The sequence below is a fragment of the Diadema antillarum genome, unplaced genomic scaffold, assembly GCF_040938485.1.
Source record: "Diadema antillarum isolate AM-2024a unplaced genomic scaffold, OU_Dant_1.0 scf00000024, whole genome shotgun sequence".
NCBI lineage: Eukaryota > Metazoa > Echinodermata > Echinoidea > Diadematoida > Diadematidae > Diadema > Diadema antillarum.
The window spans coordinates 2,210,193-2,271,658 of NW_027270913.1; the positions used below are offsets into that span (position 1 = coordinate 2,210,193).

General features: G+C 38.6%; 4 protein-coding genes and 1 long non-coding RNA gene across 5 annotated transcripts; 1 reads left to right on the forward strand and 4 right to left on the reverse strand.

The window, feature by feature from the left end:
- Nucleotides 1-7,869: 7,869 nt before the first annotated feature.
- On the reverse strand, nt 7,870-8,814 carry LOC139732594 (solute carrier family 35 member G1-like). Its single transcript, XM_071643454.1, has one exon. The coding sequence runs from the start codon at nt 8,812-8,814 to the stop codon at nt 7,870-7,872; it is 945 nt and encodes a 314-aa protein (XP_071499555.1).
- An 11,052-nt stretch (nt 8,815-19,866) lies between these two features.
- LOC139732604 (solute carrier family 35 member G1-like) lies at nt 19,867-21,090 on the forward strand. The gene has a single exon (XM_071643465.1). The coding sequence runs from the start codon at nt 19,867-19,869 to the stop codon at nt 21,088-21,090; it is 1,224 nt and encodes a 407-aa protein (XP_071499566.1).
- Nucleotides 21,091-34,454: 13,364 nt separating this feature from the next.
- LOC139732616 (solute carrier family 35 member G1-like) lies at nt 34,455-35,642 on the reverse strand. Its single transcript, XM_071643476.1, has one exon. It carries the CDS (start codon nt 35,640-35,642, stop codon nt 34,455-34,457), a length of 1,188 nt encoding a protein of 395 aa, XP_071499577.1.
- Nucleotides 35,643-47,391: 11,749 nt separating this feature from the next.
- LOC139733037 (solute carrier family 35 member G1-like) lies at nt 47,392-49,306 on the reverse strand. Its single transcript, XM_071643884.1, has one exon. It carries the CDS (start codon nt 49,258-49,260, stop codon nt 48,037-48,039), a length of 1,224 nt encoding a protein of 407 aa, XP_071499985.1. The 5' UTR covers nt 49,261-49,306; the 3' UTR covers nt 47,392-48,036.
- Nucleotides 49,307-49,309: 3 nt separating this feature from the next.
- LOC139733047 (uncharacterized) lies at nt 49,310-59,655 on the reverse strand. The gene is made up of 3 exons (XR_011711060.1): nt 59,519-59,655; nt 51,703-51,779; nt 49,310-49,946 (listed from the first exon to the last, which is right to left on the reverse strand). It is a non-coding gene; the product is annotated as an uncharacterized lncRNA (long non-coding RNA).
- Nucleotides 59,656-61,466: the final 1,811 nt, after the last annotated feature.

The following is a 61,466-nucleotide window of genomic DNA, read 5'->3' on the forward strand; positions in this document are numbered from 1 at the left end:
CGAATACTCAATTAAGGAACACTTCCATTACGCCTAATAGAAGTACACACTGTACATCTATCATAAATACTCAACACTTACATCACGCCTCACTCCTATTTTCTTGCTTGAGCCAAACGTATACGTACAATGAATCAGATCTGCAATAAGAGGAATGGCGTGTATTAAAAACAGCAAAAATTAATAATACTGGTGTTACAACAATTAGTGAGTATAAGATACTGGGGAAAGGGCCACAAACACACACTGTATGCGCATACATGGGAAAAGTGTGAAGAAAAAAAAACCCCAAACTTATAGTCCAAGACTACAATGAACAATAAATATAACCACATTTAATACAAAAGTCCACAAAACAAAACATTATCCGATACACACTAAGGCCGACTTTGAGAGTGTGAAATCTATTAAAAAAAAAAAAAAAAAAATTGTCCTGAAGTATGGATGTACAAGCAAACTACATTGTACTGTGATATACCTAAAAATGACATGTATTAACATTCATGAAACAGTGTGTTATGGATATCCGTATAGGAAGGATACTACGAAAGGTGGACAGAGGGTCAAGCCTGGAGAATGGGTACATGTATACCTGCCCCACAGAAAAGCTGCGTTTGTAAGCAAAGTATGAATATATCAGGTACGCATATTATGAAAATGATTGGCAGGTATAAGAAGCAATGATCCGGTATACAATATGAAAACTGTGCCTAAAGATGACACCACTTACAAATTACACTTTACATAAAAAAATGCAACGAGATATAATGAAAATTCAAGGCATACAGACACCACCATGGGAGAAGCTAATATACAACGTTAAGTCATTTTACTCCAGAAATAAAATACAGCCTACATCACAATGCGAATCAACCAGCAGTGAACACCAACAGGTAACCTAGTACATATTAAAAACCAGCAAATCCAATAGAAAGAGGAGAAAGTGCGGTCCCTTCCAGAAAACAAAATATGCGTACAGCTGTATGTCACATCAGAAGGAAAAAATACTCCCTGTCGACTTGACACTTAGGTAAGTATGGAAATAATGGGAAGTATTGGAATCTTCAATACATGTATAAAACATGCAGACAAAAGATATGCTGCAAGGAGCTGGCAAATGCAAAAAAAAATGTAACAAAGTTTTATGTGCATAATTAACTATTGACACCGAGCTGCAATAAGACAATAATAAAGCACTTGAAACATATAACTTGACATATTCCCTTCATCTGTTAAAAAAGGGAAGAATCTTAAATTTTGAGAAGAAATGGCACACTTGTGACAACAGTGAACACAATATAATTAACATAACCTTAATGCCATTTTGAGAAACAAAATATCCTGCAATGCAGAGGTTATGAAGTAACAGTCTAACAACATGTAATACATATCAGAATTACGAATACTAACCATGGTTTAAGGGAAAGTAAGAAACAAAACTACTTACAGAGTAATATACTGCTTAAAGCAGTAGAACAAGTACCACAGGGAGTACCACAGGACTTTTTTGTTAAGGTGGGATAAGCTGTTGCTAGCATAAACGTTATATCGATTTTATCAGCCGCTTTGAGTTTGATGAGTTTGTTTGACGGATTTGTATACATGAATTCGGAGTGGTGCTTGCGTGCGGGCAGAAGTTGCTTTTATGCATACGGTCCATTTATATGTCTTATGTATCAACATTGGGAAGTCGTTTTATCAGGAAGGAAGGTGGTATCGGTTCGAGTGTGTGTGTGTGTGTGTGTGGGTTACATTTCGTTATTCCGAAGGTTCGTTATTCCGAATTTCATTTTCGAATCAACGAATCTTTGGAATAACGAACCTTCGGAATAACGCCACAGATGTTCGGATTAACGAAACATTTTTCATTTTCGGATTAACGAAACATTTTTCATTTTCGGATTAACGAACCTCTAAGTATAGAGAATTTGTCTGTTCCGGAAAAAACGAACCTTCGGAATAACGAACAGCACCTGTGTGTGTGTGTATGTGTGTGTGTATGTGTGTGGGTGTCTGTATGTGTATGAGTTGGTGAATGTGGGTGTGGGATGATATAGGTGTCACGAGTGGAGTGACAGACGCTCTTCTCCACTGAGGTCAATTTGCATGGAATTTGTAAATAAGCACTTAAGCATGTAAATTGATGCAAACTGTTTAGCATTTCAATAGAAGACATTCCAGACCGCTCTCGGTAGAGCCACGATAGTGCTATGTGTGGCAAGGAGCGGCAGTATGACATCAGGCCGTGAAGGGGACATCACGCTGTGGTGCTGTCTCCGTGACACATGGTATGAGAATGGCCACTCGGTAACGGTGACAGGGGCCGCCACCCCAGTCAGTATTAACTAGAGATACCCACAGATAGTGGTAAGTGCATTAATTCTGAAATGTTTATGTATTCAATTGGCATAATTCGTTTGTGTAATGGATATCCGAATTGAGAGTGAATTGTGATAAAGGTTTCAGTTAATATGTGATGTAGATATAATGGTTATTGTTAAACGCTCAAGTTAATATGTGATATAGAATATAGAATGGTTGTTATTTATGGTTGCATGAGCTGAGATACATTTGTATATTTATAATGAGGTAATTTGAACGTTGATTAGGATAATATGAATGTGCTCAAGTGCTCTGGCTGTAAGTGATCTGAATATTTTAATATTTGAAGGGTTTCCGGGTTTCCCGAAGGGTCAAGGGCCCACTGACACTGCAAGAGGCAGGTTCATAAAGGCGTTGACTGTCGACCAGCTCCGAGGCAGTAAGGGAGCATAGACTGTCGACCGGACTTCATTCCTGGATGCTGAGGAGACACCGCTAAGACGTCCGTCGGGAGAGCGACCACGCGAACGGCAATCGCGAAGAGTTGCTACGACAGACCACGCGACAGTCCATCCCAGCACCAGCGTAACGGGGCCCCGTCGTCAACCGACATCGTCATCGACCTGCATTGTCATCGTCATACATCGTCGTCATAAGCCGTCGTCACGCAACGTACACCCGTGACAGCCATTCGAGGTGAAACGAATCCAATCTGAGTTAAACATAATAAATGTCCTAAGAGCCAGAAAGCCACTGAGCAGGAATAGTTTATGTTCGTTTTTTCTCTTTTTATCATTTGCTGTAACACCAAGATTCACAGTTATAGACAATAAAAATATTTGAGTTAACTGAATGCACATTGGTTCCTCCGTTTCGTCTTGTATGAGTTACAGCCTGCCAACAGTTCTCAGAGGTTATGAAAATTTCTTTGTTCCGTTTATTTCCACATATAAGGATGGAAATCGGGCAAATTCTGTGACAATAGGTTTGGTTTAATTTGGGGTTGGTGGAATGGGGATTTGATTTGAGGAAGGATAGTTATAAATGGTATGACAGATTTTGGTAGGATTTAATATTCAGGATAGATGTAGATTTGTTTCGGTTGGCATAGTTGGGAGGAGGGTTGGTTGGTTTTTTTTTATGAATGATTTTATTCTATATTTGTATAATGTATTTGCTTTTTTTTATATGTATATGCCCTAGTAAGTAAGAAGGAGTTACATGATCCAAACCAATATATTCAAGGGATATAGGTTTGGTACATGTCAAAACTTTCTCGTGAAGAAATTGTTAGTAGGGTTGATTTATAATCGAATTATCTATGTTGAAGTGAGATTATTTGTAGTATAAATTGACAAACGCACAAACATTAAAACACAAACACAAACAGACACACGTAAGCATACAGTCACACGTACAATGTTATATATACACTGACAAACAAATCACTACCACTATACATGTACAACCACCACACATGCAGTTTCCACATAGGCCTATTGTATTGTAATGAAATGAGGTTAGAGCACTGAAGTTGGTGTCTCTGGTACGTCTGGTTAGGACGTAGGGGGCGTGCGGTGACCCCATGACCGTATGAGTTTCGATGGGGGTCACGGGTCGCACGTGGTTATACTCTCGCTCGGGTAGAAGGAGCGAGGAGTGGTGAGCTGACGCTCGTCGGGGGCGGACGTGTCCGCGGAGTGCCCCCGTGGTTTTGTAGTGTATTGTACACTAAAGTCTTGTAACGCTGTGTGTATCGGCCATTCGTGCGGCGATACAGTGGTGCATCGTGTCAGGCGACTGGTCCTGACGGGTAGCCGGATTGGCGAGTACGGTAATAAAGTTCTTCTTCGCACGCACTTCGATTGTCTTCTCGGTGAATTATTGATGCTTTCTCTACGTGATGATGCGATATGATGTGATCGTTGTGAGTCCGAGTGAGGTGTCCGCGAACATACCCAATAAAGATCCCACAGTAACTGGAGAAATCCGGTTATATTACATTGGTGGCAGCGGTGGGATGGGTTGCGTGGACCAGGAGACTGCTATAACGATCATTTTCATGTTATTGTGACATATTTTGCATTAGAGGAGAGATGATTAATCCTGCAGTGCTATAGTAGTGCCCTCGATCGTTACGAATGCCTACTATATTTTTCGTTGCCTGCAGGGTGAGTCTGGATCAGTAAATTCATCTTGCGTATATTTCGTCCTGCAGGTGAAAGACGCTTGCAGGTGAAAGGCGCCTGCAGTTGAAGTTGAAAGGCTCCTGCAGGTGAAAGGCTCCTGCAGGGGAAGGCGCCTGCAGTGAAGGACGCCTGCAGGCGGAGGCGCCTGCAGGGGAAAGGCGCCTGCGAGCGAAGGCGCCTGCAGGGGAAAGGCGCTTGCCGGCGAAGGCGCCTGTATTGTTTTAGACTTTACGCAGCCTGGAGAAGATAAGGAGAGAATAGCGCCTGTCAAGAGGACCCTATAGCGCATGCAGTGTCAGCGGTGCCTTTAAATTGAATGCCCGGTATGCCTGCAAGTTCATCTGTCAATACCGACATCATGAAGTTGAAGTTGTTTGAGAGGCAGAAGTCTACGCCGGAAGAAAATACAGTAGGACCCTACTCGTCAAGAAGAAATAGTAGCGCCTGTAGTGCCAGCGGTGCCTTCACCTTGAATGCCTGCTATGCCTGCAGTGTTGTTAGTAGTGCCTTCAAATCGAATGCCTGCTATGCGTGCACATGCATGTTTTCACGATCAGACCGAAACTCTGTTCCTGGTGCATTTTAACGCAATTCTGCGTTGCTACACATCATGACAACGACCGTTCCTGGTTGTAGGAAGGTTGTCGGACGTGACCTGCTGAACACAAGAGAAAACATCGGAAAGAAAAGCGTTATGCACGTGGATCGAATGAAACAGTGCTTTGGCGAGCCGTTGTTGCAGTCGTGGATCGAGGTTGGTGGAGGTATTGATGCTCCTTTACAGGAGCCGGATCGTCATGTCCTCGTGGCACCATTCACCTCGGAAGTTCCTCAACGAAGCTGCAGACGTTCGACCAGAGTCTGACCCTATCGATTTGCACACCGGCAAAGATGAATCCATTTCTCCGACGTTTTCCATACTGATCTCCGGCGTAATCAACCAAGGAAGCGAAACTCTCCTCAGCGATGCGATGACTAACAGTCTTGTATCAGGGATGCTGGGTAGAGCGCCAGGTGATTGTAGTGACTCGTGTACAGCCGCAACTTAATGTATATAATGTAGGAAACTGCGGGATCCCTGCAATAGGTGCACCATACCTGCAACGCCATGTGCTACTTCGACAGGTTGAACCAGCAGTGACGTATTGTCATATCTGTCATGTAGTCTGCGAGAAGACTTACGATAAGGGTATCTGCTACACCAAGTGGGACGGCGCAAGGAATTCTCCGGAGACGCTATGGTTGGAGTGCAGGACGGGAACCCCTAGCGGAAGGCGCAACGACTTATGACGCTATCCAGTGTTCTATTTGTCTTTAAAATGTGGACTGCTATTAAGAGAGCTTTGTTTATTTTGTGTGTGTGTGTGTGTAAATACGTGTAAATACAATGTAAACTATCGGAAAAGCTATACTTTTGGAAGGTAACTTCTGCGTCCGTTTAAGCTAGGCGGGAGACAATGATGCATAGGCCTAGTGATAAATACCTCGCTTGTTCAGTAATGATGCGGTTTTCACATCTTTTTTGTGTTTATTAAGTTATGTAAATAAATGTAAATGCAAAGTTGCGAACCAGTGTTTCGCGTATGTATGTCATACACTTGGTTGTTTTAGCGTGTAAGAATAGGTAAATGTGCTTACGCTAATCTGTGAAGTTTATGTAAAAATGTTGTTCTCGCGTTATTGTTTATGTTTCTGTTTGTGTGGGATACGGGATTGTAGTATCCGGTTTTGGTCATTTCATTGTTTATGTAAAGCCCGAGTTGCCCTAGTCAAGGGACTGACTAGTCTTAGGGAGGGGCTGTGTAATGAAATGAGGTTAGAGCACTGAAGTTGGTGTCTCTGGTACGTCTGGTTAGGACGTAGGGGGCGTGCGGTGACCCCATGACCGTATGAGTTTCGATGGGGGTCACGGGTCGCACGTGGTTATACTCTCGCTCGGGTAGAAGGAGCGAGGAGTGGTGAGCTGACGCTCGTCGGGGGCGGACGTGTCCGCGGAGTGCCCCCGTGGTTTTGTAGTGTATTGTACACTAAAGTCTTGTAACGCTGTGTGTATCGGCCATTCGTGCGGCGATACAGTGGTGCATCGTGTCAGGCGACTGGTCCTGACGGGTAGCCGGATTGGCGAGTACGGTAATAAAGTTCTTCTTCGCACGCACTTCGATTGTCTTCTCGGTGAATTATTGATGCTTTCTCTACGTGATGATGCGATATGATGTGATCGTTGTGAGTCCGAGTGAGGTGTCCGCGAACATACCCAATAAAGATCCCACAGTAACTGGAGAAATCCGGTTATATTACAGTATTATTATACTCCAAACACACAATTTCATGATGTAAATAAGACACAATTACTTTCTTCAACCACAAAATTACATTTATCAAAGCGTTTTTAAATCACTCAATATCAGAACATGCTCACCTACAACTGCATGTCGTGAAATTTCGTTCGTGCACATATGTGGCATTAAGACTGACGAGAACATTATAATTGTAATCCACATTCTTCCTCCTAAACACACAAAGGCTACAGACATCAGTGTACATGTAGAATTTATAGAAGAAAATAACTGATGTCACGATACAGGGGCAGCAATTTATTGACTTAAGTTTCACAAAGTTGAAAGGAAAGTCTGTGATTATAATAACATGAAAAATAATCTTTGTAAACCATCAGAGTGCATATACCATAATAATATATCAAGATTACACTACAATGTATTTTGTGAATTTGGACATGCTCGCCAATTTTGATAGTGGTTGAATGTGTGATCGAGAACCACATTGATGAAATAGGAAAGGAAAAACGCACCATCCCTTTTCAAAAGGATAAATTTGCATTCTGCTGCGCTTGAAATGGTATACAACACATCTGTTTTACGCTAGTCAAGACTTTTTAGAAATATTGATTTCGCGAATAGCGGCTGAATATCAAAATCTATAAAGATGAAAACACTGTGAAACATATTGTTGCTACGCAATGAAGGTAACAATAACAATAATGATAATAGCCATGGTAGTTATGATAAGAATTATCGGCCTGTTGTAAAGCGCTGGAGTCCGTCAAAAAAAGATGCTCATTGCGCTGTTACAGAACCAGCATGAACAGTACATAATCAAACCACACGATTGATATACTTATCAGAACGGATGAAGTACACAAACAAACAAAATACTACTTTAACCAAATGTAAACATGTTTACAGCATTCAACAGGCACGACGTGAATGAAACAAATGATGTAATTTCATGAAATAGGTACATCGAGGTGAATAATCAAATTAGTGTCGATGTGATTCTTAGGCATTCTAATCATCAGAATTATAGATCATCTGCTCTTTACATTCTCTCTCCTCTTCACTTAATTTTCCCCTTCTTGAGGGAGATTCCTCGAAGCAATCCATTTCTTGATGGTAACTCCCAAAGAACTAAATAAAACCAACAATGTCCCGATGACAGATAGCCAGTGAGGAACTGTGCCAAAGACAGCGAACTCCAACAGAAAGGCCACTATGACATTGTTACTCTTGACCATCGCCACATAGGATGCTCTCTCCAGCTTAAATGCAAGAGTCATGCAGATCTGATCGAAGGAACCAATGATGCCTATGAATATAAGAATGAGCCTGTCTTTTCCACATTGAGGGATTCTCCACTCTCCTAGAGCTGTTGTCACAATGGCAGATTGGACACTCCCTGCACTGCCAAAGGCCATGATCTGGATAAATGGATGGACCATTATTCCTCCAAGCTTCCTAGTTAGGACAAAGACGAAAGAATCACATAGTGCACAGAGTAACGCAGCTAGGACTCCTAGAAGAGTGTTCCCTTCCTCGGGAGCTGCCACAAGATCGCCAAAGAGAAACGACGGCCGGGCAATCAGCGCCACGCCAAGTATTGCAATCACCGCCAACAAGGCATCAACAATGGTATACCTTTCGCCCATGGTGATCCAAGCGAAGATACCAGTGAAGATGGTGTTGCACAAAAAAATGGCAATAGCGTCGCCAACTGGAATGTTTTGGTAAGAATAGAAACTCAGAGTCATGGCACTGGTCCCCGCCACAATTCTCAGAAGAAGCCACTTCAACTGAGTAAGAGTCACCTTGGGAGGCACACGGACGAGGACTAAGAGAGGTAAAATGAGGACAAAGAAACCGTAGAGACGCAGAGTGACCACTTCAGTGGGAGAAATCCTCCCTGATAGTATCTTGACACTAATGGAACCACATGACATAAAGATGCATGAGGCAAAGGCAAAAATTAACCCTTTGTGGAGGCGCAGGTTCCTCCAGAAACAACCCATCTCCCCGGGTTTGATAATTTCTTGAACTGCACGGCAGATTTGAAGAATCCCTCTTTTCTCTTTCTCTTCCTAATGACCCTTCAGTGCCCGAATAATCTCCAGCAGCTTGCTAGCCTCAACTATCATTAATTCTTTCTCTTGCAGACACCCATTTCCCTGCTATTTTAAATTTTGCGATTCACCCTTGACAAACCTACAAGAAGTGTATGATGTCACAAAAATGTATAACCCAAATTTAACAAGTAATCAAGTGAAGTGCAGTTTTCGTTGCCAGCATGCTACACACGTATTATATGCACCTCTGCCTAATGAACGGTATAGCTGGTATTTCAACCTCCACGTGTGTTCTGTCCCCAGCAAATCATAAGAGAATAAAAGACATCAGTAAAACCTACACAGCTTCGGATTACCAGAGCAATTTCAGATTAGAGTACTTTAATTGAATTATAAGTTCTTTTACATCGTTGTCATAATTGTATAAACACATGCTTGATTTTAATGTGGAACACTTGAAAACGTTTCATTCATGTCCTCTAACATTTGAAGGTCTCCAAGAAGAAACTCCACTCATCAAGTCGCCTTTAGGAGTTCACTGCGATAAGATGAAACTGAACTTGAAGAGAAGAATGTTCTGTTGTCTGGGAAAACAAAGGAATGCAACGATGACGATACTTGGCTTGGAGTCCTCTGTTTATACAGTGTATGTCCTCCTCCAATGACCGATGAGCCCTCTCTTTATCTGCGTGCAAAGTATTAAAAGAAAATGATGAATGGAGAACTGGCGATAAAATCCGACACAGTACATGTACTTGTTTGGACCTGACATAATGATTATTGTACATGAAGGAGCGCTTGACTAACCGCTTTCAGAAAGCAGGGGGAATGATTGCTACCCATTATGTCAGTATCAAGTTGATGGAATGGGTATTTAATTTTCACAGGAAACGATTTTTCCTCAAATTTTCCCTAATGTGTTCTACTAATGTTGCGGCTTTCACTCAATCCACATTTCTCTTTGGGTTTGGGTTTCCTTTAAGTAAACACGAGATGCGGGCAGAGCACCATTTCATACTGGAGGTTCGTCTGGAGTGCGGTCGACACACGTTACCGCGACAACGTCGTCGAGCGCTTTGCCTGGCGATGCAGCAAATTCTTCAATGATACTTCTAAAATTGTTTCGTCCTGTGTTACTGCAGTTTATTATACGCTTAATCAAGTCAAAATATAAGTAAAGTTTTAAGATTAAAGGTTCAAATCAACAGATTATTGAAATCGTCAGCACTTATTTTATCGTCATTGCCTGCATACACAATGCATGCATGCACTCTGTACACGTTCCCCGCCCGCTCCCCCCCCCCCCCTCCCCTCCTTTTTCCTCCTGTTTTTTTTTTCTGTTTTTTTTTTTTTCAGCGTACAAATAAATCCCGCTCATGACCGCGTTCCAAGATTTACGGTTCTGGTTGACGTCCAGTGTTCGTGCAGAGACCTTTCATAACGGAACGACACTGTTCATTAATATTGTTCGTCCACTGTTCATCCACTGTTCGTGCGAGACGGGTGAACAGTGGACGACCTCCGGACGTCATCGGCATTGTTTAGCGTCCTGTATGTAAGGGGCATTCGTCCTTTTACATCATAGGGAACACACTGACATTAAAATATTGTTCGTCCACTGTTCATCCACTGTTCGTGCGAGACGGGTGAATAGTGGACGACCTCCGGACGTCATCGGCATTGTTTAGCGTCCTGTATGTAGGGGGCATTCGTCCTTTTACATCATAGGGAACACACTGACATTCTATGATTGATGATAGTATCGCTAAAGGTTCTGTTATGTTTTTTTTAGCAGCAAATTGATACTGGTCTAGAACGTCACCAACATTACAAATTGCATTATGGGTCGACACTTTGTTTAATGATCCACTAGCTCACCCTACAAGATAGCAAAGGCAATACAAAAGAACATACTTTAAATCCACGTCTACGGTTCTCCTATTTCTTATGTACATTTGACATGCATAATCACCAAATGGAGATTCCTCTTTTTTTCTTTTATTTTGATTCAATCTTGTTTATGGGGAAATCCGGACCAGTTCAGTGTTAGTCTGACAACTGAAAGTAGCCCTTGTAAGGCACCATAGCGAGATTTAAAAAAAAGAAGAAATCGGATATGCTTATAAATCAGGGAAGTTATGAAGGGAACTGTGCTAATTATCAATTGTTTGCAAAACAGTTCTCGAAGAGTTGATATGACTATGCAAATCTGTGAGCTGCTATGCTATTGGGCCGAATGCATAAAACAAGCAATTGCTTGTAAGCAATTGCTTCAAGCAAAAGCACAAGCTCGTCTAGCAAAAGGTCTAGCTCAAGCAATTGCTTAAATCTATATGCATAATCTTTGGCTTATGCCAATACCTTTTGCTTGTCCCGCACAAGCAATTGCTTGCGTTTTCAACAAAAGGGACGTCACGCCTGTGCGAACACAAGAACAAAGACGAGTGTGGCAGCATGTGTTTGAAAGGGGATGTGTGTGTGGAAACATTTCCTGACATAGCAGAAGAGCTATGAAATGCACACACAGACACATACACACACATCTATACACACGCACGTATTACTGGCTGATTCCCATCACTGCAGCTTGCAGCAGCCCGGATCTGCCAGATCGCACGTGGAGAGAGGTCTCCTCGCTCTCCACCGAAGTCAGACATCCTACCTGTTTTTCATCACATTTTGCGTGCTAACCACTGCACATTCCCTTTGTTGAAATGAAAAAGTTTCTTACACTACTTATGAGTAATTCCTTGTAGATTTACACCACTCCTTCACAAGTGTGGTTTTTCTTTCATGAATATGAAAATGATACTTAAAAGGGAACGTCCCAGCTAAGCAAAAGCTCAAGCTCATTTTACAGAGCTTGGAAAATCGTAAGCAATTGCTAGCAAGAACTAGCAAAAGGTATGTTTTATGCATACGTTTTTAAGCAAATGCCTGGTCTCTAAGCAATTGCTTGAGGGCAGCAAGCAACTGCTTGTGCTTGCTAGCAAAAGCTTCTGCTCGCAAGCAATTGCTCGTTTTTATGCATACGGATTCGAGTAAAAGGCTAGCACAAGCAATTGCTAGCGTTTATGCATTCGGCCCATTACCTCACAAGTTTCTATTTGTCGTGTACATTAAGAAAAATGTGACGAAAAATCCATTTTCTGCTATGGAATAGTAAACTGTGATGTATAACAATGTACCGGTCTGATAACTTCAAATGATGATCACTCACATATACAATATGATTTGATACTTGTTCAACACACACACACACACACACACACACTGGAAATTTCAATATTTTTTGTACAAATTTAATACATGGCAAGGTGTCAGGTGATGACGTCATAAACATACTCATTCAGATATTATAGGTTTTCCCGGCCAATTTCGCACTTTTGTCAGTCCATTTGATAAAAGGTTCGTTCCAATTTAGCGAAAATCCTCGTCACTGCACATTCTGTCACTCAAAATTCCAAGTTGGTCGTTCAATTTAGCATTTTGATCAATGAAATTTGCACATGTGCCTTTCGAATTCGTAAAACGAGCATTCAAATTGGCACGCGCTCTTCAGTCATTCAAATTCGCCAACACTGGTCGAAAGGGGTATTTCAGTCATTCAATTTCGCGTATGGGCAGTCAAATTCCTAACATGTTCATTCACATTAACGTCATTTTATTTCTTTATAGAAAAGGTGATAACATTTAAACGTGTATTTCTATGTGACCTTTTGTTTCATCCACGCGCTGTTAAACAGTAAAAGTATCATATTTTTGACCATATTATAACTCGAGTTTGTTGTTCTGTAACACCCCTTTTCTTTCATACATGTCATTTTAGGCCTACATGTACCAATACTACAGATTAACTTCATCTTCTTATAGTCATGACAGCACAAGTTAGATACAGACGTATATCTCAAGAAGACAGAAAAAGAATTATAGGAACATTTGATGATCATAACCTTGACTTCCTAGAACTGGCCGACATCACACTCGGAATAAAGCACTCAACGGCCAGGTATATATATATATATATATATATATATATATATATATATATATCAAAGTTGTGGCCACATGATGCACTATATCTTCGGACTGGAAGAATCATTAAGCACATTGAAGAAAAAAAAACTGTTGCCAAAATCTCTAAAATAAGTACGAAAATATGAAATGTAATGACGCTTGCAAAACAATAACTATGTTGCCAAAAAAAAAATGAAGAAAGAACCAAAGCATAATTATGCGTGCTAAATTGGCTGCAAAAGATGTTAAATTGGATGCCCAAAAATGAATTTGAATGAACGAGTGCGGCATGTCCGTGATCACGTGACTATATCATTCTAAATCGAATGAACGAATAGTGAAATGGTGCTTGTTTTACGAATTTCAATTGAAAAATTGTTGATAAGAATGAGGCTAAAGGTAATTTGAATGCTTCAAAATGAATTTGAATGAAGAGATCATAAAATTGAACTACCGAACATGTCATCTACGCTAAATTTTGTTAAATTGAATACAGCAATTAGGAATTGGACTGACAAAAGTGCGAAATTGGCCGGGAAAACCTATTGACTGCTCAAGAACATTGTGTCTGTATACGTAAGTGAAAAATAAGACGCCCTCATAAGTTCATTAATTTTTATCCGAATTTTATAGAATTGCTATGAGTGTTTTTTTGTGAATTTCCACACGTTCTTATTGGAATTACTTTTCAATAGTCTATAATTCCCCTAAAAGGAATCTGTGCAATGAAGTTTCACGTGATACTCGTGCTCAAAATAATTCTCATTTGTTGCATGACGCGTCTGGATTGATGGATTCTACTGATTCTCACCTGTTTTGCGTAACTTTCATATGGACCTTCTGATTCTGGTTTGTAATGACATTATTCATCTCTTTGAACCCTCTTTGTTACCTGCATACACAAATAGAGATAAGAAAATATTTCAGACAAAGAAATAGCAGCAGTCTATTAAAACATATATTATGATACGCGTTGTACATTTTTTTTCAAGTATTCATCGCAGTCACAGCAATATGAAATGCAGACATTTTCTCTGTCAACATATGAAAATATTTTTGTCATACTTGTAAAGATAGCAACAATAATAAGAAAAGTATCGAATAACACAGGGTTGGCAAATGGGAATAAATAGAATCTAATCCAGTGGCGGACCCAGAGGGGGCACACAGGGCGAGCGCGCCTTTAATTTTTTTTGTGTGTGTTAAAACAAAAGAAATAAAAAGAAAAATGGGGGCGTGTGCGCCCCCCCCCCCTTTTTTTTGTAAAGGATTCGCCCCAATCACGTGCCAGTAATCAAAATGATGCGAAACACCTAATCAGTTTGGGGGGTTTTGTAATGTGGGGGATTCAAGTCAAAAATCAAATTTGATTTATGTGCTGCGTCAAATTTAGACATACTAAAACCTCTTAAGAATGTGGGAATTCAATATTGTCTTTATGCGAAGAATTTAATAGAACCTTAAGATTAGAATCTGGTTTACCCTGTTGCTGGTTATCTAATCAAAATTAAAATTCCAATTTTGATGAGATAACCCGCAGTAAGATATACCAGAATCTTGATAATTTCCAAAGATCAATAATACCATACAATAATACAAAGACTATCTTCATTTTCCACATCAGTGTGAAACATGCATATACTACACATCTATCCGGGTCCCATTGCATGAAACTTAATGGGTGCAGAAAAGGAAAAAGAATGGAAAGATTAAAGACATTCGATACAATACTTACATCAAACAATTCCTGGCTTTGTGATCCGTATCAGACGAAGTCATCGTCCACAAAGAATTCACTAGAATTTGGTGTCAGTGGGGACTGTAAGGATCCTTATATCAATTTCCCCCAGCCATGAATCCCCAACCTTCTCTCTAACCTATAAAGGTCCTCCTGTTTTCACTGATAAATCGTTCTTTTTGCACGTTTCCACTCTTATCTTTGTACTTCCGGAAACAATGGTGCGGTTTTGTTTTGTTTTGTTTTGTTTTGTTTTGTTTTGTTTTGTTTTGTTGTTTGTTTGTTTGTTTATGTGTTTGTTTTTGTTGTTGTTTTTAGTGGGGTTTTTTTGTTTATGTTAATGAACATTCTGACACGGTTTGATTGCACGGGCGTGCCCAGATTTCACGGTTTGTTTTTTTGTTTACCCTGTTGAGAAAAGCAATGCAGATTCAACTCTTCTGGGTCGTGGCTTCATGCACGACATGTTTCATGGTGGCTTAAACTCACGTTCCAGTATTACATAAACATATTTTTAGGGGTTTTTTTCAGTTCAGAAAATATGTTCTGATATGAATTGCGTATATATTTTGTTAATGTTGTGTATTGTTTCATTTGTATGCCATATATGATCATTATGGGAAAATAAATCATATCAACTCATGAAATAAAATCAAGCTAACATTGCCAATCGTACATGCATATTCCATACAATTTTGTAAAGTTATTTCTATATAACCCCTCATTGCCAGTACTCAAGACCAAAAGAAAGATTTTTTTTTTTTTTTTTTTTTTTGGGGGGGGGGTTGCGTAGGGGGGATTTTAAGTGAAAAAAAATATAACTAAGCTCGTATAAATGCTACATTAGGATGTTGCAATTTTTTCTACTCGTTTTCAAACAAGCTAGTCTCCTCGCCGGGCTCTCCTTCTATCCAGCTAGGAAACAGTTTGATGTTCCAGTCTGAAATTATTCTTACAAGGCCTGGTTTATGACGCGTTCCTCTGTGAATAACACATTGATAATGTACATAATGTGTTAAGAATTTGAAGTGGTACTTTTGGTGTTAAGATGTATAGGGCCTACAGTGTAAGTAGTCTGCATGGGGGGGGGGGGGAGGGGATGGTCGTGTGCACCAAAGAAATCAATACAACACATCTTGATGATATGGATAAATGTATACAACTTACCTAGGTTAGATTTTTTTCATGATCACAATAAGGTCGTAAAGATGAATATTATCTTCTTCCCCTTTTTTCCGATGATAACTGACACTAAATGTTTTCGGATTTCTCGGAAACCCAAGGAGTGGTGGACTGATACTGTAGGCACTCTGAGAGAGTTAATATTAAGTTATTTTGTTGTGTACCACATCCGCATCCCCCTGATGTCTCTTCTCCCTCATGCATTGAACGACAACGTTAATAGTAATGACTTTGTACAATTAAGCTAACCCTATCGTACATTGGTGACAATAACAACATTACTGTATATGTGTATGTGTGAATAAATGCCCCGCAGTCACCATGGGTGGGGAATGTACACTACAGTAGTGTGGAACATTGTATGCGTTGAAGTACGGTGTGTGTTGCCCACTGTTGTGTATCATTGGTCATGCCTATGTACACAATTGCATTGAGAAGTAAAACACAACTGTTTCAATAATAATGTTAACGCACACCTTACAAACGAGTCACGCTTGAAACTGTCACCCCAGAAGAGTAAAGTCTGTGTATTTCTCTTCTATGATCAACAGGACAACAAAATCAAGTCCTGGGTCATACTTGTCACCAAAATTGAATATCAGCATGTTCATTGGCAGAAACCACAATAGCCTCTGTTAAATGTACTGTACAATCAATTTTCTGAAACATTTCTAGGTCTTGTCCGATTCATAGGGCCCTAACTTTCCCTGTGTGTTTATGAGCCCTTTGGCCTTAATTATTTTTTCATTCTCTCAGATCTTTTCCTTCGTCAGGAAATAAAAGGTGAATGCAATGCATTGTATCGCTACTCATGTCGTGATCACAATCAATGATTCATGTTCAAATAACCTCTCTCTCCAATCGTTTTTACTCTCTTTTTTTCCCTGTTACCATTCTCTCTTATTAGCACTTCACATCTGCGGCGTATTATTCTTGGTACAAATGCATGTGTTGCACCCGTAAGTGACTATCAAACAGTCGTGTTGTTCTTGGAGCAGATTTGCACATAAAAATCATATACACTACATGACTGCACTTCACCCTGGGTATTAACGGATATTTGAAAGACTGACAAGGTGTCATAAATGGACCGGTGCTGCAGAAAACATGCTGGTAATGTATGCAATAGCTTTCCCTCAGACTGTAGGCCTACTGTACTGTGCGATCTCTCCTTCTCTTCCCCCCTCCCCCCCCCCTCTCTCTCTCTCTCTCTCTCTCTCTCTCAATATATATATATATATATATATATATATATATATATATATATACATATATTTCCGTGTTTGACTGTAGCACCTTAAAAGAAATATAATTGCTTCAATAATGCATTCGAAAATCGCAAATTTTCTCCTGAAAATCAAATTTCTTTCTCATTTCCTCAAAGTGCTCTCTGATCGCAAATTCAATCACCTGGAAAATACTCTTCTTGTTCCAATTTGGGACATACAGGAATTGTGCTCCTATCATATTTCTAGGCATTTAACATGCCGTTGAAGTTCCATTGCAAATCTGCAAGCTCTCATCATGTTATTACTCCTTGAAAGAACGCAGTGTCCCACAGTGTGTTCATAATGTGTTCACTATGTCGACTATGCGAAAACGCGAAACGCTCGAATTTAACATTAATATTTTGTGAAAATGACATCTCACTGTGGTCCGGTTTTTCACTAAAAGCTCAATAGTAATTTTTTGTTTCACACTCTGAATTGATAATTGACAATGTGTTCATAATATTAAAACGCTAGAATTTAACAGTGTGAAGAGATTTCACACTGTGTTTACAATGCGTGCACACTGTGATAAATATTGTTTCACACTGTGGGACACTAGTCTCTCTAGCAGGGTTACCTTTTTGCAAAAGTATGGCGAGATAGCATTCTAGCACTTTAGTAAAAGAAATATGACTCAGCCTAACTGTGTGCACCTCAAGCCAGGAATAGGGATCTATGGTTCTTAAATCGGGCATGCTTCCAGCTAGATAAGTCATTCAATTTTCACCAACTTGTTATTACAATACAAATGGTGAACCATAGTCTTTATCAAAATCGTTTCCAGAATAAACCGTCTACAGTTTTTGTTTGAGAAAATTAGTCAAATCCCCTTATATGTGTGGCTTTATTGCATTTTTATAAGGTAGGATGTTTTGTGATACAACTGAACTACAAATAAGCATCACTTGTGATAGCTCTTAATCTTTATTTTAATCACTGCTCCCAACGGTAAACAGTGGCTTTAAGAGTTGGCACGGTTAGAACAAGAACATACCGTTTTAATTATATTTTACTATAAATGTGTGACAGAAAGATATTTCTCACGTATTTATAGAGAAAACACGTACATTTTATACAGTGTTTTGAGTAAACTGATGTTCAGAAATATCGTCTCTATATTCAAATATTCTTGTTATTTCATTGTCCGAAATGTAAAATTTGTTTGTTTTTGTCATTTGCATATATTATGATAGGTAATCAAGAGAGTTCAGAGGGATAAATGATGTTCTTACAAATTGGAATGAGAATGTGATCGTAATGAAAGAAAGGTGAGAAATCCTAGGAAAATCCATATTACCTTACCGTACAACAGGACAATGAGAAAATTGGCTCTGAACGCAAATCTGATGTTTAAAAAGATGACCTGACTCCTTCAGAAATTAGAAAGTAAAATGAAAGAGATGTTTGATCATGAGGGTGATGACAGATTAGAAATGAAGAGGAAGAATGGAGTAAGTGTAGTTTTGAATATGAAGTTGGTTCTTTCTGCGTTGTCCTTTTTACTGTTTTGTATGATACATATACGGTTGACTCGTTGTACTCTGTAAATCTGGAAGATGTGACGTATACGAAACAATTCGGTTCTAAAATAAAAGAAAAGAACGTTAGAAGGATGTAGTTTATTAGAAGTAGTTTATTTATTCATAATCATTCGCTCCATGGTAAATTGTCCTGTGAATGAATAATAATTATGGTTATGTAAGTTAGACGCATTATGGTTCATTATAAGATTTCACATGCAGCAAGATGCTCAAGACCGCGTAACTATTGACGTACCCTACGTCGATTATTGTGGTCCTGGAAATGCTTACTTAATTCACAGCCAATATCCAAATCTATTCTGATCTACATCAGAAACAAGTATGGTAAGTTACTAAACACTAAACAAAATGTGGCTTGGAATAGGCCATTAAGTATACTGTCCAATTTGGCCAACCATGTGGTAAAGTACATTTTCGTTGAGTGGATTCTTCTACGTGCAGGGAACCCCCAACAGAGGGCACAATAAGGAGGTTGTTTACATAGTCCAGACTGTGTAGTGTAAATAGAATCTATTAGTCCAGAGTTTTCTTCCACTAAAGTGGCTTCTGCAGAAGCAGTTCCCTGTTGGTGGTTGAGCACTGTTTGAAGAATATGCCAGAGAGTTCAGTCAATGGCAGTTCTGCAATCATCTGTTTCCCATATTCACTTGCAGGTAAAGGTAGACCGGTCACTGGTGGACGTCATGCAACTTAGACAGAGGACTCAAAGCACCTTCTTCGTCAAACCGCTACTCTGTTATCTGGACAACAGAACATCTTCTCTTCAGGTGGAACCGCACAGCTTCTATTATGAGATTTCAAGTTTCATAGGAAGGAACATGCAAAGGACATGAGAGAAGACTTTTCAAACGTTCTGCTTTCGGAGCGACTTGATTTCGATGTCTATGCCTCTTAGTGGTTTTTAGTGTGCTTAACAATCAGCATTTAACCCGCAAGGAAAATGAAATAAAACAAAATTTTACAGGAAAATACCTCAAGGAAAAATTACCAAAGTTTACATGTATAGTATCCACGTATATGTAGTGCGAGTGTTTCAATCTGAATTTACCCCGGCAATCCGAAGCAATATTGTACTGATTTTCCTTTTTATCCTCTTACGTTTTAGTCAGGGATAAGAGATAGTAGACATACGTACCATACTAGCTACTGTTCATCGTAGGCAGAGTTGCCTGAATTGACTGAAACTGCGGTTTAGTTGATAATTGGTGTGATTTGGGTGTAGAATGTTCTTCTCAGAGGTTTGGCAAAGATGAAAGGCAGGAAGAGAAATATTGAAAAGAGCAGGGAAATGTGTTCCCGCAAGAGGATGATTGATGACAAAGGTAGCACGCTGATTGCCGTTGGAGATGATCCTGGCGGTGATGGACCATCCGGAAACCATGAACAAGAGGGACCAAAGTGGGATACTTCAAAGCTTTCAGTTCAGGAGATTCCCGAGCCGGGGAAGATGGGTTGTCTCTGGAAAAATCTGCGCCTCCACAAAGGGTTAATTTTTGCCTTTGCCTCATGCTTTTTCGTGTCATCTGGCTCCATTGGTGTCAAGATGCTATCAGGGAGGATTTCTCCCTCAGAGGTGGTCACCATACGTCTCTTTGGATTCTTAATCCTGTCTTTACCCCTCCTGCTGCTCTTCCGCCTGTCTCTCAAGGTCACTCTTACACAGTTAAAATGGCTTCTTCTCAGAATTGTGTTTGGGACCAGTACCATGACCTTGGGTTTCTATTCGTTCCAAAACATCCCAGTTGGAGACGCGAACGCCCTTCTCTTGTGCAACACCATCTTCACAGGTATTTTCGCTTGGATCATCATGGGGGAAAGATATACCCTTGTTGATGCCACATTAGCCGTGATTGCTATATTTGGCGTGGCGCTGATTGCCCGGCCGTCATTTCTCTTTGGCGATCTTGTGGCGGCTCCAAAGGAAGGGAACACCCTTTTGGGAGTTCTTGCTGCGCTCCTGAGTGCCTTCTGTGCCGCCACCGTTTTCGTTATCACTAGAAAGCTGGGAGGAATCAAGGTTCATCCTCTAATCCAGATCATGGCCTTTGGCAGTGCAGGGAGTGTCCTGACTGCTATTGTGACAACAGTAATGGCAGAGTGGAAAATCCCTCAATGTGGAAGAGACAGGTATATCTTGATGTTCATCGGCATTAGTGGATTTCTTGGTCAGATCTTGATGGTTCTCGCATTTGAGTTTGAGAGAGCATCTTATGTGGCCATGGTCAGGAGTAATAATGTCATCTTGTCTTTTCTGTTTGAGTTTGCTGTCTTTGGTAATGTCCCGCACTGGCTGTCTCTGATTGGAACGTTATTGATTTTGCTCGGTTCGTTGGGAGTTACCATCAAGAAATGGATTGCTTCAAGGAATCATCCTCAAGGAGAGGAAAATGCAGATGAAGAGGAAAGAGAAGGTGAAGAGCCGATGATTCCTAATTCTGATGACAAGAAAGAAGAACAGGCACGTGGGCATTGATTTGATTCTTCACCTAGATATACCTAGATCATGCAATGAATTTATTTACATAAGCATCATGCCTTGTTGAATGCTGTATACATGCGTACGTCGTGTACATGATCTATTGTTTCACCGCTTTTTCATCTTCATACGATTTGCCAGTCAGCCAATATTCGCGAAATCAACGACTGTAGAAAATCTTGAATAACGTAAAACACATGTGTTGTATATCATCTCAAGAGCGGCAAATTTGCAAATTTCCCTGTTGAAAAGAGGTTTTTTTTCTTTCTATTTCGTCAAAAGAAGAAAATCTAAATTTGGAGGGCTACTTTTTCAAAATTGTCAGCTATGGAGAGTGCAATGTTAGTTGTGCGAACAGGGGAACTCTTCCTCTTTCAATTTATACCTAATTATGTTGACAAATATCATTGAAAAATTGCACTTTTTCTAAGTTTGAGTGCTATCGTAAAGGAACATAGAATGTCTTAAGGAATGGGTGAGATCTGTCAATGAAAGTTGTCAAAATAACAGGCACGAGTGCAGGTTTGTGTTTAGGGTTTCCTCTAACCTTTTGTGGTTCATGACCATCAACATGGCCACGTTGTCAATAACTTGGTCACTCCCACAAAGGTTAACCCATTATCCATTATCCATTATCATCCATTATTTATTTTTCTCTCTTCATATCAAAGGTCTGTCGCTGCGTGCTATGTTTTGAATATGAACAAAGACAATGGACTGTGTGGGCTGGCCTTTGTAGGAGTCACTAAGTTATCGAAGTGGTGTCCATGTTAAAGGTTATGGGCCATGTGATGTTAGTAAAAACTGAAAACGCAGACCCTAAACACAAGCCTGCATTTGTACAGGCTGGCCTATTTATTCGGCCACTTTCATTGACAGATCTCGTCCATTCCGTGAGTGTTCATTGTTCCTTCATGTGACACTCAAACTTGGAAAGAGGGCTACAGTTGCCTTTAACGTTCATGTGGTCAGTCATGCGTGACATTTGTCTGCATAATTAGGTACAAATGGAAAGAAGGAGAGTTCTTCTTTCCTTACACTAATATCATGCCCTCGATTGCTGATGATATGAAATAGTAGCCATCCAATTATGGATTATTATATCCCTCATGTAAAGCTTCTTGCCATAGGATTGTACAGAGCACGAACATGGTGTAGTTTTACTAGCTAGCTACGAGCAGCTGGATGCGGTGCAATTGGTTACTAGCCAGCGTGATATAGTACTTTTGGGAATCCACGATTTGCACCCATCGTGATCGTGTGATCGATATCTACATTTCTCACTTAAGAATGTACGCAGTGCGCGTAGTAGCGATACTTTTGAGTGACAGTCCTGTGGCTTGTAGCTAGCTAGCTAGCTAGCGCTAAGAGAGCGCGCGGTGTGGTGTGCGACAGCATTACAGAAATCTGTGTGGTGCGATGGCGTGGCTGGTCGGTGTGTAACGTGTGGACGTGTGATACGTGATCAATGCATTCAGCTCAATTGACAAAGTGACTGCTTCCAGTAACGGAAGAATGATCGCAGGAGGACACCATGTCAGGTACGAATTAGGAATAAACTAAAACCGATTTTGAAGATGATCTGGGTAACGAAGCCGCTTTAGGCCTACTTCTAACGTAGTCCTGGACCTCGATCTTTCGGAGTTTTGCACGCTGTAGTGTAGCTCGTGTGTAGGAATCAACAACAGCGCAGCGGTGTCGTTCGCTACGCGCTGCACGCACTGCTGCTGCACTGCTACAGCCTAACGTTAGATTTATCGTTCACGAAACCTGCACACTTTTCCAAAAGGGAACCCTCATTACTCTAGTAAAATGCTCGAGAGGGATATAAAACAAATATCGACTGCTTTCTTTCGGGCCATGGTAAAACTATTTGACCTCGGTGATGTCTCAACAGTGCCATGTCCCTCGACTTCGTCTCGGGACATAGCACTGTTGAGACATCACCTCGGTGCAAATAGTTTTACCATCTCCCTCTGCAGCAGTCGATATTTGTATACTATTACCTTTTTTTATACGCACTGTATAATGGTGGCATAATAATCAGTATGATGAATTACAGTGATGCATTGTTATGTCATATCAGCGACATTCCACTGAAGTCGATATATTGTTGCACCTGTATTATGCCATCTGTACATCTATCATATATGAACAGTACATGTACACTAATGTCTGTTGCCTTTGTGTGTTTAGGAGGAATAATGTGTATTACAGGATAATGTTCTTGTCAGTGTTAATACCAGTTAATGCCACATATATGCATGAAGTAACAAAATATCATGACATGCGGTTAAGTGAGCATGTTCTGAATTTCATTAATTTCACAATGTTTAATGAGCGTAATTTTGCAGTGTAATTTTGCAGAAAACTGCTGTGTCTTATTTTCATCATAATGATTATCATAGCATTCTTTTTTGGCATTGTATAGCCTCGATTTTCTAAGACCTTTTTCTTGCGTCAGAACATGGCTCATAACACTGAGAGGTGCTGGCTGTAGACGTTAAGTTGTTACACACTCTGGAAATGAGTTTGCTTGAGTATGAAGAGAGTACTTTTCATAACGCACAAATTGGAACAAATTTGTTTTTGTTTTTGTTTTTTTATGAGAGTGCTGCACTTGCATGCACGTAAACGAATACATTGTATATGCATATACGCAAGCTAAATCTTGAAGATATGTGTGTTTTGAAAATAAGTTTACTCTGCTTTTGTTTGTATGTAATGATAATTTTAATGTGTAGAAAAAGCTGCATAAGAAGTCTATTAGAATTTGCTATGTATGTCAATTCACCAAATGAAGACTTGTTATACAAATTATAGGAAAGTGCTATTTTCATTGCATTTGATTTAATTGCAGCGATCAATTTAGATTTAAGTTTCCTGATACAAAAAAAAAATGTATAGTGTGCAACATTGTCAAAAAGGTTCATGGGACGGTGATCAGTCTTAAAGAAAGTTGAATAGTTAAGTTGAATAGTGGAAATGGGAATGGTAAATGTTAGTATATATACATATTAGAGGACTGTTTACACCGTTCACCCTCTCCCTTGGGTTTAGTAGTGGAGTAGGTTTCCCAAAATGCTGCCAAAATGTGATTGTTGTGAGATTTTTTCGTTTGGAATTACGTAACGTAATTCATTCTCATTATTCATCGAAGAGGGCTTTTGGCACGATGAAATATAAGAGGGATCTTTTTGTTTGTTTGTTTGCTTGCTTGCTTGCACATATCTGTAGGACTAGTTAAAAGAAAACTGTTCACAGGGGAAAACGTGACGATCGCATCTCACTTGACTGATGGTTATCATTATTTTCCTGTGGTCAGGCACGAACCCAAACTCACGATCAACCCATGCATGTTAGCAGTAAGCGTTGTGCAACTAGAACATTCCCTATCCAACATGTCCAAGACTAACTTGGTCCGAAGCGCAATCGCAGGTGCTACATACGGGTATACTGTTATGGCGTCAATATTGCATTACTGTTGCATGTTACCAGGCCCTGTGTTTATTCTAGCTTATATGCCTCATCTGTGTCATTAGAATAATCAACTCTTTTAGCTGTGACTGTCAAAACGTTTCTGAGGCATTGGTGCTTCCCGCTTGCATGATAAAGAGAATCTACATTCATACGTTTTGTTTTAAAAAAAAAATCTTATTGTGTGGGAATGGCTCTACCTATACTGAAGGAGAACGAAGTATTTCAGCAAAATATGCAGGAAAAAAGTAAAAAAAGGAAGAAGTTTTCAGTTCTACATATTCATTTCTTTGTAAATATATGGATTGTGTTAAAATGCGTTTGTGTTTAAAATGGGTATGTAAGTGGCTTTAGGGTTTATTTCCACTGAAAAAACCCTATAAAGTTGGCATAACACATTTTAAAACATATTGCCATCATACTGATGGTATTGTTGAAACATCTTACATTTGTTGTTGTACAATCTGAAACTTTCTCAAATCAGAGAGAAAAGAGACATACTTTCCAGTACTGGTCTGAAGTTTTCTGGATAGTTTACAGTGTAGTATTTCCAGCATAATTCAGTCGTTTGCTACGAAATTCGCATCGATTAGACAGCTTATCTATTTTTGTTATTATCCATGGCCCTTTAGTGCTGACACTCGCAGTGAATTTGAAATGGGAACATTTTACTGGTGATGATGATGATGATACTGATTGTTAACCATGCGCTTTTCATCGCAGGGAGGAGTTGTAAATGATCAAAATGTCTTAGAAATTTATCATCAAAGATTGTGTTTTGCAGTATGTTTGGGTCTTGTTATGTCATCTATGTAACTTGTGTCATGCCAAAGGTTGGTTATGTTTTGACTGGAATTTATGAATGGGACTCCAGCTCCTTGCACTATTCGCCTCTGTGGTCTCAAATAAACCAATATCATTGTTATATTTGCCTCCTCAGGAGAAGTTTGTACCGCCTCGATTTGCAGTGTTAGTTGTAATATAGTACCACTCCGTATTTTGTCAGCGCTAAAGTGAAGGGAAGTTACAAGGCACTGCTTCAAACGCTGAAAAAAATCGAACACCAGTGCTAAATACAGTCGAAAACAAATTAATGAGTCCTTCCCCCATACAAATACAATTTTTTTAAAATCAAGAAATCGGTGGATTCATGCGATGAAATGTGAAGACACATGAACTTTGGTTAAAGAAGACATGCCACATGTTCTCCAGAGTTGCATTCAATTTCGAACTCAATATTTCGCATCTAAAGGATTCAGATGGCGCTGTTGTCCTAACCTCAGTAGTGCCAAAAATAGGGCATTAATTAAAACCTTAAAAGCAAAACATTCCAGTTTGACTTTGTGTATTCTGTGGTCCTGCAATGGAAACCATACGGTTGAAATGTTTGTTTCTATCGGTCGTTGCTCGATGGCTCAGTGACGTGTATGTCATGGTTAAAGGATCTATATACCAAGCAAAAACATGTTGACTTGTGTTGATTTATATGATATCCTGATCATCACTAGTGGCAGAAAGATAGATAAATATATCCCAAATAAATTTTTTTTTTATTCACGTTCCATATTCCACATTTCGTACAAGTTTTATATTCCATTTGATTTGAAGCAGAAATGTTTTTCACACAATGGTCAGTTTGAATCAATAATGCACAAATGTATAAGGACATATAATTAACGTGTAATATGAGGAACCCACTAAAAAGCAAAGCTTGTAGGATGTGGGTTCCAAAAATATAACATAGGGTTTTAGTACAGTATATCAAAGTCAGAAGTGACGTAACGTGCAAAATTCAAAATATCGAGAATATTACAATGTTTACGGGATGTACAAAGTATAGTATATAATGTTTTATGATTAACTTATGGTATAAATGCTTAAAAAAGTAGCAAGTTAATCAAATTGGTGAGGTCATCCGAGCGAGGCATCTTCTAAGTATATGCAAAAAAAAAAAAATTAAGCGATTACGGCAAAATAATTACACATAGGATTTTAGAAAATTGGCTTTGAGATTTTTCTTAAAGGAGCTTAAAGAACTTGAGTGCAACCGAACCGAATCTAACTCATTCCAGAAAGAAGGGCCGGTAGATGTAATTGTCTTCAGGGCTAAAACTGTACGAACAGGGGGAAAATGATAGGATTCACTGTGTCTTGTAGGGTAAGTATGAATATCACTGTTTTTCACAAACATTGAGGAAAATATATATATTATATATATATATATATATATATATATATATATATATATATATATTCTATGATAATATGTTCAGCAATTGTTCTCTGGATTACCGGGATGTGCAAAAAACAACAACAAATAAAATACAATTGTAGTGCGAGCCCAGATTCTATATTTGACAGTATCTGTCAATCACAGCTGCATTAAAAACTATTGACTAACAATAGACATGGAATGTACCTTCCTCTGAACCGAACGTGTTTCCCTATTTCTCCTTAGGATCGTAGAGAGAGTGCAGGTGTAAAGATAATGTAAAAATGCAAGCAATAATAATACTGAATCACACTGTTGGAGTCTCTATCTATTTTCATTATTCATTCTTACTTAAACCAAGGTTTTATCCCTAGAGTAGCAAAGTTAATCTCTGTCTTTTCTCCTTTTTTTCTGAAGATGACGCTCTGGATTGTATTAATTAGCGCCCTTTATTATTTCTCTCTTCTATTTCTAACATTTCTTCTTGTTTTTTAATTGTTTATACATGAGCACTTTCCGTTTTACTCCATTGTAATTATCTTCTTGAACTCCTAATTTGGTTTTCGTGAAAAAAAAAAAAATCCTTCCCTTGCCATTTGACAATGAAGACTTGACATTGCTTCGGCATTTGATAATCATTTGTAGACACTTGCTATATACGTTGACCTTTCTAAGGTCTTTGAAACAATTGATCAGTGTAGTCCCTTAAAAGAAAGGGGAAACAAACACTTTGTCATTATGATGTCAGGGCGAAGGCCTTGGACTGGTTCATTGACTATAATCTCTCGACCGGAAAACATTATGGTTTCGAATGATGGTTCTGAATCTCATACTCTTAGTTTATGTGCTGTTCATAAAGGCTCGTTGTTGTGTCCGCTATATTATTTGTTGATGATTAAAATACTTTTATTATTTTTCACATAGTGACCGACAACTATACTGCTTGAAATGATGACCACGAGTGTGGTCACAGTCCAAAAAATGTCAAATACATACACACACACACACACACACACACACACCAAAGTTATGCCATATAGTAACACCGTTATTCCTCTAATTTCTTAGTGTACCGCTGGAACTTGTTTATCTGACAATCTTTCTTGGTATAATCGATGAATTGTCATAAAAACTTCACATAATTCATAATACGTATGAAGTGTAATTCTTGGTGTTCAGATAGTGAAGAAAGCTTATAGATGTGTCTACGGCGGGGGGGGGGGGAGTACCATGTGCAACAGAGAAATAAAAAAACTGAGTAGGATTCACCAGTAATGTTGGATTCTCTCATGTTCAAAATGTGGTCATGACGATGAATTTATCTATTTATTAATTATCAATATCTACTATTGCGTTGTTTAACACAGTGACATAAATAGTATCATTTGCAAATCATAACTAGTTATGTTCCAAACTTCAATGTGTCAATTTTGTGACATATTAATAAGTGAAAATGAATATAAATGTCTATTGAATTCAAGTTTTTCTCTTTTTTTTGACCATGATAACTAAAGAGCTGATATTAAGCTAATTTCATGTTTCCCAAACTTATAGTACATCCCTCTGCTGCCTCACCTCTACATAGTGTATCGTATGGAAGCAATATCATGACACATTTATGAAATATTGAATGAAAAATGCAAAGACAAAGGAACGATTGATTTCAAATACAATATTTTCTTGAGAATAAGGCAAATGTATTGAAGATATTTTTTACCTAATTGATTAAAATCATCGACATGATATAATAAGAACCTACATAATAGAGTGATTAAGCTTTATTATGAAAGCACAACATGTATAGACACTATTATGTGAAACTAACCACCCATGAAAAAGGGTCGTATGATTGATTCCTTAATTATGCTACTCTTAGATTAAGGCAAGTCATGAAGAAATATTTTAATGAAAATTTCAATCAATTAAGAAATAATACTTTACTGCTGCGCACGATCGACTTTATGCCCTTTTTAAAAGACTAACAATAGATGCATGATATAACATATTGATAGAATATACAAGTTACAAAACCAATGAATGCGCCTTATAAACTAGTCAGTTTATCTTTTAAAAACAATAATATATATATATATTGCATATCCAAAGTTTAATTTCATTCGAATGTGCAATGAATTGTGTACAGACTTAAAAATCGCTTTCCTCATATATTCAGTGATTGACTGTACCAAAAAATCAATCTTCCGACACGTAGGGCCTACATAAAATCGTGTACTGTACATCTTGCAAGCCGTTGTCTATAATAAGCCCCCCTTTTTCTGGAATAATTTAATATACTGTAAGACAATTTAGAAGAGCATTATACACTTTTTTGATGCAATTAAGTAACAACTTGATGAATAATTCCATCTGCACCCTTTCTCTTCCGTCTGTCTTTGTCCTTTGTATGAATTCCTTATGTTTGTATATTTCACTGTATTACATATAATTTTGTGTCTGTTTGAACTCAATTACAAAGTGATTATAATGTATTATTTCATAGTACACTATATTTTGTCGCAAAGCCTTTTTTTTTTTTGGTGCTGTAAGATTCTGTTAGATTCTTTCACTATCATACTTGATATCGTGTATTTTCTTTTCTTTTCTTTTTTTTGCAAACTTCGCAAATTGAATGTTAGAATGGAAATGAATGAAACGGAATAAAGTTGAACCCGATCTCTTTGAGCACATGTGACAGGTTTTTTTTTCACGACTATAAATTATAGAATGTCTTCACAATTCATCAAAATTCTTGGGTTTATCTAAATAGTGGTGTTTTTTTTTTTTTGCTTTCAGAGGGAAGTCTCAACTTTGTTTCCTTTGTTCTGCAGTGGTTTTTCACATTTCTGTTATCTTTAGATGCTTTTCAAAGGTTGCCTTGGTAACGTCCCTTCACTGACAAAATACAGAGTTGCACTAGATTGAGATGCTTCTGTTTGTTCGTTTGGTTGTTTGGTTGATTGGTTGGTTGGTTGGTTGGTTGGTTGGTTGATTGGTTGATTGGTTGATTGGTTGGTTTGAAGAGAGATGTTTGTTGTTAATCCAGGTGATTTTAATCCATGTGAAGACACATCACAACAATCTACGGCAACTGACACTCAGGAGAACTCAGAATCAACTCAGGAGGAATGAAAATCTTTTAAGGAGGCAATTATAAGGATGATATCGGTTTGTGTGTTGTTTGAAGGTTTGCATGGTGAAGTAAATGAGGAAGAAAGATTTGCGGTGACACCATGTGTATGTAGTCCTTAATCGGATCGCTGTTTGGCAGAAGAGCCTAGAAAGAGGAGAAACGAAGAGGGAAGCGACATATGGGGGTTGTGAGGAGGGCAGAAAGTGAAGAGTGGGAGACAGTAATCGGCTAGAGGTTGAAGTTGCACTAGTGGAGACGGTAGAGAAAGGAACACAGAGAGTGGTAAGGAAGAATAGTGTGAGAATCAAGTAGGATGTTCGGACATCGTTAGAAGGGGAAAGATGGAATAGAAGGGAAGAGGAAGAGGAAGGAGTTGAATGTTGGAGAATCATGGAGATAGGGGAGAGCAGTAAAGATTCATGAAACCAAGAGAAGAAAAACGAAGTCGGCGAACAGTGTGGCTATGGAATGCGGAATCAATGGAGAAAGGACGAATAATCCCTTGAAGGAAGGGTAAGTAGAGGAGAGATGAGAATATGTTGATAGAAGGGAGATAGAGAGAGAGAGAGAGAGAGAGAGAGGTGGGGGGGGGGGGACAAAGAAAAGAAGTAGAAAAGAACAAATTGAAATTCAATACGTAAATCAGAGGGAGCTAGTATGGATCCTAGAATGAAATGCTGCTGAGAGGGAGAAAAAAAAAATTGGAAAGGAAAATTGATGACAGTTAAGTCCTGAAAAGGTTCCTGTGGGAGAAAAGCAAAAATAAGAAATCAAAATGAGGTTAAAGTGTAGACCTGAGGAGAGAAGACAAGAGAAATAACCTGTGGAGAAATGTGTAAATTAAGTAGTGGTCCTGAAAAGGACCGTTGGGTTGTATTGAAGGAAGACAGGTTGACTGTCCTTCTTCAGAAGGACAGTCAACCTGCCCGAAACGTCAAGTTCCTCGGTTCTCCTAGTTATTCTTATAACTAGATTTCTTGCGCTACTTTCACTAGCACCTTTACTCAGTGTTTCATTTCTCTTTCCTCTCTCTCTCTCTCTCTCTTACACTTTTGTCTGTTTCTACGCTACTTATCTTTTCTTTTCTTTTCTGTTCTCTTCTCTTCTTTCTTCTTTTAGTTTTATTTCTTCCTTCCATACAACCCAACGGTCCTTTTCAGGACCACTACTTAATTTACACATTTCTCCACAGGTTATTTCTCTTGTCTTCTCTCCTCAGGTCTACACTTTAACCTCATTTTGATTTCTTATTTTTGCTTTTCTCCCACAGGAACCTTTTCAGGACTTAACTGTCATCAATTTTCCTTTCCAATTTTTTTTTTCTCCCTCTCAGCAGCATTTCATTCTAGGATCCATATTAGCTCCCTCTGATTTACGTATTGAATTTCAATTTGTTCTTTTCTACTTCTTTTCTTTGTCCCCCCCCCCGCCTCTCTCTCTCTCTCTCTCTCTATCTCCCTTCTATCAACATATTCTCATCTCTCCTCTACTTACCCTTCCTTCGAGGGATTATTCGTCCTTTCTCCATTGATTCCGCATTCCATAGCCACACTGTTCGCCGACTTCGTTTTTCTTCTCTTGGTTTCATGAATCTTTACTGCTCTCCCCCATCTCCATGATTCTCCAACATTCAACTCCTTCCTCTTCCTCTTCCCTTCTATTCCATCTTTCCCCTTCTAACGATGTCCGAACATCCTACTTGATTCTCACACTATTCTTCCTTACCACTCTCTGTGTTCCTTTCTCTACCGTCTCCACTAGTGCAACTTCAACCTCTAGCCGATTACTGTCTCCCACTCTTCACTTTCTGCCCTCCTCACAACCCCCATATGTCGCTTCCCTCTTCGTTTCTCCTCTTTCTAGGCTCTTCTGCCAAACAGCGATCCGATTAAGGACTACATACACATGATATCGGTTTATTTGAGATCACAGAAATGCATAATGCGAGGAGCTAAAGTCCGATTAAAAAATTCCAATCAAAACATTACATGACCCAAATGAGTTAGATGACATGACGGGGGCAGAACATATCGCAAAACACAATTTTTAGTTGTAAATTTGTTTAACATTTCGATCACTTCCGACACAGCCCCGCGATGAAAAAAAAAAAGAAGAAAAGAATGTAGCAAACATTATCATCAATAAAATGTGTCAATGTGAATTTAATTGGGGGTGCTAGTAATAACCGACCATAGATAATGAAAATCAAAAATGAGATGCTACAGTTGTCCTATCGATGCAAAGTTCACAGCAAACACGACTGAATCCTGCTAGAAATACTACACTGTATACCATCTGGAAATATTTAGACCAATACTGGAGAGTCTTTCGCGTTTCTCTTTAACTTGTGGAAGTTCCAGATCATACAGGGACAAATGTGAGATGTTTTGATCACATCAACACTTTGAAATATGCTTTCCTTTGTTCAGCTAGGCCTCCTTCATTCATCACACACGTTAACATAGTTGTATTTATTAAGTTTACACAGTCAGATGGTCACATTGAAGACATGTAATTCTGAGGTACTGCATCTTAAATGTATTATTTACCATTTACATACAGGAAACAAAAACCCAGCGTTAGTCCCTCAAAGTAGTGAACGTAACGTAGAAATTTTAATCTGTATAATGACTGTTAAGTATTGTTAACTAGACAAAGTGTGAACAATAGTTTTAATAGAATTGTTTCGAGAATAAACCGTTTACAGTCATGGCTAATTGTGAAAATAGTGATATATTTCCTAATATTTTAGGCTTGATTGTGAGTAGGATGTTTTGAGGTATATACAGATGACCTACACATAATGCACCAAATGTGATAACTCAAACATCCCCCAACATGTTAGCTGTCCTGCTTCACGTATTATGAACTTTACTGTGTTGTTAAAGCCACGTGCATGTATGTTTTGTTTGCTTGCTTGAGTGCACTAGAGCTACTTGTATTTACACTGTACTTATACTGTACTTTCACAAGAAAGCAGTCTACGAAGTTGATTTGGTTGCTGATGAGGCTTCGGTAGAAACAGACTGTAAAGATGTTAGTTACGTCACTAATAACGCAATGCTTTAGATACTAAACAACAAAAGGCAGTATAATCACATTTTGGCAGCATTCTGGAAATATCACTTGCTGCAGGAAGAAGTGTAGGCAGTAGGGATTCAAGACACTGACCCAAGGGGCTGTAGAGGGTTGCAGAGTGTAGAAATTCCTCATTAATGCACTTACTAGATAAGTACCTAAATCACTCCCATTTACACTCTTCAACATAACAAAGTTTTAAGGGGTTTCTATAGTAGTGATGAAGGGGAACCTCTGAAACAGCGTTGCACACTATACATCTTTCGTATGATACATGTATTAGCAAACATGTATTCAAAATATGAGAACAGTGCTTTAACATAATTTCATATGACAAAGCTTCAGTTGATAAATTGATATACAGCACAGCATATTTATATACAGACTATAGAAGCAGCTCTTTCTCAACATAGCAGTTATCTTCATTACGTCAAACAAAAACACAACACATTCATCTTCAAGCTGCCGTACTATTGTCAAAGGATCGATACGGTCGTATGCATAAGGAAAAGAACTCTCTTCATACTCAAACAAACTTAAACTCATTTCCATATTGTGTAACGATACAATACTTATCATTGTGATGAGCCACGCAATGAGGCAAGATAGAGGCCCTGTAAAACCAAGGCAAGACCATGCAGAAAGAAATGAATGTCATTTTAATTATGATGAAATAACACACAGTACATGTAGTTTTCTTCAGATACAAAATTATATACATGTACATTCAAACATTTTGGAATAACTCAAATTCAGAGCATATTCACCACCACTGCATGTCATGACATTGTGGTTATTTTATGCATATAAAATGTGGTATTAACACTGTCAACAGCGTTACGTCGTAAACTGCTAAACACACAAAGGTTACATACTGCACAGTCATACATAAAACGATAAACGGAAGATTATATACAGATTCCACAATATATTGATTTAAGTCCCACACAGTTTAAAGGAATGTCTTCAGAAATTATGACATGGAAATGCATCCTTGAACTTCACCGTACCGTAAATGCCACATTTATATATCAAAAACACGCTATTTTTTTTCTTTTTTCATGTATATCACAAAATGGGTACTTTCGGGCATTTATTCCCTATTGGCCAGAGTCAAACACTGGTTATCAACAGATATGAGTTATATTGATTTAGAAGGCAATTTTGAGAATGGTTGAATTATTTTGTTGTCAAGAACCACATTAATGAAATGGACGGAAGAAATTTCATTCCTTTTCAAATGAGAAATTGCAATCTGCCACTCTTGAGATGATATACAACATATTTGTGTTTCATTATTCAAACTTTCTAAAGTTGGTGAACTTTGGTTAACTCTCAAAATTGGTGAAGATGAAAACACTGTGAAACATGCCATGTATACCATATAAACACCATCCAAAAGGCATGATGCCAATGAAACAAATACCATTGTATGCAAAAGGTATTTTGATGTGTGGAATCGAATCAGTGCTCATGTGCTTCTTCCTCTTTCTTGTCATCAGAATTAGGAATCATCTGCTCTTCACATTCTCTCTCCTCTTCATCTGTATTTTCCTTTCCTTGACGATGATTCCTTGAAGCAATCCATTTCTTGATGGTAACTCCCAAAGAACCAAACAAAACCAATACTGTTCCGACCAGAGATAGCCAGTGCGGGGCATGACCAAAGACAGCAAACTCTAACAGAAAGGCCACGATGACATCGTTACTCCTGACCATCGCTACATAGGATGCTTTCTCCATCGCAAATGCGAGAATCATGAATATCTGACCAAGAAATCCACTAGTGCTTATGAATATCAAGATGAGCCTGTCTTTTCCACATCGAGGGATTCTCCACTCTCCAAGTGCTGTCGTCAAAATGACGGTCAGGACACTTCCTGCACTACCAAAGGCCAAGATCTGGATAAGAGGATGAACCTTGATTCCTCCAAGCTTCCTAGTTATGACAAAAACGGTGGCGATACAGAAGGCACTCAGTAGCCCAGTAAGGACTCCCAAAAGTGTGTTCCCTCCTTTTGGAGCCGCAACAAGATCGCCAAAGAGAAAGGACGGCCGGGCAATCAGCGCCACGCCAAATATAGCAATCACGGCTAATGTGGCATCAACAAGGGTATACCTTTCCCCCATGATGATCCAAGCGAAGATACCTGTGAAGATGGTGTTGCACAAGAGAAGGGCAGTCGCGTCTCCTACTGGAATGTTTTGGTAGGAATAGAAACTCAGAGTCATGGCACTGGTCCCGAACACAAGCCTCAGAAGAAGCCATTTCAACTGAGTTAGAGTGACCTTAAGAGACACGCGAAAGAGCACCAGGAGGGGTAAAGACAGGATTAAGAAGAAAAAGAAACGCATGGTGACCACCTCTGAGGGAGAAATCCTCCCTGATAGCATCTTGACACCAATGGAGCCAGATGACACGAAAATGCATGAGGCAAAGGCAAAAATTAACCCTTTGTGGAGGCGGAGGTTCCTCCAGAGACAACCCATCTTCCCAGGCTCGGAAATTTCCTGAACTGAGAGCTTTGTCGTATCCCACTCAACTGCTCTCTCTGGTTCATGGTTTCCGGATGGCCCTCCAACGCTAGGACCATCTCCAGCGGAAATCAGCCTGCTACCCTTCTCATCGATCATCCTTTTGCAGGAACGCATTTCCCCGCTCTTAGCAATACAATGTAGTTCTCTTGCTGCATTTCATCTTTCCCAAGACTCACAGAGGGGCATTCTAAACCAGAATCACACAAATTATCACCTGAGCAGCAGTTTCAGTCGCTAGCATGCCACATTACCTTAATGCAACTCTGCCTACACCGAACAGTAGCTAAGCACAACGCGTTTGCCCGCGTATCTCCTAGCCCTAACTTAACGTAAGAGGATAAAAGTGAAGTCCTTGTGCTGTTTCTCTTTCAGAATTTTGGTTTATTACATTGTCATTACTGGCCAAATGCTGGTTGTTACACACCTTTATCCCAAGGCAAGTGGCATAGACATCGAAATCAAGTCGATCCGTAAGCAGAAAGTCTGAAAACTCTCTCCTCATATCCTTTGCATGTTCCCTTGTACGAAACTTGAAAGTCCAAAAGTAGAAGCTGTGCGGTTCCACCTATAAGAATTGATTGCTAGTTGAAACTGGACCTGAAGGGAAGATGTTCTTTTGTCCAGGCAACAAAGTAGGGAGTCAACCAAGAAGATGCTTGGAGTCCTCTGTCTAGGGTGACCTCCTCCAATGACCAGTGAGCTCTATCTTTACCTGCAAGGGAGTATGAAAAACAGATGATTGGATTACTGCCATTGACTGAACCTCTCTGACACATTCCTCAAACAGTTCTCAAGCAATAATCGGGAACCGCTTCAGCAGAAGCCACTTCAGTGGAAGAAATTTCCGGTGTGACAAATTTTACTTACACAGCAAGGACTGCTAACTATACTTAGTATAATTGTGCACTTTGTTGGGGATTCCCTGCACGAAGAAGAATCCACTCAACAAAAAGGTAGCGCGTTGTTGGCCAAACTTGACAGTATACCCTATTGTCTATTCCAAGCCACATTTTGTTAGCGATCAGGCACTTACTATACTCGTTTCCCGATGAAGATCAGAATACATCGGGATATTGGCTGTGAAATAAATAAGCACTTTTTAGGACCACGACAAGAATCTACCTAGTGTACTGCAAAAGCAACGCGCTCCACAGCATCTTAATGCTAGTGAAATCTTTTGATGAACCAGAATGCATTTAACTTATAGACACAATTATTCATTCACAGGAGACAGACGGACGATTTAACTTTGAACTAATAATCTCAGCACATGACTGAGTGAGATCTTTCAAAGATTCTGTTCTTTTTTATTGTAGCATTGAATCGATTCGCGTCCGTTTCATCGTCAAGATTTACAAAGTATAACATGGGTCAACTGTATACATGCTGGTAAACTTGCCTTAAAAACAGTATAGACAACGCACAAATTAACTAACTTCGCATTCAAAACTATCTTCCATCTTCGATCACCCGATTTATCAGACATCTCTTTCATTACATTATTCTTGTAAAAGAAATTTTGGAAACTGTATTTAAACATGATAGTTGCTTTCTAGCCAAATCTCCTCATTGTCTTGTAGGGAAAGGTTTTGTGAATTTTTATACTGAGACTTCTCACAATTACTTTCACATTGAACTAGCAACATCTTTGATGATACATGCATATAATGCAAAATGCACTTCTGCAACAAATATAATCCGTCTCCGTGGTTGGGGAAATCCCCCCCCCCCAAAAAAAAGACAACTAAACAGAACCTGTATAATAACTTCATAAGCCTTCTCTTCAGCTCCAGTTTCATATAGATTCAGTGTACAGTTCTGGTCGAGGTGAGGATTTAGCTTTTAACGTTTTGCGAGATATTCAGAAACCACTCTATGAGATGTCAAATAGCATACAACTTTAAGGGGTATCAAAAGTTTGTTTGATGAAAATCGGTTTTGAAATGGCTGAGATATCCAAAAACAAGGTGAAACAAAGATATCCCAATAAAAGGCGTGGCCTGTAGTCTTTTATTATTATCACTTTTTTGATATCTCAGTCATTTGAAAACCAATTTTCATCAAGTAAACGTTGAATCCTTCTTAAAATTACATGCTCTTTCACTTTCATAAGAGGTTTCTCATTATCTCACTTAGGAATGTAAAAAACATGAATCCCCACCCCAACCAGTACTGTATAGCCCCATAAAGGGGATGGCTAGCAACTGATCAATGGGAATCAGTGGGAATGCTGTTGATGATTGTTCCAATCCTTGTGGGATTCATTTAAGAGTCTATTGTTGTGTGAAAATTCAATGTTTCCAGGTTACCATGCCTGTACAGTGACGGGGCGATCGTTAACGGGCCGTTTACGCACACATCGTTAAACACACACACACACACACACACACACACACACACACACATATATATATATATATATATATATATATATATATATACGTATACATCAAAAGTATGTTTGCTGTACCGGATAAGATATCGCACATATTTATGGAAAGTCTAAGGGAAAACTAGTACGTACGTTACCAGTATGTTTTCTGCAGCACCAATCCTGACAGCATACCAGTCTTTCAGACATCTGTTGATACCCAAGGTGAACTGCGGTCATGTAATGTGCATACGAGCAAATCTGCCTCAAGAACAACGCAGCTGTTAGTCACCTGTGGGTGCAACACAAACAACGCAAACATCTCAGATGTGAAAAGAGAGAGAATGGCAACAGGGGAAAAGAGGATGAATTATCACTTGGTCGACGCTCACTTCGTCTTTTAAGCGGGGTTCCCACTATCACGATTGGCGCCACGATTGAAATCGTGGTCTTAATCGTGCAGCAAGCGTGATGGTCTTATCAGATTGTATCAGATCTTAAGGTCAATCGTGGCAATCGCGTTAATCGTAGGAAAATTTTGGACGGTTCAAAAATTTTCTACGATTAACACGATTAGTTTTTGTTCGTGATCATCGCATCAGATCGTCTAGGATCGTATCCAAACTCAGCAAATCTCTTCTAATCGTGCTTCTTAATCGTGTTGATCGGGATCGACTTTTTCACTTCACTTCCGCTTATAATCATTATTATTTTTTGCCCATTTGCCCTTATTTTACTCATGAATTGATTTATTTTGTATTCTAATAGGTGGTAGCCTGCATCTTTAGATTATTATTTCCAAACGGTAAATTGTATGACGGTGTGGGGTTTAATTGTCGTAATTTTTTAAGGTACATTATCAAAATCATTTTTTCAATGATTTCATAAAATGAAAGTTGTATTACAGATTTTTAGATGTTTTCATACATTATGTTAGTGATGTTTTCATTAATGAGTTGCTATTACCACTACCGACACACAAAACAGGATATGGGATAACTTTTGTAACGAAAACAAAAAATGAGCAAAAATAAAATGGCAATTGTATGTCTGCACGTATTGACTAACATCAGTACAAAGATGAGAATAATTTAATGAATCGTGCTTGAATGGGTACATATCAAAGGCAAATGGTTAATTTTTAAAAGTATATTACAGATTTTTTTTTTTTTGGAGGGGGTGCAGTATCCTGCTGCTTGTATATTGTACATAGTAATTAAGAGTTGTTGTTTCATCAGCTATCGTTTGACCCCTTTACATCTATTTTGACACTTTTCAATGCCTTTTTTTGTATGTTTGGTAGAGCATAATTTTAGAGGAAAATGGTTATTTTCAACTCTCATTATTACTGCAAATGTAAAAGTGACCATTGTCGTGGATGTGAGATCACTATATGATTGTGACAATGAAGATCACTCTTATTATTTTTCACAGCTAGTTATTCAATAAGTGTAGCAATATACCCCTGCGAAATAATTTTGCGTAAAACCTCCTTTTTTGTTAAAAGGTGACATCATTTTGATTAGGGAGTTACTTTTCTGTTATGTTTGTGTATCAGTTATGTTAAACATTGTTAAGTAAAACACTAAATCAAGCCGAATAAACCAAACTTTTAATAACCCATGAGATAACGACATTTTGAAATAAAGAGGCATATAATACATACACTTTGCGAATATGAAATCGAACACATAAGCAATGCTATCCATTCGGCCAACTTTCTTATATCGAGCGTATATAACACATACTACTATGTTACATAACATTCAAAATGATCCAATCCTCTTTCTTAGCTTCCATTTCATCATATAATTATTTTCGTCATGTATTGGAGAGAAAGGTCATCTTGTCTTGCTGTGTGTTTTTTTTTTTCTGGGGAAGAGGGGCAATCGTCTGATCTTATGTATTTGGATTCGTTATTCATTTTTTTTTGTGAGGGGGGAGGGTGAGCATGTCGATCTAATAATCTAGTAATTTCTTTACGTTTGATATTAGACGAGGGAATATCTGAGGTTATGGCTGGCCTGGGTGCTGCTTTCTCTCTGATAACATAATCGTCATTAGCAATACTGCAAAGGTTACGTTGTCATCATCGTCAACCTGTCAAGCCTTGCCATCATCAGTGGTTGTGGATAAAATTAATAGGCCTAATCACTCTGCATAATTCAAGGGAAACAATGAAATCCATCGTCAGCCGGACTATAATATTCCCATTCGGGTCCAATCGCGCCTTAAATGGGGGTCGCTTCTGATCCCGATCGTAAAAGACATCGTATCTTATCTCAGCAGCCCGTATTGGTTCGCGGTATTCGTATTGGAACGTATCAGTACGTTGCTGCACTTACCAGATCGGGGATCCTGATCGTAATGGTCATGTTAGATCGGTACCAATCGTGAACTCAATCAGGACAATCCTGTCGGATCGTATTTGAACGGCAGACCAGATCGTGGCAGATCGTATCGCTTGAAATAGACCAATCAAGACCATATCGCATCCAAGCGTACCAACACGTATTGACTCGAATAACTTCGTATCCAAACGTGAAATTTCGGACGAGTTCAACAAATTTTCCACGATCAGTTACGAATGTCCAATCGTGGCGTTCGCAATGTATCGCACGATAGTGGGAACCCCGCTTTAGCCATTTAGTCTCAACCCACCTGGTCTAATCCTGTTTCGTTTACAATCATTCAGTTCATCTATTGACCATTCAGTCCAGTTGCCACTCAGCCTCATTACCAGGTGGTCTACTTCCAGATGGGCTATGCTCACTTCGTCTAATACCCACCAGTTTTTGCCCCCAGTTTATCAGACAAAATGGGAAAATGTACAAGGACACAAAACTGCAAGTAGACCATTTTGGCTATTAGACGAAACAATAAGTAGCCAAACTGGGCATTAGACCAAGTGAGAAGTAGACCAAACGGATATTAGACGATATTGATAATAGACCAAGTTCATTTAGCTGAAGTGGTGTTAGACGAACCGGGAAGTAGACAATCTTATAGTAGACCAAGTTGAAATAAACCGTAAGGAGAGGGTAAAAACAATCGGAGAGAGGTTATTTCAACATGAATGATAAATATTGATTGTGATTACCACATGAGAAGCGATATACTGCACTGATTTCACTTTTGTTTTTTTCCTGATGAAAAATAGGATCTGAGAGGATTCAACAAAATATAAGGTCAAAGTGCTCATAAACACACAGGAAAAGTTGAGGGACCAATGAGTCGCACACTACTTGATAGATTTAACAATGACTTTTTCGGTTTCTGTTAATGAACACGCTGATGTACAGTTTTGATGGCCGAACTATGGCTCAGGACTTTATTTTGTTAAGGCTGTTGAGAAAAGAAGCATACAGAGTTTACTCTTCTGGGGTAACAATTTTATGCGTGACTCGTTTGTAAAGAAAGGTGGGCATTATTATTTTTTATTGAACCAGTTCTGTTCTACTTCGAAGCAATTCTGTACATGATCATGGAGAATGATAGACAACAATGGGCAACATACACCGTGGTTCAACGCAGACAATGTTCTACACTATACCATTCCCCACACATAGTGCCCGCTGGGCATTTATAGATGAATACATAGTACAGCCATAGGGTTATTGTCAAAAAATTACAATAGGGCTAGCTTAAAGATACAGAGTCATTAAAGTAATGAGAATCAAAAACTCAAGAACTAACGGAACTCACCTTCCTACATATAGATGGTAGACTTAAAGGTTCGCATTCTGTACTGTACGTATGGCATGTCAATCGGAATTGTGTCACTTACGCAACAGTTCACATAAATGCACCCATCAGCGGACACAATGTTCTCCCAGGTCATCGTCCTTCCACGATGACGTTAATTATTGACAGCTTCTTATTTCAATCGTACGCTTTAATGTGTGGATTCGGAATGCAGAATGCCGAAGTCTTGTAGCCACAGTGATTATTTAGCTTTGCATCCAAGATCCTTGCTAGGGTGCAAGTCGAACAAGACATGTTATGGAATAGGTAATGTAGTTGAGTAGATGGGTGTTGTTTTTTTTTTTCTTATGGTCTGGATTTTGTTATTGTGGTACAGTGTATTATGTTAGCGTCACTTTGCTCTCGGTGTCGGGCTGTCCGAGCTTCATTCCGCCTAGTTTCGTATAGGCCTGCTTGTATGACGTTGACACGTGATTACCTGGCGTCACACTTAGACAAGCTGTACTGAAATTGTTACACCATTCCCTCATTCCTTGTTTTTATTTCATAAAGGGAACATCGCGGGATACATTTTTCTCAGTTAAAGAGTATCTGATTTGTTTTACGACCACTTATATCATGGTTCAGTTATTAATGAAATATTGTATATCTACGTAGCAACTTATACAGGTCAATTTTTTAACCCTCTCTGTCCCAGGGGCTCTGGACAGTATGTACAACGCTATGGGGTTTTCTGTGCCAATTGGTAATTGGAGCACAGAAATGGTTAATTAGAAATTTCCATTGAGACCTGTGTTAAAATTCAAAATTCAAAAAAATTCTGTAAAATAGCTGGGAGAAATGAGGTGTTTCATCTTCACTAACCTGGATAAGTAAGCTATACCCTGTCATCCATCAAATTTCCAAGGCGGGTTCTGCAGCTCAAGTTTACTCTGTCCAAGGGTCCGCAAAGCCAGACTACGAGTTCTTTTCACTCAAAAAAAAAAAATCACCTATTTTCCGAACATGCACCCAATGAAATAGTTCCTTCAAATTCCATGAGAAAAGCATTCATCTTCAAACCAAAATGCAGTTTGTAGAGGAATTCATACTCAATATCTGCAGCTATTCAGTTTTATGCCAAACTACTTTTTTTTTTCTTCATTTATTTTGATATCTTTGGTACGAATTTGTGAAGGGGTCTGGGACATTCCATTTTATTTACAGCTATGAGCCCTATATAGTAGAGGTCATATTTCTATTATAATTGAGTTTTTAACATCATAAATGTGTTTTTGATGATATTTGCCTCTACATCTGTATGAGAAATTGCACATTAAAGGGTTGTAAAGCTTCTCTAAGGGACACTTTTGAAAATGATGCCCTTTGGGGTTTTTTTTTTTAAATAAATCTTGCAGTTTTGATTAGTTTTTCATAGATGAATACATAGATCCAGGCAGTTATCCTTGATTAAGGGGGTGTCATCATCACCTTATTGCCTACAAAGTACTGTAAAACGCTTTGATTTATCAAACAGATTAACTTGACGTATTTTGAACTGTGTCAGTGGTAGCCCAAACAAAGAAATACATTAAAATGACACAATCAATAAAATCACAAGTTGTGTGATAGTGATGACTACTATGAACTAAGATCTAGTACCACAAAAACATAATAAAACAAATTGTATTTAAGCAGAGTTGTGGGGGGGGGGTAGAGAAGGAGGAGGAGGGGTGACGGGGGTAGGGGAGGGGAGGGAGGGATTTGACAGAATAGATCAACATAAACCAGCAGAGTTTGTGTGGGATGAATACTTCCCATTGACTTGTGTGCATTTCGTGCATTCTTTATAGGGCTCACACGGGTAAATAATTCCCCATAGAGACGTGTGTTGAAATTCAAAATTCAAAAAATTATGTAAAATAGTTGGGAGAAATGAGGTGTTTAAAATTCACTGACCTGGATAAGTGAGCTATACCCTGTCATCCACCAAATTTCCAATGCGGGTTCTTTAGCTCAAACTCTGTCCAAGGGTCTGCAAAGCCAGACTACGAGTTTTTTTCACTCAAAAAAATCATTTTTCGAACATGCACCCAATTTTCCGAACATGCACCCAATGAAATATAATCCCTACAAATTCCATGAGAAAAGCATTCATCTTCAAACCAAAATGCAGTTTGTAGAGGAATTCATACTCAATATCTGCAGCTATTCAGTTTTATGCCAAACTACATTTATTTTTTTTTTCTTCATTTATTTTGGTATCTTTGGTACGAATTTGTGAAGGGGTCTGGGACATTCCATTTTATTTACATCTGTGAGCCCTATAGTTGAGGTAATATTTCTTAATTGAGTTTTTAACATCATAAATGTGTTTTTGATATTTGCCCCTACATCTGTATGAGAAATTGCACATTAAAGGGTTGTAAAGCTTCTCAAAGGGACACTTTTGAAAATGATGCCCTTTGGTTTTTTTTGTTCTTTTTTAATAAATCTTGCAGTTCATTATTTATTTTTTTTTCATTTATTTTGGTATCTTTGGTATGAATTTGTGAAGGGGTCTGGGACATTCCATTTCATTTACAACTGTGAGCCCTTTAGCGCGATATTCTCTGCTGCCCTCTACATTTCAGTACAGGAAAACTCGTAAACAAGCATGAAAACGCCAAGGGGAATCAAATATATCGCTCCAAGGATGGATTCCCCTTAGGATACCTGGTTTTCACACGGAAATCCCCCCCCCCCCACGCCCCAATTGTGTATAAATATATATATATATATATATACATATACATATATATATATATATATATATATATATATATATATATATATATATTGATAGGTGTGCCCCCTCGGGAGAATCTAAATGATTTTTGGTGTATATACAAAAATTAGTTCAGAATGCAATCTTTACCAATAAAGTTGCATTTTTTTTTTGGGGGGGGGGCAATGTTAATACTGAAGACTGATCTTATGAAATGCAATTCTCAAAATACTTCACAAGAATTCTAAAGAACAGTCATATCTGCTTCTTTCTACTGTTAATTTCCACGCCAGCCCATGTTACCGATCAATACCCCTATAGATAATACTGTATCTTCTGTAATCATAAATTTGTCTGAGGAGGGGGAGGGGAAAAGTCTCGATGAATTTGTGTGTCTTTTTTGGAAATGGTTTCCAGATTTCTATAATTTTTGTGTGCGTTTAAAATGTTGCTTTGCATTTGTCGGGTAACTTCCATTCACTTTACCGCTGATAATTTACGGTTACACTAGCTGGATTTTTTTTTTTCTTTCTTTCTTTTCTCTATTTTTCCTCAGTTTTAAGATGGATAAGGTCTGATATTAATCCACATGAACACACATCACAACTGTATAACGGCAACTGACACTGCAATCAACTCAGGAGATACAACAATTTTCTAAAGAGGCAAATATCACGTTAGGTGAACTCACTTCCCTGCTTTATTTGAGAGCAAAGAGGTGAATAGTGCAAGGAGCTAAAGTCCCATTCAAAAAGTGAAAATATAACCTCTGGCATGACAAGTGAGAAAGATGACAAAGCAGGAGTAGAACATAGTGCAAAACACAAATTCCGATGAAAGTTTGAATTCCTTGCCACTTGGCCCTGCGATGAAAAACGCATGTACAACAATAACCATTATTATCATCAATTAATATGAATGTATCCATTTGAATTTCAATGCGAATGCGAGTACGAAGCTGCCATAGATAATGAAAACATAATAAAAGACATGATAAGCTGTTCAATCGATGTAATTTCACATCATCATACGACTGAATCCTGCCGGAAATACTTCACTGTAAACCATCGAAAAGATTCAGACCAGCACTGGATAGCACGCGTTGTACGGACGATGTAGTGCATTTCTTTACATACACATATAAACTCACATACATGTATAGCCTAATCTTATGTAGTTGTACTGTATTACAACACACAGCCAACCTAACACAACTTTCAGATACATATTACCAAAACCATGTAAGGTAAAAACATTAATTAAAACTACCCAATTATTCAACAAGAAATGATTATCTTGAAGTATTTCTTTTTCTTTTCATATTTGATTTTTTTTTTCACATTTTAATGAGCGTCATTCTCCTTCAGTAGTTAATTCTCACAAGATAAAGTACTGGTAGTTCAAAATATCTATAAATATACATTCCCCATAACACACAAACGGTAAGCATCAATGCATCACAAAAATTTTGATATCTATTGCTAAAAGAGTTGGTCATAATGATTATGACACGTAATAGGCCTATAAGCTAAAAAGAACAAATGGCATCGTAACACGCAACATGTAATACAATGTAGATGTACGAAATCGCCGACATAAAACCACGCTACTTCTGTGCAAGATACAACGTACAGCGTACTCATACAATGTGTAGAGCTTGTGATTGCGCTTCGACCGAGTTGCTTTTGGAAGGGTTAAATACATTGTACTTTTTAGAAGTCTAATTGCACAAAGTTACACTGCTAAAATAAGCTAGTTAAGAGTTTGGAATTCATGCCTGAACACAGGAAAATAACAAATATTGGTAAAGTAATATGCATTGTTTTATTTATTATTATTATTATTATCATTATTATTATTATTATTATTATTGTAACGTGAAAAGTTGTCTTCAAACTAATGTTATAGATTTGCAGATCCCCCAAAAAAAGACATTATTTGACCTTTGGTCTGACACAGATGAAGCTGAAATTAATAATAAATACCGCAATTCCAGTAATCCTTAAGTGAATTGGATTTAATTCCTTTCGTCATTTCTAATTCAATTTAGAAAAAAAATCCTTCACTTTGATCGTGCCAAAATTCCACTGACACGGTAAATTACATCACCAATAATGTGATTCTAAAAACACAAAATACTCAAGTTTTTACCAGCATTCTGGGAATATCTATTGCTGGGGGAAAGGAGTGTAAAGTATCAGTATAATTACACCAGCCTATGAGGGTGCAATGTGTAAAAATAATCTCTTTATTGTAATAATAATCATACGCTATATAAGCTGCTTTCTCAGCATTACAGATATCTTCAGTACATCACACAAGCTAGAAATGTCGCTATCATGGCGACTGATATGCCTGCGCCATGGCATTGCTCTCTCAATAGGTCTAGAGTGCGTGTTGACAATGTGAGACGACAAATTCACATAATTGGCAAAAACTTAAAGTGGCATGTTTGTAACAAATTTGTTGAGTTCTTACTTTCCTTGAACTACAATGTACATTTCATTCGGATGGATGGCCTAATCAAATAAGAGAGCAGGTATTTAGGAATTTGAGCATTTTTACTTGCCCTCTGACCCCATGGCCGACAATTCTTCAAATATTCACTAACTGGTAACATACAAGATAACATCCAGACGGACGGACAGACGGACAGACAACCCGAAAAACATAATGCCTCTGGCGACAATTCATGGCAGGGGCATAAAAATACAACACACGTTTCTTCAATATCTAACTTGCACGTATATGTATTTGTACATGCAAGTGCAGTACTCTTATGAAAGGATCAGTTCGGTCGTATAATTAGGTAAAGGATAGGCCCAGTCTTTCCATATCAAACAAACTCATTTCCATACTGCGTACCAAGTTACATCTACAACACCTCTTAGTGTGATGAGCCATGTACTGGTGCAAGAGAAAGAAACCAAGGCAATACCATGCAAAAAGAAAGAAAATATGTCATTAATAATGATGAAAATAAGACACAATATAGTTTTCTTCAACTACAAAATTACATTCATTCAAACCTCTTGAATTACTCAAATTCAGAATATGCTAACTACAACTGCATGCATGTCACAAAATGTCATGGTTATTTTATGCACATGTGGAATTAACACTGACAACGTTATTTTGTAAATACACATTCTTCCTGCAAACAAGCAAAGGCTAGAGACATTAATGCACATGTACACTGTACTGTTTATACAGAAAGCGATAGGCGGTCGACTAAATAATGCATGTGCAACAATAATTGAAAAATCTCATAAAGTTTAAAGGAATCTCTTTGCTAATCATGAAAAAAAAATGCATTTCTGTAATTCACCACACGGTATATGCCATAAATTGTGTATCAAGAGTACACTTTATTGTGAGTTTGGACTTTTAAGGCAATTCTGAGAGTTGTTGAATGTGTGATCGAGAACCACATTGACGGAGGAGGAAATGAGAAATATTCATTTTCAAGAAAGAAGTTTCGAACCAGAAACTTCTAAGAGGATTAGAGGATTTAAGATTTCCACAGATCATTTCGCAAAAATTGGTTGAATGTCAAATATATATGAAAATAAAAACACTGTGAAATATCATGTATACATGTATACATAATTCAACAGGTACAATGCTACTGAAACAGATAATGTCATTGCATGCAGTAAATAGGTACAGTGAGGACAGGAATTGAATCAATGCCCATTTGCTTCTTCCTCTTTCTTGTCATCAGAATTAGGAATCATCTGCTCTTCACCTTCTCTTTCCTCTTCATCTGCATTTACCTCTCCTTGAGGAGGATTCCTTGAAGCAATCCATTTCTTGATGGTAACTCCCAAAGAACTAAACAAAACCAATAATGTCCCGATCACAGACAGCCAATGAGGAACTGTACTAAAGACAGCGAACTCCAAAAGAAAGGCCACTATGACATTGTTACTCTTGACCATTGCTACATAGGATGCTCTCTCCAGCTTAAATGCGAGAGTCATACAGATCTGAGCCAGGAAGCCAACAATGCCTATGAATATGAGGATGAGCCTGTCTCTTCCACATTGAGGGATTCTCCACTCTCCCAGAGCTGTTGTCGCAATGGCAGTCAGGACACCCCCTGCACTGCCAAAGGCCATGATCTGGATAAGAGGATGCACCTTGATTCCTCCAAGCTTCCGAGTTAGGACGAAAACGGTGGCGGCACAGAAGGCACAAAGTAATGCAGCAAGGACTCCCAGAAGGGTGTTCCCATCCTTGCGAGCAGCCACGAGATCACCAAAGAGAAACGACGGCCGGGCAATCAGCACCACACCAAATAAAGCAATCACGGCTAATGCGGCATCAACAAGGGTATACCTTTCCCCCATAATGATCCAAGCAAAGATACCAGTAAAGATGGTGTTGCACAAGAGAAGGGCAGTTGCATCGCCAACTGGGATGTTTTGGTAGGAATAGAAACTCAGAGTCATGGCACTGGCACCAGCCACAATTCTCAAAAGAAGCCATTTCAACTGTGTAAGAGTGACTTTGGGAGGCACGCGAAAGAGGACCAGGAGGGGTAAAGACAGGATTAAGTAGCTAAAGAGACGAATTGTGGCTACCTCGGTGGGAGCAATCCTCCCTGATAGCATCTTGACACCAATGGAGCCAGAAGACACGAAAATGCACGAGGCAAAGGCAAAAATCAACCCTCTGTGAAGGTGTAGGTTCCTCCACAAACAGCCCACGTCCCCAGGCTCCGAAATCTCCTGAACTGAGAGCTTTGAAGAATCCCATTTTGCTCCCTCAAGCTCATGGCTTCCAGATGGTCCCTCACCACTAGAATCGTCTCCTGGAGCAGTTAGCCCGCTGGCCTTCTCATCAATCATCCTATTGCGGACACACATTTTCCTGCTCTTTACACTTCTGCTTTCTTTGCTATTCATCTTTGCCAAAGCACTCAGAAGAACATTTCCACCCTAATCACATAAATTGTCAACTACGGTTTCAGTTACTAGCATATGTTCTTACAACTATACCTCATATGAACAGTGGCTAGTACGAACCCATGCCCACATACGTCCTAGCCGTGACTGATCGTAAGAGAATGGAAGGAAATAAGTACCAATGATACTGTTTCAGATCGCCTGAGCAAATACAGATTAAAATACTTATATTTATATGATATATTAAACAAATAAACACCTTTGGTAATATGTGTAAATCTTTGGGTAATTTCTCTGGCAAAATTTCATTTCACTTCAATGTCATTACAGGCTAAATACTCATTGTTAAACACCGCAATTCCATAACTCTCAACAACAAATACCAGCAAGTGGCGTAGACAATAACATAAAATTCAAGTCACTCCAAGATCAGAAAGTTTGAAAACGTCTCGATCCATGTCCTTTGCATGTTCCCTCCTCAGAAACTTGAAAGCCTCAAGGCAGAAGCTGTGCGGTTCCACTCTCTTAGCCACCTTTAAGAACTGTTTGCTGAGTGAAACTGGACCTGAAGAGAAGATGTTCTGTTGTCCAAGCAACAAAGCAGGAGGGTGATGATGAAGACGCTGTAAGTCCTCTGTCGATTTGGTGTATGACCTCCTCCAATGACGCGTAGGCCTTCTCTTTATCTATATATGGGTATCACCACAAAAACAAGAAAAGAAAAGATGGATAGTGAACTGCAAGTGAGTGAACCTCTAGATCTGTATTCCTCAAACAGTTTTCACCCAAACACTCAGGAACTTCTATATGTATAATAGGAAGCTGCTAAAGGACATGAACACTTTGGGCATCAAATCTTATCTGCACAGCACATTCAGGACCATATTTACTTACGCCGTGCGGACCACAACCACTCTACTGGAGACTCCTTGCCACAAACAGACAAAAAATAATCTACGAAACAAAAAGATAGCACTTGGTTGGCAGAAGTAAGCAGTTTGCCTCAACAGCCATTCTAAACCAAATTGTATATGGGTTTAGTCATTTTTATGCTACCGAATTCAACACACACTAATCCTAACAAACATTAGAATAAGATTTTTGACAAGTGAAATGAGTGGTAGACTTATACAGTACTTCTCAAGATTACAATCAGAATTGGTGCACTATGAAGTATAAGGCTTAGAGCCTCTTGCTATGCAAGCCTTCAATGAACCACAATGCATCTATCACCAAATATACTGTAGTGGAAAAGAGAGCAAAGAAAATGGAATTCCATCGGGATTCGAACCCGAGACCTCCGGATTGCTAGCCCGGTGCTCTACCGACTGAGCTGTAGAAAGCCCTAGTGTATTTTTTCAGTATTCGTCCCAGAAACCCAAAATTCTCAATGCTCGAATGGTCAGAAGCTATCGGGTTCGAATTCCGATGGAATCCCATTTTCTTTGCTCACTTTTCCACTAATAAATAATATTCATTTCCGGTCAGTTTTTCTGTTTGCGTTTATCACCAAATAGGTAAAATACCAGGCTTGTTGATCTAACTTAGCCCTTTTAATCGTAGACAGCACATGAACGCAAACTTCAAGTTGTACCTATGTGCATTGAGCAGAACTCTGAAGAGGTGGGAAAAATCATATTTTTGGTCTTCTAGCCAGATAGTTTCTAGAACATTACATTTACCAGAAGAGGACCACGGCCAGTGATTGCCTTAATAATTTGGAATGGGCAGCGCGGCCAGTTGGTTATTGCAGCTATTGGTTTCGTAGCCTCGTGTGTCATTTAAAAGCTGCATTTTACTTTGGACATGTTGGAGCTAACACTAACCGCACATGCTTGATTGAATGAAATCTCTCGAAAGTTATGTTCTTTGTTTTTAATATTAAAGCAATGATTATTGGTTTGTGTCCCATATAAGACCCATGCTTACACAATGACTTGTTGGTTCACTTTCAACAGCACAGATAACCAACTTCATATCCAGGCCTACATTACTCCATTTTCCTCAATATTTCACATCTTTGATCACCTCCGTGATCGAGCATTTTTTTTTCAAATAATGGCGATGATGATAATAACAATGATGGTAATTATTCATAAAGTGCGAAACCTATATGTACATAATATCATATCCTTTTGTGTGCAGAAGCTTCTAATATGCTGACGATAATCACAGTTTAATGAAAAATGTGTCTTGATTTACAGACTACCCTTATAGACAATTATAGATACTTTTTCTGCCACGTCGTTTCCCCCACAGGAATCAGCAGGTCAACAGTGTATAAAGACATATATTTGCACTATGTTTCAATACAAATGCAATTTTATAAGCACGGTTAATTATCATTATTAGTATACACAATATGTGTGCTCAAAAGCATACATGCTTATTACTGTCTTGTTGGGCAATGTTGTGTGGATTTTACAAAGACTTCTCGCCTACCTTGCACAACTTTCATTTAGAGCTTCTGATTCCAATTTGTAAGAACATCATTTCTCTCTCTGAAATCTCTTGGTTACCTACATACAAACAGAGATTAGAAACATATTCTATACTTCAGACAAAGATACCAGTGCATCACAATAGAGAATGTATGTTTAGATATTCAAATACTTAGGACACTGTAGCAATGGCCCCTATTTTCTCGGTTTTGAACATTCAAAAAATATGATTTTGTCCAACATTAAGTAGTAAGTGAAAATTAAAAGAGCAATCCTTGTTTTTCTATCGACTGTTAAGAGTTATAAGTGCATCAGCAAAATCTTTGGTGATATGCGATATTTAAGGCATATTCTGCAACAAATATATGACTCTACAGATTCAACCTATTCAGTAAACACAAAAATACAAATGAATTTTGTAATTTGCCTTTCCTCCAGCCCCCCCCCCTCCTCCAAAAACAAAACAAAAAACAAAACAAAAATAAGACAAATTAATTAACGAAGAAGAAAATGTACAACTAAGAATGAATTTCCATTCTGCTTATTCAGGATATATTTACAAAACGTTCACAATTATTTTTTTTCAAACATTTCACACAAATTGAAGAAGGGCTCAAAGGGCATCATCGCTTGATTACGGCACATACACTGCACATAATAATAAAAAATAATTTGATAATACACAGTATAGTCATGTGATGTTCAGGGCATTGTGTCCCTGAATGGTGTCTATACAATTCAATAATGATTGTGGTCTCAAGAGTTGTGATGAAACATTTATTTGCATCAATGAATTTTTCTTGGACTACAAGGGGGGGGGGGGCAGAAGTCAACATCTATTAATTATGCTCTCCTGTATTCGGTCCCGCCCCAAAGATACATGTGTAGTTACTGGTACTAAATTCAATTAACTATTCAATTTCCTGAACAATGCTTACCAATGCATCAATGGCCAAAAGAACAAGCATGCATGCAGAAAGAAGATTTCATTCATTCGACATGGTTGGTCTTTGTATTTTCCAGAGCTATTATACACTAGTGATGTTACGAAGTACTTATAATCCTGGAATTAACCAATTTCCCATCCAATTCACTTCAAACAACACTCAAGGCCAGTGGTTCTGGCTCTGCAAGAATGACACTACACAAAGAAGAGTATAGGGCCCACTGATGGGGTCAAATATTAAACAAAGAAATCAGCGCAACATGTACACGTGATAGGAAGTGGCCTACTGGAAGTACGCCTGACTTACGAGCCAGAGATCTCTTGTACACTGGCTTGAAGTGCACATACTGGGAGAGTAACCAAAGTTCTAGTATGCCATCATGCCATACCTCTTCATACACTGTACGGGTATACAGATGTAAAATGAAGAGCTCTTGCAGATTTGCAAAGGAGCTGAACTGCCGAATGTTTAGAAACATAAGAGAAACATAATATTTCACATATTGAAACATGTACGACAAGTTCACAAGTGGTTGAATGTATGATCGAAAACTCCACTGAAGGAATGAAACTGAAAGAAATTTCTTGAAGGACAAGTCCACCTTCATATGCATGAGGATTGAGAGAATGCAGCAATATTAGTAGAACACATCAGTGAAAGTTTGAGGAAAATTGGACAATCCGTTCAAAAGTTACGAATATTTTAAGTATCTGCGCAGTCACTGCTGGAAGAGAAGACTACTACAGTGTATGATGTCACATGCGTACAACTATATAAGGAAAATAAAAAGAGAATTTCACAAAACTTTACTTTTTGAATAAAGTGCACATTTCTTCAACTTGCTACTGACGTATGTTAAGGGTAATACTATTCCCCTGCCTTCTGAAAGAGAGAAGTCGAGTGTTCTTTTGTTATGCCAGAAAAATGGAAATATGTTGAATTTTCTTTATTCTTTCTTTATATCGTTGTACTCATGTGACATCACAAGCTATAGTAGTCTTTTCATTCAGCCGTGACTAAGCAAAACCTTCAAAAATTCATAACTTTTTAACAGATAGTCCGATTTTACTCAAACTCTCACTGACGTGTTCTACTAATATTGCTGCATTCACTCAACCCACATGTCTATGAAGGTGAACTTGTCCTTTAATCTTACGTAAATTTGCAATCAAAGCATTTACATTAATGGAGGCAATACTGTATTTCCATTAGTGTTAATTTCATAAACTTCATCAAACTCACAAAAAAATGTGAAAGTCAAGCACTGATATATGAAATATATAGATAAAAGTGAGAGATAGGGGATGAATTAACGGTCTGTTATCTGCAACCTCACAATTCCTGACACCTTGCCAGTTTTACCAGTTGTTTAGTGTGTACATATTCAATGAAAGTTTCTAGAAAAATACAATTGCACGTCAGTGGGTGTGACAAATTCACGCATGACAAATACCTAAGCTATGCAAAAGAAAGAATAACAGGAAAAAGAGAAAGAGAAAAACAAATGGCTAGAGAGAGGTTATTTCAATATGAATTACGGATTGCAATTACCACATAAGTAGCCATACTGCACTGTATTCACCTTTTGTTTCCTGTTTAAGGAAAGGACCTTTACAGAATTTAACAAGAAAGTCATGCCCTCTATTAATTGTTCGAGGACAATGATGTTGCAGAATGTATAATGATTATCTACACACATAACAGTGACTTCTGTGGTTTCTGTTAATGAACATGCTGTCATTCAGTTTGGATGGCAAGGATGAACCCAGATTCATCCCAGCTGTGACAGATAAAAAGTAGTGAAGTATACAGTTTACTCTTCTGGGTTCACAATTTCATGCATGACTTGTTTGAAGGGAGCTAAATTGATATACATGTACATGTACAATGTATTTCTATTATCACTGAAAAAAAAACTTAAACGCAAATGTGTACTGTACATACATTGTATCAGGTCAAGACCAATCACACACAGTGTGTAATGAGCTGCACAGTTCAATGCATACCAGTACACTGTATATATATGCTATACTACAACATTTTGTATGTTCCCACTGTGCAACCAAGGAGGTATGACCTCCTTGGTGCAACAATGCAGACAGACTACAACCTTTTGGCAACAATAGTCACAAAAATGCAAGAGGAGCTCGCATACAATGCACTACAGAGACAAGGCAGCAGAGGGATCTACAGAAGGTGCATTGTACACATCAAAATAACTCAACACAGTGCCCTAAACTGTATGACATTGGATTGCCACTCATGGTGTCTGAATTTGATAGCCTATAAGTGAGCTGTCTGGTTGGGCTTTAGGAAATCTGGTTATACCTGCACAATATGTACATTTGTCGGTTTTCACTGTTTAAGAAGATATACCGGTACATATAAACTACTTCTAAGAAGAATATAAACAAAACAAAAAAACAACAACAACACAAGTATACATGTTGATATATTAGCTGCATACATTAATATTGTTTGTTTAGTAGGCCTATTGCAGTCATTAATTTGTAAGTGCTGCACCTGATCCCCCATCACCTCACAGACATCATACAGATTGCAGTTCACTCAACTCTGTGTTATCATACAATGTATATCTTTAAGAACAGGAGTACAGTGTACCTCATGAAACACCATGTCATTATTATACTGGGCTTTGTATGAGTCATACCAGACTGGAATCATACCAGAATATTTTCAAAAAGCTGTTAGCTCATTAAAGGTTGGGTTATCACTGCACAATGCATCACCTTTTATAATACTACACAGTCGGCTTCTATTGGCTCCATCATGGACCAACCACTAGACTGTACATCTTGTGAGATTCCACCTGGGGTCAAACATGTCATCAGCACTCCTCCTCGGCGCATGGAGGAATGATAATCAGTCACTCATCAGCTGTCTGATATACTCTCAACTGTTGTCCTGTGTTAATTCTAAACCTATAACCTTGAACATTCTCTTAGCTGCTGGTTGGGTGTCTGCAGAAGCTCATCAGGTAGTGTTCCATTAAAATGTCTGGGCAACAAAGGTGTGTCATGGTGTTTTAAATCAGCTGACATAAAGTGCTCAGTCTGGGCAACAAAGGTGTGTCATGGTGTTTTAAATCAGCTGACATAAAATGCTCAGTCTAACTCTGTATTGAAAAAGCTGTAACCATGTAGGTACTTAAATCTTGTCAGGTAGGCCTACATACTAGCTGTAACACTTTAATTGTTAAAAACTCCTGAGTCACATTTATACCTACACAAGTGATAGTACATATACCTGACTACACATTCATAGTCAAAATTCAACTAGACTGCCATACCAGCTTTGGTAGGCTTACTGTAAATGGCATACAAGTGGTTCTAGGCAAAAATGCCAACTAATGTTTTGCTCTGAACATGTAGTTATTTCTTTGCATGGCTGTATGGTACAGCAGAGTCTTTTCTCACATGCTTGTGCCGTCTATAGGACCAGCTCCCAAACTGAACCTACATGTGTCACACCCTGCAAGCAAAATAAGAGTACAAAGACTGCTTTACCGGTATTCCTGCAATTAAGCCAACAACTTCCTGTGAGAGTGATGCAAGTTACAGAAAGTGTCCGATCTCAGCAAAGATAGGGCAATATGGACTTTGTACGTTTAAAACTAACACAAACAAGTTCTTCAGCAACACATTTATTCAATCTTCTCTGGTTAATCATTCATTCAATGAAAAAAATTAATGGAAACATTCCATAATTGACATCAAGATCAAACAAGTTCCTTTCCTGCTTCATAATCAAGCTCTTACATGCTTTTGACAGTGACGCACAATCAAATTTTCACGAAAAGACTAATAATAACACAGAAGGGATCAGCATTATCAGATCTCACAGAACCATGCCAACGTTGGCCATTTTGAAGGCACATACTGTAGAAGAGTAGTTTCATTCTACATTTACAGGTTCTCCATAATACTAAGATTGTTCACATTCATTATAAGCAACAACACAAAAAGATGTCATTTAAACTAGATCTATGAATCATCCGATTTTACTTTCAAGAATTGTGTTCTTTTGTTTTCTTTCTCTTTTTTTTCATATTGCATGTAAGTGAGGAGAGAGAAAACCCCACAACCAGGAGCAGTCTTTAAAAGACAGACCCCACCACTTTGGCTGGTCATCTCCTTCCATTCATCTGTTTCGTACCTCCAAACTTTGTTTTAAAGTGAATCCTCCTGCATCATCCATGGATGCCAAAAGTTGTCAATGTCCATGTGTTGAAGGCAAATTTCAGAAACTTTGATCAAAATACATAAATCTGAGGTAGGTTATGAAATTCTGAAGTTTTGCTTACATTTGCAAAACAGACCTCAAACAGTCAATATGAATGTACATCTGTAATGCAAATGAGTGAACTGATGATGTCATCTCAAAATTTTCCATTAGTCGTGTACATACACACACATAAAAAGATGAAAATTCAATTTTTCTTCATAAAAATTGCAATATAGCATGATGTTAGCCCTGGCTGAATACATTGTAAGTTCAAAATGATGATCGGTCAGATACATTATTATGGTATGAGACCAGGGCATAATTGCAAATAAAGGAAAAACTGGAAATTTCAAGATTTTTTCAAAAAAGTATCTTATGGCAATTTGTGAGCGATGACATCATGAATAATCTTACACAGGATGATGATTTGACAAGATTCCAAACAATATCATCACTATTGTCAGAGATGTACATGTATCAAACCAATGACTAATACCAGATTGAGAAATTGGTAACCCCCTCAAAATACCAGTCTGTCTCTCACCTATTACACCACAAGAGGTAAACCTTCATGCCAACAGCAGTGAGGCTTTGGAATGCACTCCCTGCAAACATCATTACCGCTTACTGCATCTTCATTAAAGGACAAGTTCACCGTCATAGACATGTGGGTTGAGTGAATGCAGCAATAGAACACATCAATGAGAGTTTGAGGAAAATAGGACAATCCCTCCAAAAGTTATGAATTTTTGAAGTTTCCGCTCAGTCACGGCTGGATGAGAAGACTACTATAGCTTGTGATGTCATATGAGTACAACTATATAAAGAAAGTATAAAGAAAATTCAAGATATCCTCACTTTTCTCACATAAAAAAATAACACTCGACTTCTCTCTTTCAGAAGTCAAGGGAAATAATATTACCCCTAACATAAGTCAGTACCGGTAACATGTCGAAGAAATGTGCACTTTATTCAAAAAGTCAAGTTTTGTGAAATTCTCTTTTTATTTTCCTTGTACTGTTGTATGCATGTGACATCATACACTGTGGTAGTCTTCTCCTCCAGCAGTGATTGCACAGATACAAGTGTACTTTAAAAATTCCTAACTTTTGAACGGATTGTCGGATTTTCCCAAAACTTTCACTGATGTGTTCTACTGTACTAGCATTGTTACCTTCACTCAATCCACATGTATATGAAGGTGGACTTGTCCTTTACAGTGTAAGTGTTTCCAGGGCACAAATATATCCCCTAGCTAGCTCCATGCCTGAGAAAGTTTTTTACTTGCACTACATACTCTGTTCAACCACTCATCAGCTTCACACGCACAAGTTTCTTCACCTCAGCATTTCATACCAGAGTAGAAGACAGAATGCAAATGTATCTATAGTTACATGTACATAAAAGGTACAGTTGTACTCAGTACTTGGTAGATGTCCTCCAAAAGGCTCCATAAACTGGAAAGTGGCTGATCCAGGTTGAGCACACTGGGTGCCCCTTTATTTTTTGTTAAAACAAAAGAAATAAAAAGAAACAACCCAAAAACATAATGCCTCCAGCACCCTTTGGGCACGGGCGTAAAAATTGGGGGTGCGTGCACCCCCCCCCCCCCCCCATTTTTTGTGTAAAGGCGCCTCCTCTTGACGGAATTCCTGGATCTACCTCTGCCGGAGGTGTGTCGTGTGCAGTCAGTCACCAATTAAAGGTGCTACTCTTAATGTCTTATGGTCCTCTCTAATTCTGTTTTGAAAATACCTAAAGACAGTTAAGTTACAACTGAAAAGGGATGGCAGTTCCATTGAATGAATGAATTTCTCGAACTGACAATACCTGCCAGCTGAAGTTATGATGGCAAAGGAGTGTCTAGAACGTTGAACCTTAAAACGATTATCACTCAACACCACACAGCTTCAACAGTTCCTTAGCATTGGCATTGGAGCAATCAACAATATTATGCAAAGAGCTGCAGGAGCTGATTAGTGCTGAAGTACAAGAATCACATATGTAAACAGAAATTCCAAAGAAAAAGAGTGTTTGATCACAATACCAGTATGTCCCATGTGACACAGTATTAGCAAGGGTTCGATGATGCAACCTTCTTACTGGAGCCCTGTTAGCTGTGAAGACAGTACCGTACCAGTAGAAACAGTACTACTACAGTAGTGGGTTTTATAGCAGCTATTAAAACAGCAGGGCATCAAGCATCAATTCAACTGACTTTATTATCTAATATACAAATTATAATGACAGACACAGATTTGTAAAGTGAATACGGCACGACAGTACAGTATGACAGCATGCAGAATGAAAACCTAGTCTCATTTATTAGACTGGGTGCTCTGATCATCAGAGCTGTATGTTGACCATTGTTGTATTAAATTCTAATAACACAGAAACGCAATCGTATACGACTTTTAATAGGTTGTACACTGCTTACTACCACATTAACGCTGCGCACTGTCCAGCGTTGATGACTTTTACCGCGGGTACCGGTAGCCGCTAGATAGGTAATGCAAATGCTGATGTCAATGTCAATGAACGTAGCGAGAGGAGTTCGGGAACACGCAGTCCCATAAATCACTATGTAAATACAGCTCTATGTATGCAATATGCTGATCGTCTCACCTCCCTGATGTTTCCACCCTAGCCAAGACCTGCACCTTGCCTACAATACCAGTATAATACCGCTCGGAAGCTGTGGAGGATGACAGGCAGCTGAGCTGCAGGCAGGCAGTGTCGAAGCGAAGCACCGGACATCATTTACTTAATAGTATAGCGTACGAACAGTAGAACCGCAATGTACCAGTACAGTGCACCCAAGGTCCGGTCACTTTCTTCTCGCTCGTTGTTTACAGAAACGACACACGACTGTTGCGCAAGACTAGTCTAGGTTCCAGACTTGTGCGAAAAATGACCCTGCAGAACAACAGAGTAATAACAGAAACGAGGGGAACGTGTACATCCGTAATGCAGGGGCGGCGCCGCGTTTTTCAAAGTGAAGGGACCAACTTTATGGGATATGGGACTTCTATCATATTTGGGGCTTTTTCTTTTAATGTTAATGGAAGGGGTTGGGAGGGACATGTGGCTGTCACATTTTCTGGTGGCACTTCCAGGGTTGCTGTACTCGGCTGACAAGCGAGAAATGATAAAAAAAAAAACAACTAGAACCGGAATTTGTCAACACTGACAAATTAGGTGATCCGATTTTTTTTTTAATCAATGATTCGAGTCCTGATAGTGTAAAGTCTCAGCTACAACATGTTAAAATCTGAGAGAAATTCACCGAAGCATAAGTAAGATAGTGCTCGATAAAGAGAGTCATGTCAATTTTCACATCTAAAAAATTCCCTCCCATAGAGATAACACGTCATAACGAAGATAGAAAAAGAAGTACATATTTGACCTTTGACCCCACTTTGCACAGACAAGATGGCATCTGAGCAAAATGTGGTTATTTTATGAAATGATCCCTGTAACATGGTCTTCACGTGTGCAAAATATGGGAAAGATAGGACATGTATTCACCAAGATACAAGATGAAACATTTATGACCTTTGACCCCAATTTACATACCCAATATGGTGTCTGATCAAGTAGTTGTTATCTTATGAAATAATGTACGTGACATGAACTAAACATGTGCAAAATATTATGCTGATAGAGCGTGTTTTTCTTGAGTTATTGCAAAGAAACTTGGAAAAAGAAAGGAATATCTCAATACATCGAAGATAAGCTTTAATTTCAACCAAGTTTTTGGACGTGATCCCGACATCAAATGAAAAATAGAGGGCACATTACCAATAGCCCAAAGTCTCAGCTACAACATATTAAAATCTGGGAGAAATTCACCGAAGCATAAGGGAGCTAGTGCTCGATAAAGATAGTCATGTCAATTTTCATTTCCAGAAAAACTGCACTCCCATAGAGATAACACTTAAACTGGTCAAATTTGACAAGATTACATTTAATCCATTTTTACGAGGTGATGCCGTCATGCAATCAAAATGTTGTTATTGCATTAATGAAAGAGTATTTAATAAGCTACATCATACTGAAATCTGGGTGAAAATTGGCAAAGGATTAGTGCGATACGCTCGAGTGAACTTGAAACTTGATGACGTCATTTTGAAAATTTACTTTTTTTAATTTATTAAGAAATTTGATATCTTTTAATCATTTTTTCAGCATCGCCAACCCATGAAATGACATGAACAACTCATCAGCTTTCAGAATATAAAAAGAAAATGGAGGGTCACCGTCCATCCTGACGAGTAATATCGGAATTAAAATTGGTGGTTTTTTGGCATTGTTGCACTGTATATCGCCATTGACGCGCGCGCGGAATTTCAACTTTGACGGGCCCGTATGACGTCATATTGAGTCGGATTGACTTGAAACTTGGTAGAAGTATTACTTGACATTTCAGGCATCCGATAAACGTCAAAAAACGGGAAATTTCAGTTGCATATGAGCTGTGCGTGCGTATATGTGCGCGCGCGTACGCGTCCGTCCGATTTTTTCAATTTTTCAAAAAATGCTCCAAATGGTCTGAAACGTGTGCAAAAAAAAT

What these genes read in the sequence shown, in the direction of transcription:
- LOC139732594 (XM_071643454.1), bottom strand. Translation starts at nt 8,814, where the DNA reads ATGGGTTGTTTCTGGAGGAACCTGCGCCTCCACAAAGGGTTAATTTTT.
- LOC139732604 (XM_071643465.1), top strand. Translation starts at nt 19,867, where the DNA reads ATGAAAGGCAGGAAGAGAAATATTGAAAAGAGCAGGGAAATGTGTTCC.
- LOC139732616 (XM_071643476.1), bottom strand. Translation starts at nt 35,642, where the DNA reads ATGCGTTCCTGCAAAAGGATGATCGATGAGAAGGGTAGCAGGCTGATT.
- LOC139733037 (XM_071643884.1), bottom strand. Translation starts at nt 49,260, where the DNA reads ATGAATAGCAAAGAAAGCAGAAGTGTAAAGAGCAGGAAAATGTGTGTC.